The sequence below is a fragment of the Euprymna scolopes genome, chromosome 15 (genome assembly GCF_053919585.1).
Source record: "Euprymna scolopes isolate OS-2025 chromosome 15, ASM5391958v1, whole genome shotgun sequence".
NCBI classification, from domain to species: domain Eukaryota; kingdom Metazoa; phylum Mollusca; class Cephalopoda; order Sepiida; family Sepiolidae; genus Euprymna; species Euprymna scolopes.
In genome coordinates, this window is record NC_136496.1 from 117,742,213 (window position 1) to 117,814,301 (window position 72,089).

The window sequence follows — 72,089 nt, forward strand, 5'->3', positions numbered from 1 at the left end:
CCATGTTCTGCATGCCATAAAAACTATAGGTGACAAGATCACAGTCATCAGCATAAAGGAGGTAAAGAACAGCCTGCACAGAAGTCCTGGTTTTGGCCTTGAACCGTTGCTGGTTAAATAATCCTCCACTTGATCGATACTCAACACCTAGATCTTTCAAGGTGCTCTTGAAAGCTGTCTAAAGAATCACCGAAAAGAAAAGAGAAAATAGGATCGGAGCAAGGACACATCCTTGCTTAGTTCCAGTTAACACTTCAAATGGTTCAATTTGTTCACAGCCAGATCGTACTGTCGCCACCATTCTCTTAATGAAAGGAGAAATCACATTCAACATCTTATCTGGAATACCGAACCTCCTCAAAACAGTATATAGAGACATTATAAAACGCCTTTGTGAGGTCAACGAATCTAACAAACAAGTCCTTATTCTGCCCCCTCGCTTTCTTCTGTAGTTGTTGAAGACTAAAGATCATGTCCACAATACCTCTTCCTGCCCTAAAATCACACTGGATTTCTGGGAGCACAGTTTTACAAATTGAACCGTTGAGTCTGTTTAAAATTACATGAATCTTACCAACGATAGATAAAAGAGAAATTCTTTATGGTTACCACACTCACACTTATTTCCTTTGTGCTTAAACAGGTGAATAATTGTCGTGTCTTTGAACTGTTGGGACACAGTACCAAGTTCCCATATTAATGAAAACAGGGCACTTTGTTTCCTGATTAGCAGTTGGCTTACGCATTTGTATACTTCTGCAGGTATGTCATCATCACCTGGAGTCTTACACTTTGAAATTTGCTTTACAGCTCATTCAATATATATACATGCACGCACGCACGCACGCACGCACGCACGCACGCACGCACACACACACACACACACACACACACACACACACATATCACTTTTTTGGCAATGTTATAAGTTGATCAGAATTTAACAAATGGAAGATTATTGGAAACTTAATGACATGTATTATGTAGTGGGATATGTAACATTTTCCCTTAAGGTCCCACATTAAGGTAATCATCTATCACCCAGAGCCTATATTTGGCACATTTTTACAGCCATAAACAGTTTCGGTAAAGGTGCAGTATTTTTCCACCTTCAAAAAACCTTTTACAATTACCATTATTATAGGTTTTCGAGAGTGTTGAAAACGTAAGTAACGTTTAAAATTCCAGGAAACGAGTGTTATATTGTCGGCGGTTCATATGTGAGACACATTATACAGAATATGATAATGAAATTTACATACTGTTTATATCACGACGACGACTATGACGATTCTTAAGGACTTCGTATTATTATTAATACGGAGCTGAGACGTTTATGCAACAGTTCTTGTTAACACAGACAGAGGGGAGATTCATTATTGATTATGGCGGATGGGGACAAATAATACTCTGAGGGAGTTATACAAAGTTCTTTTACAAGATGATAGACAAAACATATTTAACTTTTCCTTTTTTTGTGGAATGACGACAGACGAAGACAACAGTTTACAAATATAGATGATTCTTTATTCATACCAGCTGGTGATGATAATGGTAAGGGATTCAAGCCTTTACAACTACAAACTCTCCTCTTGCCACTTCGCCTCTAAGGGCAGGAGTCTCTTCTCTAGCTCTCTGGCTCTGCTTCTGAATGTGACTCTAACTTCGAACCCTGTCTCAATATATTGGGAATCTCCTTTCTTGATGACGACAGAGGTGTGATGAACAATGTGACTCCCTCATGTTTCAAATTACACGTGCGCTTTGCACATGCATCCACACGCCTCTAGTAACAAAGAAATTTCTAAATTGAATTGTACCGTTTTAAACTTATTTTGTTAATAATTATTTCTAAACTCGTATTGTCCATTCTTTTTTTTTTTAATTCAATTTTCACCCCAAACAAGGCACAGTGCCACTTTGAAGCAGGGGGCTACTATTAGGGAATTAATTAGCGGGGTCGTTATGAACGGAGAAGAGTAGAAAGATGTTTGTTAACATTACACTTGAACTTCTGCATATCATTGCAGTTGGGAAAGCAGAATCCCAGAAGGGAGTTCCAAAGACCCGCAGTTCTGGGGAAGAAACTATTGGAGTAAAAGGCTTTCTTGCACCTAGGGATCTCTACTGTGAAGGGGTGGGACTTAGTAGCTTGTCGGGTTTGTCGGGGGTAGTTACGTCCGGGAGGTACAAGTGTTTGCAGTTCGTCAGAGCATTCACCATTAAAGTATTTGTAGAACAGGCAGAGGAATGCAACATCTCGTCGATGGGACAGAGGTTGAAGCCTAGATGACAGTTCAGGACCTATCAGGTTGGCGACTCTTTTTTGAACCCTGTCCAGGAGCGAGAGACAAGCAGCAGATGCACCAGCCCAGATGTGACAACAGTACTCCATACATGGGCGAATGGTTGCCTTATAGAGGTATAGGATACTGGCAGGCGTAAGTAGTTTTCTAGCACGGTAGAGGGAGCCAACCTTCCTCGCAGCAGCCTTGGCAATGCTCTCAATGTATCTATTCCAGTTCATATTCCCTGTAAACGTTAGGCCGAGGAGTTTAAAAGAAGTACTTTCAGGCAATGTGTTCTTGGCCATTGCTATTGGTGGTAGAGAAGGTTTCTTGTAGTTATTGAACGAAACAAGCTTAGTCTTAGCAGCATTGAATGTGACCAACCATTTTTGTCCCCATTCCACTACAGATTGGAGGTCGTCCTCTAGTGTTTCTGCCATTTCCTTGGATATGCGTTCATTTGTTTTCCCCTCATATCTGTTATAGAGAGTGGTGTCATCGGCAAATATACCCATCTCCGAAACAATTTTATCAGGGAGGTCGTTTATGAATATTAGGAATAATAGAGGTCCAAGCATAGACCCCTGAGGTACTCCCGCATTTATGTCATATTGTTTGGATGTATGTCCGTCGAGGACAACTTTGATTTTTCTATTACTTAAGAAGGATTTAATTACATTATGAATTCTTCCAGTGATTCCATATGATCTAATTTTCCTTAGAAGACCATCGTGCCATACCCTGTCAAAAGCCTTAGATATATCAAGGGCCATCGCTCTACCCTCTCCTGTTTTATCCAATGAACGGTATATACGTTCAGAAACTACAGTTAAGATATCTGCTGTTGAACGGGCTTGCCTGAATCCATATTGTTCGTCAGTCAGGAGTTTAGCAGGTGTTAGGTGCTGGACTAGGGCTTGATTAACTAAGGACTCAAATATTTTGGCGAAAAGCGGGAGGAGGCTAATGGGGCGATAATTTAGTGGGTCAGTTCTTTCACCAGAATTCTTGAAGACTGGTACCACAGAGGCGGTTTTCCAGCAGTCGGGAAAACAAGATTCGTTAAGGCATTTATTGTAAAGTTTGGACAGAACTGGAGCAACCTCGGCAGAGCATTTTTTTAATAGCACAGCCGGGATGAGATCTGGTCCACATGCTTTTGAGGTGTCTAGGTTTTTTATAATAGCATGTACCTGAGAAGGTACAACTGATATATTTAATATCCAGTTATTTCTAAAAGAATGAACAATCGACTGCATTCATAAATTAAATATCTATCTCTGACATAAATAATATTTAGTTATTTTCAAGAACAATGATAGTCGTTCTGCATTCCTAAGATTTCAATATGTATCCTTTTTAATTTGTCTTACTGGGTTCGATTCTAACCTTTTCTAAATATTCTTTTCAACTTATCTAGTTTGCTATTTTACTTACTGGGGTCTGTTCCTTTTTTTTTTTTTTTACATAACACGAGTAGTTTCCAAGAAATAAACAAATTTTAGTTTCACTGAGGGATCACTTTTCCATATTAATTTAACGTAAAATGAACACACTCTTATAGCCACCTTTTTTTGGCGCGTCTGTCACTTTTTAGGGGTGGTGTTTATTATGGTCTGATAGACAAAGACAAACCTATCTTAAAAAAATTGTTTTCTATAGGTCTTCGGGTGTGCTGAAAACGAATATCACATTTAAATTTTCTGCAAATAAGTATTTTCCGGGTATTAAGTAAAAATATGCACGGTTGCGCGTACACTAGCAATCACCATTTAAAACATAAATAATGCATTGCTTAACATCCGGAAAACACTTATTTGCAGAATATTTAAATACAATATTCGTTTTCAGCGCACCAGAAACCTATAGAAAGCAAGTTTTTTAAAGGTAGGCTTTGTGTTGGCCTACTAGGCCACAATTACCAAATAAGCACTACCCCTAAACAAATAATAGATGCCCTCTCCCCACCCCCAAAAGTAGCTATATAGTGGGTGTCCATTTGACGTTTTATATAGAAAAGGGATCTCCCACTATTTAAAACTATAATTTCTTTATATCTTAGAAACTACTTGCTTCCTGTAATTTTAAACATTATATTTGTTTTCAGCACCATGGAAAACCTATAATAGTAGTAATTCTAAACGATTTTTGAGAGTGAAACGATACTGCACCTTCATCAATGTTTCAATCATAGTAATTTGTTTTCCTAGTTTTGCATATGAATTACAAAATATCTGATATTTCCTCAAAACCTCTGGCCTTAATGAAGGGGAGAATAAAACTTGCTGCTGTGGTTTTAAATCGCCTGAAATAAGAACAAGAAGAGACTTGATTCCAATTTTTTATCATATGTTATATCTCCCTTCTTTGGTTTTCATGTTAAGTACTGTCTTATTATAATTGTTACGTAGTGTTATTATTACAATGATGAACGTATATTCTGTTGTTTCCATGTTAAGAAGGATAAGAGTCTTAAGCGTTTTCATGGAAGTAAGAGATCATGAGGTTCATGACACAGGAGACGGCAGTTATAAAAAACATAATGAGCATTTATTCTTCCACTTGACCGGTCAATGTCTTGCATCCAGGAATTCAAAGTTTCTTCTTACACACACACACACACACACACATATATATATATATATATATATATATATATATATATATATATATATATGAATACACACCTTTATCCAAACAAACGTAATATCAAGAATACCCGAACAGTCTAAGGCTGAAACAAAAAATCAAAATACTAAAATCTAAGACTCCAGAAAATAAATATCAAACTTGAATGAAAACACCCCTACCCTTATTTCAGAGGAGCTGCCCCCCTTCTACCACACACACATTAGTAACGACCTTGAATCACAGTTACCTTCCTAGGGAAGCAAATAACTTTATAATACTATAAAACAGAACATACATTCTTCAAACCAATAAAAGAAAACACACACACACCACACACGCGCGCACGCACACACACATCCTACCCTATGCACCCAGATAACCAAGTACCAATGGGCCCCACACCCCCACTCAAGTAAGAGTAAAAAAGGAAAAAAATGAGAAAAAACAAAGAAAGATAAATAGAAACGCAAGCAGAGAGAGAGAGAGAGAGAGAGAGAGAGAGAGAGAGAGAGAGAGAGAGAGAGAAACATAAGACATCAGTCCAGCCAAATGAACCAGTAATAAAAATTGGACATACGAATGAAAAGTAGAATCGTTTACATATGTTTCCATCTCTCAGAACATTTCAAATGAACTACAAAAATGTTCTTTTACATTTTTAACACGTCTTGAATATATTCTAATCATTTTAAATACTTTCTGGAGAGGACGCTTCACAGAACGTCTGGAACGCGTTAAAAACGATTTCAGTGATTTAAAAACATTATTACAATGATCTAAACATAATTTTCAATGAAAAACCAAAACATGGAATAATAAAATAATGTTAAAAATACACATTGTTGGCGACCACCCCCTTATTTAAATATATATATATATATATATATATATATATATATATATATATATATATATATATATATATATATATATACTAGCAAAAGTACCCCTCGTTGACTGCGTTCAAAAACAGCCTACAGAAAATGGACTCTTTTGATAGGTTATGAAAAGGAAGGATTGTTGAGATAGCTTCGAATTTGGGGGTATCAAAACCAAAGCAAAATATGATGAAAGTAAAAATAAAATAGATAAACCCTATAATTTATTATACCATACCTGTTCACACTGAAACACTTATCACAATATTCTGTAGATCTATATTAAAAAACCTTGTTAAACTTTGTGACATATTTCCATTCTATGGAGGTCAGGCGCGAACGAACATCCCATAATTTTATTATACCATATTTTTTCAAACTGAAACATAATTATCAAAGTATACTTACGCAGATAGATATGAAAAGTCTTTATTAAAGTTTGTGCCTATTTCCATTCTACGGAGGCCAGGCGCGAACGCAGACCTCACAATTTTATTATACCATCCCTATTTAAAATACAGACAATTACTATCCCTATTTAAGTAAAAATATACTGATCAAAGTATTATTATGTTCATCTATATCAAAAACACTTGTAAACGTTTTTTTTTTTAATTTTAAAATTTTTTATTTCCATACTTTGTGGACCAGGCGCGAAGGCAGACCCCACAATTTTAATGAATCATCATTATGCCAGATCAAACATACCCATTCCTGTGTCTCTATACATCTTCTATCATTATATGTGATCAGTTTTCTATAATAGTCAACCATATAGGAGCCTATTCGTGACCAGACACACACACAGACGTTCAGCTTTATATATATATATATATATATATATATATATATATATATATATATATATATATATATATATATATGTATGAATCCGAAACTATGCTATAACTGCTTTAATGATAGAAATTTGGTATCTGCCTGCCCGAAGCCGACACTATTACTACTCTTTAATACTCAATTGAGTATACTTTACTATTCGTGGCGAGAATATTATTTTTCAATGCTGTATTGAATAATGCATTATCTGTTCTACTGTCATGATATCGTCATCAAAGTCAGTATCTTCTTTTTCTGTAGAACAGGTAGTATAGTACCTGTTCTATTGTTGCAAGACCATTCTCCCTGGCATTACCTTCTCCTTGTAGAGCAGCGTAGCATATGTTTGTTGGTTATGATAATAAATCTTCCTGATATAACCGCCGCCTATTTTTTTTAAGTAGTGTGTGTGTGTGTAATTTTTTTTCATAATACCATCCCCCAGGCATTTCTTTTTGTCAGGTAGGGAATAGCGTAGTTTATGTTTTGTTTTCTTGTGACCATTATCCCAGGCAATACCTTGTCCTTTTGGGATGGGACAATATAGTATATGCTCATTTTATATAATGGCAAAACTATGCGATCGGAGGAAGCAAATAAAACATATTTTGCTAGTCTTAATAAAGACCATAACAAAGTTTAATCTTAATAAAGATAATAACGAAGCTTCATCTGAATCTGAATAAAGATTAACACAAAGTTTAATCTTAAATAAAGATCATAACAAATCTTAGTATTAAAAACATAACGAAGCTTAATCTTAATAAGGATCATAACGAACTTAATCTTAATCTGAATAAAGATTAACACAAAGCTTACTCATAATAAAGATCATAACAAATCTTAGCATTAAAGAAAACATAACGAAGCTTAATCTTTATAAAGATCATAACGAAGCTTAATCTTAATAAAGATCAAAACGAAGTTTAATCTTAAAGATCATCACGAAGCTGAATAAAGATCATACTTTAGCTTAATTTTAATAAAGATCATACCAAAGCGTAAAATTGATAAAAATCATAACGAGGCTTAATCTTAATAAAGATAATAAAACACTTAATAAAATTGATTAAGATTCGTGTTCTAGAAATCGTGCTTAAGCCTACACTTTGAAAATCTTGCATTTTAATTGCATAAAATAAAAATGCAAAAAAAAAAAAAAATAGATGGCGATATTGTTTATTTGAAATAAAATTTTAGAATGAGATTAAAAATGAATAAGAAAAAAAAAGAGATTGAAAAAATCACAAAAAACGAAAAAAACACTTCGCGTGAGTAAGCGCATTTCTCGAATTATTCTGACTCCTTCGCACGTCCCCCTTTCGTGTGATTTAAACTTGAATCGCACTCGTATTGAGTTAAATATATTTCAGTAAAGAAAAGAATAAATGGCGTTTTAGAATCTCTGATTTTGTTAGATCAAAACCGGTGATTAAACGGCGCTGCAACTTTGGCGATTTTCATTTTCTTTTAAATTTCAACCTTTTTTTTTACAAGCGTCTTTCTTTCTATTGATTAAAAAGATCGATGATAAATCTATTGATCTTTGAATTTTGCGAGCTATCCAAATTTCACCTGAATACGAAATAATTATCCGCACGAAATCCAGTAACGCTATCTTATCACACCTTGTTGGGACGTGACTGCTCTTTACGAAAAGAAACAACAACAAAAAAAAATATATGATTACAAACTCACCTTCTCAAGAGGGCGAACTTAGCACCTATTAGTAATGGAACGATTCCAATATTTTTCCTGATTCCGATACAATTGCTGATTCCGGACTAAATTCCTGATTCCGATACAATTACCGATTCTGATTCTTTATAAAACTCTAAATATTTAAATATAAAGTTGTTATTTTTTCTCGATTACCGTGAAAACGCATGTTAAATGTGCAGATGTCTTTTCAAGCGTAAAAAGATGATTTATAGATTTTATTTTTACTGGTAATTTAAAATTAATAAATATTTATTATTTTACCATTACTAACAGCAATAAGAAATTTTGCTTTAAACAAAATCAAATAAAAAGTACAATTAAAAGAATCGTTTTTGGCATCGGGAAATAAGCACAAATTCTTCCGATTCTGATACCAATTTCGATATCACCAAAAGTTCCAATGTTTCCGATTCCAGAGTCCAATTCCTACTAATCGTCCCAACAGTAGCACGTATGATATATTCCTTCACGTTTAGTATTAGTTATTGTTATTTTTCGGATCCTCATGTGCGTCTAGTGAGCCACTTTGAATCTCTCTCTCGGTGTTTTCCGCTGCTCTCAAAGCATTGTGGCTCGATGGCTGTTTCAGTATTCATGCCAAGTTAGAAATCAAACAACAAAAAAACAAGTCGTAGGTTATAACATCTCAATAATGGCACATTCACTGTTGACTTTGATGATTATCTGACTATCCATAAAGTTAAATGCTAACTGTAATGGCATTGCTTCTCTTATATTTGGCATAATCACGTTGCCACAGCGGCTCCCGTTGGACCACAAAAGAAACAACGTTCAACCTGGCCAGTATTAAGTGGGTGACCATTTGGGGATTCCAGGTGCTGTATGTGCTCTCCGTTTATCTCGCCATTGTTTAAGCAGTGTCGATTCAGGAGATGTGTGGTTAGGGATCATACCACACTTGCCTCACAATTTCACGCACAGCTACCTTTACAGGGGGTATCCATTGTCTTTCGAAACTGAACGGAGGCTTCCAGCATAATTCTTGGATTTTTACGTTTTTATGTTCGATCGTGTTGTATTCGAAATGAAAACTTTATCTACCAGGCCATACAGATATTCTGCTGTAGAGGCCCACATAACATCATACGGTGAATGCGATTAAAAAAATTGAATGTATTTTATACTTTTCTTAATATTACCAGCCAGATAGTTAATTGCAACGTTCACATCATGACACATTCATAATAACCTTTAACCAAAATATCTAATAACTAGGGCTAGGACAACAGCATATTCTTTTCGTTGTTTTGACTCTCGAGTGTGTATCTGTTGATATCTTATATGTTTTTACATAGAGTTATGTGGTCCTCACTTGATTAACTGTGTCTAATTGTGTTGGATATATACCCGACAGTCAAAACAATGAAAAGAATATGCTGTTGTCATAGACCTGCTAATAACAAAGCTTTTCTATAATATTTTCCGCTAATCAGTCATTGAGTGTACTAGCGTCAGCAAAGGGATGTGAATTGTCAAAATACGTCCGTCTTATCGATTATGAAAGCAAGTGAAGCGATTTGTCCCGCCTCACAGGACATCTTCATCGACTGAGCTCCTATCTTTGGTTTCTCGTTATAGGACATTCACAGCAATAATTCGATTTTCTACTACAACACAAAATGTATTCTATATTCTCTCCATGTGACGAGCCTCAGGAGGAATTTCCATGGATAGATATTCTTTACAAGGGATCTTCACCTGTGGAACACAGTACCGTGGGACTGCTTCCTTACTGATGACAACCGCAATGACAAATTCAATGGTAACACATTCTTTTCATTAATCAACTAAGTGTTCAATATTAGCACTCGTCTGCTGTTCCTCATCTTTTAGCTGGCGATCATTTCTGTGTCAATATGGAGAAAGTAATGAAAAACGTAACTTACACAAGCCTCTATCTATCTTGTCAGATGACGGAATCGAAAAAGGAAAGAGAAAAGAACATCTTTCGTCCATAGGAGGTTTTTTAATATACATATGGCAGTAATTTGCATATGAGGACAATGGCTGCTGTGAAAAAGAACGAAGAATAAACCACAGGACAGTCACCTATTTTTGAACAGCTGAGAGGGAGGGAGAGGGATGGGGAGAGAGAGGGAGAGAGAGAGGGAGAGAGATAGGGATAGTGAGGGATATGGAGAGAGAGAGAGAGAGAGAGAGAGAGAGAGAGAGAGAGAGAGAGAGAGAACGGTCGGTGAATATTACAGTTGAAGTCCGGAGTTGGCAAAAAGTAGTATGAATGAATATTTATTATTGTTATTATTTTTAAATTTCAGTTTCATTCATAATCCTTAATCTCGAGTTGCTCTTGGCCTTGTTAATTGGTGCCCCACATAGAAAAAAGCCACCTAGGTTGATCACTATCCCACCGCATCTTGAGTAACCGTGAGTTTATTTGTCTCTTCGAGCATCTCTTTTTTATTCAAAGAATCGTTTCGAGACTGTTCTCGGCCTGCCAAATTAGCAGAAAATCAGATTAAGCCCTTTGAAAATTTCTAATATACGCGTAAAGGCCGTTACGCATGATAAATGAGAACTGAGGGACAACAAAAAAATGAAAATGTGAATTACTGGGTTACCGATAATGCACCATGCAATGCATTTAGTTTGATTCTACATAAAAACATGATGTATTGTATTTCTATAAGTTTCTCTAGCCTATTTTGAAGGAAATTGGAGTTAAATTATCCTCCCATAAAAACAAACAAACAAACAAACAAAAATGACAAATTCTATTTAATTCCAAGACGGAGGATAATAAAAAAACTCGATGCAATTTACTAAGTTCCGTCACAAGAAAAGATTTCATTAGTAGATAAATCAAAGAGAAGATAACGTAGTATATTGACATTGTTTTTGTCTTTCCCTTAGTTTTTCCTTATTTGTCTTTCCATTAGTTCTTCCTTATTTGTCTTTCCCTTAGTTCTTCCTTATTTGCGATCTCTGGCATTTGGCAAAACGATGACGGCTATTATCTAGAAAGCAGCCGAGATATTTATCATGGCGGACTTGATCTAGTCTAGAACAACCCATCGAAATATTGTGCTTAAAAGTCACATTTACATGGAGAAATAAGTGTAAAAAAAAAAAAAAAAAAAACCCAACAAAAACCAAAAACCAAAAACAAAACAAAAACAAAAGACAAACAAACAAAAAAATAAAAAGCAAAACGAAAGCTAACAATTTACATAAGTATTTTAATACACATTCTTTACTTGTTTATTTGAATTCCGATAAAGTTGATCAACCGACAAGGAGTTCTTCATCGTGTCCGACAGGAAGGCCACAGTTATCACAGAGACAGCTATCTTGGATGCCGGTCATCGCTAGATTGTTTAGTACGATGGGGTAGAAGCGACACTTGGGGAGACAGGTACTGCATATGAGAGCGAATTTGATTAATTCCACCGGGCAGCAGAAGCCGCAGTAGGCGCACAGGAATACGCGGAAGGTGAGGTGTTCTCTGGTGGGTCGAACGCGAAAACAATGCGGACAATATTCCCTGCAATGCATTGCTAACAAACCAGGAGGGCGATTACAACAATAATCCTCCATCTTAATTTTGAGCAGGAGTCTTATTCTTCTTCTTCGTCTTCTTCTTCTTCTTTGTTCAATAAGCTTTACAGTCAAATAAAATAGTATTGGCGTCAAAAATAATATACATAATCTATAATTTAAATTGAATTACGTCAGTCACAGACAGGCAAATGTGCACACAACATACGCATCTACACATATACATATACGTCTTTTATATATACATAGTATGTGAAAGGTAAGTTTAAAAAATAAATTGCCGACAGAATGTATAGACACATAATGGTAATAAGCAAACCAATGCGTAATATAGAACAAAAAGGATTTAGACAGAATCATGCTTTCGATATTCCTTTTATATACGAAACTCAATGTAACTCAAGAAACTCATATATTGAACAGAGTCCGAGCAGATATACAGGGTGCAACGATAAAATTGTCGCCTTAAAGAAAACAACACTACAGCTTTATTTTAAAACTTTAATTAAAAAAAAAAATAAATTCAGGTAATTTGCTTAAGTAGTAGAGCTGATATCTATTCAATGTAGATCAGCCGCAATCACGCCCTCGATACGGGTCCGGAACTGGGAACATGTCTTTTTCACAGCATAGGGGGAGTAGGTGCAGTGAAGAAAGGATACAAAGTCGTAGCACTCCTTCTGTGGATCAGTGCAGAATCTTGCTGCCACACCTAGGGTCTGCCAGAAGCCACCTGATTGTACCAGGAAACCACAACGCTCTTCAGCACATCCAGGTACACTTTGGTGTTGACGTTCAAGCCGACTTCGAAGATGTGAGGTGGCATAATGTGGCCCTCGCTTCAAACCATATAAAAGACCTTAATCGTGGCCGGAAACTTTGTTTTCATCACCCTCGGAATGTCCCTGTTATTCGTGGCAATCTAGCGATGCATTTTAAAGATGCTGGCAATAGTCACGTTGTCATAACTTGGATCGGTAGAGAACATGAGTTGTACAGTCGCAGGTCTTCGATCTTACTCGTTAAACATTGCGTTACTTTCAGATATGATAGAAGGCTTCTATCGCCTTTGGGATTTGTACACAACTGTCCAACTAGTAGATGGTCTGCAACAAAAAAAAAAAAAGAAACCCGATTTTCATCAAACGGAAATGGAATCATGTTTTTTTTAAGGCGACAATTTGATCATTCTCTTTTGTACATGGAATTGGAAATAATGGAGTGAGAAAGGAAAGGTCAAATGCTGTGTGGTTAAAGCAAAAGCTAATATTAATTAAGTTTGGTTGTAAGACAAATGTTGGATATATGATTTATTGGTGTACGTAGAGAAAGAGGGTTTGTTAGGGTAAGAGTTGGCGGTTGGTAGTTTGTGAATTATGGCATGGTAGAAAGATAATTATAAAACACCTATAAACATTAACACTTCTTTTTTCTTTCAGAGAGCATTCCCTGTAAGGTGATTTGGTCATGTAAGGACCAAATAGACTCCTGAATGTATCAATTTCAACCAAACTCTTGAAATGACTATTATAGTCTGACATATCTCTGGTGAATGACCTAAACAGATGCCTATAGATCAGCCACGTTTTGACAGTTTGGATTTGCCATAACTTGAATTTGCAACTTTCAAATGTACATACCTACATAATCCTACTTTGGATACGCAGACCATCTATGACAACTCAACAGATTTTGCTCCAGTTAGAAAGTTTATGCGGTAGGCAAATGAAGAGGAAGAAAAATAATCGACAGAAGTGATAAGCAATGGCGATGAGAAGTGGAGAATTTTTTTTTTTTTTTAGAAATATGAAGTATGTGAAATTATATGTAGAAATATGAAGTATGTGAAATTATATGTAGAAATATGAAGTATGTGAAATTATATGTAGAAATATGAAGTATGTGAAATTATATGTAGAAATATGAAGTATGTGAAATTATATGTAGAAATATGAAATATGTGAAATTATATGTAGAAATATGAAGTATGTGAAATTATATGTAGAAATATGAAGTATGTGAAATTATATGTAGAAATATGAAGTATGTGAAATTATATGTAGAAATATGAAGTATGTGAAATTATATGTAGAAATTGAAGTTGAATAACTGGAGTTTTATCCTTAATTAAAGTTATTGATTTGTTCGACTATGATATTTTTTAGCTATAATCTGTGAGTTGTATAAAACTCATGTATATGGTCTATATGTCTATTAATTACGAGATAAGATAAACTCTTATAAGCTGTCTCAGTTTAGTGTATATGTATGTATGTATGATTAACTAAGATTTATGCAAATAAATATTTGGTTGAAAATTTATATGCATGAGATAAAAGCGTTTTTAGTGTGCTTAATTTTATTGTGTCTGTATTTTTTAGGGACGTTGAGATTCACCAGTGTATTTCTAACTACAATCATTATAAGAGATTTTGTAAATGTCTGGCTGTGAGAATGGAGAAAATGATGGTGTTTTATGTTTGTTGAAAATATTTTAAATCCTAATATGCTATTCTAAAATCTTATCTGGATAACACAATCTAAAGATTGGTACGTTTGTAAGCTAACAGTGGTTAGAAGAGACAAGATGTGCATTTCTATTTGCATCATTAGTGTTTCTATTGTTATATTTGTTAGTTATTTGGTGCTTCAGTCTCTAAGGATTCTAAAGTATGAACCTATCATGAGGCCTGTTAGGTTGATCCGAAAGTAACTCTCTATTCTAAAATAACTATAATCTATTCAAATACTGTAACACGTTTCTCAATTTCTGTGTGTATGTTACTTAATGTGTGATGATTAAATGGTTTCCTTATTCAGATTTGTTATAATAATTTGGTTCTTGATCTTGAAGGAAACCATACGTGAAGCCATTAGTTCCATCCCGCAAGAGTTTCTTGTGAAATCACTTGATGCGGTTTATGGTCGACTTCAAAAGCTGGTGGCGAATGGTGTTGCCCATATCGATTAAAAAAAAGGTCCATATAATATATTTGCATATCTTTTAATTGGAAAAAAATTATATTTAAAAAATATATACTTATTTGAAAATGGGGAGTTACTTTTGGATCACCGTGTATATATATATATATATATATATATATATATATATATATATATATATATATAAATATATATATATATATATATATATATGTGTGTGTGTGTATATACATTTATGTATATATATGTATATATATGTATATATATATATATGTAAATATATGTTTATATATATGTATATATATATACATATATATATGTGTATAAATTATATATATATATGTATATATACAGTGCCGCCAAAAAGAAAGTCCACGCTCGTCATTTTTTCAAAAACCGCAAATTTAAGCTTAGTTGAATGTAACTGTTTAAACAGCCTATACCTCATTTGATTCGTCTTTTATTCTTCTCTGATTTTACTTAATCATATTTTACTTTTTATTGAAGTATCCTAGTGTTTACGTCAATTAAAAAAATAACTTCAAATCGAGAAGGTAGAAAGAAACTCTACACAATGGAAAATTGTTAATTAAATATAACTTTAGAATATTAATGCAACACAAATACAACAATGAACTAGTAACTATTTAGTAGCATAACCCTTCTGCAATTTGACAGGTTGCAAATGTTGGGGTATTCTCTTGAATTAGTCTGTGGCAATACTCCGGTAAAAGAGCATTCCACTCCTCTTTAATTTTTGTCCAAAGTTCACCCAGGTTTGGAATTTTTCATTGCATAGCTTTTGCTTGCGATAGGAGTAAGGTCTGGAGATTGTGCAGGCCAATCCAAACACTAAATATCATGCTCTTTAATGAACCTCTTGACATTGCCAGTTGTGTGAATGGGAGCATTATCCTGTATGAAGATGGGATTATCATCTAAATTTCGGCCAAAGTAGGGTAGAAAATTCTTAGTCAACATATTAATGTACTTGGTCGAATTAATTCGACCTTAAAAGCGACCTATAGGCTCTGGACCATTGGCACTAATAACGTCCCACACCAAAACTGCACCTCCGCCTCCTTGCAGCGTTTAAACTGCGCAATTAGGATGAAATTTTGCGTCCTTCCTACGACGGACATACTGCCTACCATAACTGCCTAACCTATTAAACTTGCTTTCGTAGTTAAAAATCAATTTCGACTAATATGAAGAGTCATGATCTTCATTGCATCTGACGAAGTCCATACAGCACTTTCTGTTCTTTACGGAAATCATTTACTTGCGTCTTGGAACACATCCTTGCAAATTAATCCCCTTCAATATTTTTTTAACTGTAGAAAGAGAACACTTTTTAACAAAATTACACCATTGTTGGATTTTGGGGAGCCGTTCCAAATTTGTTTCTGAGGCTGCGGATCTTGATAGAATTGTCTTCCCTGTAAGAAGTAACTCTAGGACGACCAGATATAGGGGCGTCACGATCACTGCCGGTGTTTTGGTGCTTTTACACAGCCATTCGTACCGTTTTCCCATCATTTTTCAATCTGCTGCCAATTTCTCAATTGGATAAACCAGAAAAGTAGAGATTAATGAGCTCCTGAAAACGACTAAGAGAAACTCGATATGTACAGACTAAATATTACGTTGTATAACCTAGGAACAACAATTAGGATTAGAGATGCTAAAAGGTGGAGATTTTTTTATCTGTTTCAAGCTCATTTGTTGCTAGAAGCTAAAATTATTAAATTGACACAAACACTAGGATACTTCAATTAAAAGTCTAATATATACAGGTAAAAGTAGAGAGGAATAAAAAACGAATCAAATGAAGTATATTTTGTTTAAAGAGTTACATTTAATTAAGCTTAAATTTGCGGTTTTTAAAAAAAGTGACAAGCGCGGACTTTCTTTTTAGCGGCACTATATTACATATACATATATGTACATGTATATATATGCATGTATATGTATATACATATGTATATATATATGTGTATAGATATTTATATACGTATATGTATATGTATATGTATATATATGTATGTATATATATATATATATATATATATATATATATATATATATATATATATATGACAGAAACGTCCAGAGGAGCTTAGGCCCTATAAGCTGCGGCATACATGACCCACCGGCGTGTGGACTATGCTATGGTGTCCAGCAACCTATGTCCCTGTCATGGATCAAATGGCATGGTGGGCGTAGAGAGCTCCCGTAAGCCGTGGTGAAGGTAACCTCTCTAGGAGAAGGAAAACCCTGATATAAAACCTACGGCGTCTGCTGCTTCCAACGATGTTGACTTGCTTTTCTTTTTGGTTCAATGCAGCAGTTGTTCAGAGGGTGGGATTGTCTCGGTGCAAAGTCTTTCCTCACTATAAAAAGCTTCAAGTACAGGCATTACTTGATATGCAATGGAATACACATTTTGCAACCAGTGTGTATCTTGATAACAAAAAGGTAGGCTGTAGCCTGAAACGGCAAATGGACACTCAATGAGGACTAATGCAGATATGGATTTGAAAGGCAATAAAGGCTCTGGAATTTCCAGAGTCTAGTCTGGTAGGTGTTCAGGGCACCACAGCTTGCACCCAGAATCAGTGGATGTGCTAGACTATAGAAGGTTCATAGAAGTGACCGTCTGGCACGTGCTGCTAGTTGCGCTCATGTTTGCGTCATTTGAGACCAGATATATATTAAGTAATGGCAATACCCAATGAGTTGCTGCCATGATATATGTGTGTATATATATTTATGTGATGTATGTGTATATATATATATGTATATATATGTATATATATATGTTAAATAATATGTATATATATGCATATATTTCTATATATTACGTATATATATATATATATATATATATATATATATATATATATATATATATATATATATGTATATTTTGGCAGCAAGTCATTATTCAAGCACGTCAGCTGTGCAAGGCACTTGGTTTGGGTGGTCTTCCGGTGGAACATTTTAAGACTGGAAGTGCAAATATTGCTGAGGCTATTCTTGGTTTTGTTGAGGAGATCTCGGCAGGTGTTCCTGTTTTACAGGATTGAATTGACACCGCCAATTCAAAGGAAAATTTAAAGGAAAGGCACAGAAGAATGTTTGTGACCACTACTATGGGATCACGCCGTTGGAAGCTGCTGGGAAAGTTCTCGCACAATTTCTATTAAACAGACTACTTTAAGATGTTTGTTCTAATGCTATTCCGGAGTCACAAAGTAGCTTTCGATCTGGCAGATGGACTATGGATATAATTTTTTTAAGCTCGGCAAGTCCAGGAGAAATGAATTGAGCAGCAGATACCGGTGTATCAAGTGTTTGTGGATCTGACCAAAGTATTAGATACCATCAACAACGATGCTCTGTGGTGTATATTAAAAAATGTAGGGTGTCCTCAAACCTTTGTTAGAATATTCAAGGAACTGCACAGGGACATGAAAGCTAGAGTTTCCATTAACGGAAAATTCTCTGATGAAATCCCAGTTCACAATGGTGTCAAACAAGATGATATTCTCTATACTTTTGCGGCTCTACTTACTCATGCGTTTCAAGATTGTGATAAGGTTGTCATGTTAATGTTTCGAACCACAGGTCGCATTTTTAATCTTAGAAGGTTTAATGCTAGAACCAAGCAATATTATGTCTTAGTTAAGACTATATTATGCCTTAGTTAAGACTATATTATGTCTTAGTTAAGACTATATTATGTCTTAGTTAAGACTATATGCAGACGATTCTGTAGTTTTTGTCGCACGCTGAGGCCGATATGCAACATATAATAGATAGCTTTACTGACTCCTGCACTGCCTTTGGAGATCAGTATGTCTAAAACAAAGATGATGTTCACTCCTGCACCGGACCAGTCATACGCGGAATCGAACATCATCGTCTGTGGTGTTAGGCTCGGAGTAGTTGATTCGTTTGTCTACCTTAGTAGTTCTCTATCAAGAGATGGCTCTCTTGATACTGAAATCGGACGAATTCAAAATGCCGTTGGTTCTTTTGGAAAGGTAAATAATATAATTTGGTCTGATCGTGGCATCACAGAAAGAACAAGGATCTGCGTTTACAAGACTGTGTTCTAACAACACTGTTGTATTCCTCGGAAACATGGACATTACATCAAAGGCACATTAAATGGCTTGAAGGATTTCCACCAAAAATTCTTGAGACGTATCTTAAACATCAAATGGCAAGCACAAATACCCGACACTGAGTATCTGTATGCGTTTGTGATGGCCGCCCAAAATTTTAAACATACTAGTGTGTATAGGTTCAATAAGCACAGAATGTTAATATCTATGCTAAAAGACATTTCAGATTTAAGGGATTATTTAAGTATAAAGATGTTTTAATTTGACTAGAATTTTTACTACGTGATCAGAAACAATATATATATATATATATATATATATATATATATATATATATATATATATATATATATATATATATACTGCGAAAGCCTGAAACGCTGGTGTCCGTAGGTATAACAATAATTATTTATAATTTGTAATTATATATAGCAGAATATATAAACAGAATATATATATATATATATATATATATATATATATATATATATATATATATATATATATTCTGTTTACTGAACTATATCGGTCAAATAAATAGGGGAATTCTCACTTTACTAATAAATGAGATTAATGACATATTTCCCTCAACAAAATCAGTTATAATTTAGGTTTTCCCGAATTTATAGTTTAAAATGCACCATAGTACATTCGGATTAGGTGACTATTATTTACCTGATAGTCTTCGTGTGTGATTTGTAATGAATTACACCAGGCGCGCACTTTCGAATTCAAATCTGTTTTTTTCCTGTTCCACGGTGCTGTCAAATGCTGAAAAAAAAAAGAAAAGAAAAAAAAAGTTCAAAAGTGTTTTCTGATGTATTTTACTACCCAATTTCGCGTAGGGTTTGGTGTATAATAAAGCTCTTAACGGCATATCAACCGTTTGCATCATTTAATGCTGGGAAGTAATTTTCTAATAAAATTTGATTGTTTTTACTTTTATTTTTAATTAGCTGCCTAATTCTTGGTGTTGCCCGGGAAGGTAAATCCCATGCTCAGCCCCGAACGATCGGTCGCTAACAGAAACTCCACAAGAAATTCCTTTGACGTTTTATCGACGTTACCTATTATTAGTAATAGTAGTTTCGAAAATACTATGGTTAAGAATTAACAAAGCCAAAATGTCACTTAGACTTATTTATTATCCTTTTTAATGAATTCTTGTTCCGTAAATGCTGTTTGGACAAAAAAATAAATAATAAAATAATAAATGAATCGATCTTAGTATATGATTTAAAAATATAAAATGTTAAAGATTTTTGTATATGTCATGATAATGCCATTCAGAAATCGATTTGAGATGTTTGTTAATTAAACCTAGTATTCTGAAGTGCGTTTTAACGTATTATGAATGTATAGATGGAACTGATGAAGTGGAATCTTTCCGATATTCTGTTGTTCCCTGAGTATAGCTAGGAACAGGAATAGAATATTTATGAAAGTCAGAACGCGTTTCTTATTTAAGTTTAAACTCTATCATAATATGTAGTAAATAGTATTAGTTAAGAAATGAAATGAGAAGCGATGGCCTAATGATATTTATGCCAACGAAGAAATTGAATCCATGGTCGTGAGTTTTGTGGGAGGAATTAATTGCAAGAGAGTTAAAATATTTGCCACTTTTGTTTTGCAGAAACACGTATGTTAGAGAATCAGTTTATTCAGATTATATGGAATAATTTGTAAACAGAAACTAAATGTAAACAGACCTTTAAGAAACATACTTTTAAGATTTGAATATTAAAGATTTTTATAGGAAGTGTTCGATTTTTTTCTCCTAATTGTCGAAGTGGCACGAAAAAACTTAGCATTTTATTATATACTAAATGAGTGGAATTATGGAATTAATAACTTATCTTAAGTTATGTATAGCTGTTTTCGAGATACTTGATACCCAGTCAACGCCAGGTTCATCTACTAGTAATCAAAGTAAAAATTCGTATATTAGTCTATATACTGAATAAATCGAATTTCGTCCGCATTTTATCGTGAAACAATCTTTGCTTCTATATTCTTTAAACGAACCGCAGATCCGATTAAATGACGCCTAATCGTTTGCCCCATGAACTACTTTGCACAAGGCTCACACTAAAAACAAACTCGCCTTGTTTGTAAGTAAACCTCGGCTGTAGATCTACGTTTGATAGTTGACTCAGGTATCGATTTTGGTTTGGCATCTTATTGAGACCGATCTCTTTTTCTTTCAAGCTGATCTATCGATAAATTACGGTATAAAAGAACGATATATCTTGCCACTATTTTGCGACATTTCCAGAAAACCGCGCTAATGTTTGTCTTGTATAGTTGATCTTATCTCAAGCAGCCATGATCAATTTACTTTGGAGATTGGCTTATTTTATGTTTGTAGCCACCAAGAGAAAAACTCTCGTCTGGTTACACAAGACAGACATGACCACTAAGTAGAGAGATACAGAAGCAAATGAATAAACATACTCATAACTTATTAAAATTCATATAAACCGTATTAATTGACTAGCAAAGATTAGACAAAAGCAAAGCCAATCACTACTGTTTAAGATACCGCTTTCGAGGTCACTAATATTGCAGAGACCATAATCGGGAGTCACCAGCAAAAGAAGATATATTATTAATTTAAAGAATGACAAACTCTATTCATGCAAAATAATTGATTTTCATTGTTGTTAGGATCTTAAGTACTTGTTGTTTGTATATGAGCCAGTCGATTGGTTGGTTGGTTGTTTCTGTTTTACGGCATATCAACCCTTTTCGGGTTATTTAATGCCGAATCCAAAGATTTTGAAAAGTTTTTTTTTAATAGAATGTATTTCTTATTTTCACGTCGGTTTCTATTTAACATATAGTTGGGACCCTAACAGGTACTACCACTCCGGGTCAGAGTGGACCTGGGAGCAATGGTAATTAAAGGGTGGCTCCACACTCCCCAAAGCCCACAAGCTGGGGGCCTCACCACTGGATATAGTTTAAGGTCATATCCAGGACCCCCATTGAGAGACTTTTACTCACTGCAGAGGGGCAGTCGGTGTATTCTAATGCCCCACCGACAGGGCCTGAGCCATTCGAAAGATAAATAGTTTATAGTATACTATAATTGAAAGATAAATAGTTTGTAGTATACTATAATTGAAAGATAAATAGTTTGTAGTATACTATAATTGAAAGATAAATAGTTTGTAGTATACTATAATTGAAAGATAAATAGTTTGTAGTATACTATAATTGAAGATAAATAGTTTATAGTATACTATAATTGAAAGATAAATAGTTTGTAGTATACTATAATTGAAGATAAATAGTTTGTAGTATACTATAATCGAAAGATAAATAGTTTGTAGTATACTATAATTGAAAGATAAATAGTTTATAGTATACTATAATTGAAAGATAAATAGTTTGTAGTATACTATAATTGAAAGATAAATAGTTTATAGTATACTATAATTGAAAGATAAATAGTTTGTAGTATACTATAATTGAAAGATAAATAGTTTGTAGTATACTATAATTGAAAGATGAATAGTTTGTAGTATACTATAATTGAAAGATAAATAGTTTGTAGTATACTATAATTGAAAGATAAATAGTTTATAGTATACTATGATTAAAAGATAAATAGTGTGTAGTATACTATAATTGAAAGATAAATAGTTTGTAGTTTACTATAATTGAAAGATAAATAGTTTATAGTATACTATAATTGAAAGATAAATAGTTTGTAGCATACTATAATTGAAAGATAAATAGTTTGTAGTATACTATAATCGAAAGATAAATAGTTTGTAGTATACTATAATTGAAAGATAAATAGTTTGTAGTATACTATAATTGAAAGATAAATAGTTTGTAGTATACTATAATTGAAAGATAAATAGTTTGTAGTATACTATAATTGAAGATAAATAGTTTGTAGTATACTATAATTGAAAGATAAATAGTTTGTAGTAATCTATAATCGAAAGATAAATAGTTTGTAGTATACTATAATTGAAAGATAAATAGTTTGTAGTATACTATAATTGAAAGATAAATAGTTTGTAATATACTATAATTGAAAGATAAATAGTTTGTAGTATACTATAATTGAAGATAAATAGTTTGTAGTATACTATAATTGAAAGATAAATGGTTTGTAGTATACTATAATTGAAAGATAAATAGTTTGTAGTATACTATAATTGAAAGATAAATAGTTTGTAGTATACTATAATCGAAAGATAAATAGTTTGTAGTATACTATAATCGAAAGATAAATATTTTGTAGTGTACTATAATTGAAAGATAAATAGTTTATAGTATGCTATAATTGAAAGATAAATAGTTTGTAGTATACTATAATTCAAAGATAAATAGTTTGTAGTATACTATAATCGAAAGATAAATAGTTTGTAGTATACTATAATTGAAAGATAAATAGTTTGTAGTATACTATAATCGAAAGATAAATAGTTTGTAGTATACTATAATTGAAAGATAAATAGTTTGTAGTATACTATAATTGAAAGATAAATAGTTTGTAGTATACTATAATTGAATAATCCACGTGTTATTATCCCTGCCTTCACATCACCAATTTCTTGGTTAAGTTCGACACTATTGTACAAACTTCCAACTCCCAACCGCAACGATCTTTTTCAATGACTTCGACACGTCTGTATAAGTAACACACCTTCAACTCCAAAAGCACTTTTGCTGATCGAACTTACTTTTTCAAATTCCAATTTCAAAATGAACATCATCTCTGAAAAAATCGACTCCCTTTTATTTCCAACCAGAAGCATCTCATCTGCATATCAGGTGGTAACATTGCAGGCATATAAAGAGATAAAGCAGCCATTTTTGTTTCTTTTTTTCTTCCTTCATTTCCTTCCACGACCGACCCGTTGAATTATGCACACGTGCTAGTTAGGTAAGTCACACGTTTTCCTACACATGTAAAAGTTCAAAGACTCCCAAGAACGCCTTGGTGCAACAAGAAATGTGCTTGTGTAAAGATAAATTGAGTACACGTGTTTGTTTCGGCGGTTGCTATGTGAGCTTAGGAATAATTTAGAAAAAAACTCTTGATTTTGGCTTCACTTCATTTTGGATTTTATACGTGTGTTAATAAGACTAATCATGAAGATGTGCGTTTATTATGATGCTTGTTTTCGTAGTGAGAAAGTGTGTGCGTCTATAGACCTGTGTGTTGGCTTGTATTCTTAGAAGAAATTGTGAAGAAATGTTCATTTCGGCTGGCGCCATATGGCTTTTATGTGAATGCAAATGGGACTAATAATAAAAGAACGTTCTGACGAAAGAAGGGTTATTTCGTATCGGAGGAGAAAGCGAGTACACATGTGTTTACGCGTAAATTAGGGATTATGATGTATACATATTAGCGTGATAGTGAGAGATTGTTACAACAACGTGTATGCGAAGCAGTTCGTCTAACAGTGTTTATTTTGCTAGTTGCATCTTCAGCCACGCTCTTGGCCAATTGTGACGAGACTATCTGGTGAAGATCGTTTCCACGTATGTCGATTGTGAAGGAAAACCGAAAAAAAAAAGAAAAAAAAATGCGTGTCCTTGAATTTTTATAGAATACGATAGAACTTTGAGTAAATATACTAGTTTCTTTGGATGACTGAAAAAAGCTGCTTGAGATGTTGTCTAACTGGGATTTGATAATAAAACAACGTTCTCTACCGTTGCTACTTAGAACACTTCCTCCAGGGTCAGCTGACCCAGCCTACATAAATTCAAACGTTTAAGGCTGACACGATTTTCATTTTTACTACCAGAATCTACATCGAATAATTTTGACTATATTACGACACAACGTTTCAAAACCTGTCGCGGGCAAATCTAATCATCCCAGAAGGCAGCAACATTTTTACCTTTGTATGACGTTATGTTTTATACATAATCTTGGCATTTGTTGTTAGTATTTTCCTTGCTTGGCATTACAATAGTGTTCTCATGTGCGAAATTATGTGGTGTTGAATGGCATATACTAGACTACCCGTGACCCGTTGGGTCAGTATGTTATATTAGTTATGGAATTAATGTATGAGCATGACACTTATGACGTAAAGAAAATAATTCTTTTGTGACATAACAGAAACATTTCTATGAAAGTATATTAAAATGAAAAAAGAATATAGATAGATTTCTATGAGTCGTTCTGTTTATATTTATTTAAAAAAAAAAACAAAACAAAAAACAAACTTACAGCCATTGAATTATAAGTGGTTTGCCATACTTATAGGTGAATGTGCACTGAACAGATACCATAGTACTTAAAGTTAAATTCAAATTTTGAGATATCTTTTTTAAATGAAATTGTTAGTTGAAAGTATAGAATAGTTAAAAACACTCTCTCCATGTTAATAATGGCTTTTTAATAGAAAATAAAAATAAAATGTAACTTTTTTTCATTTATTTTAAACAAACATTGGGTCAAATATTTATTTTATACGTTAATAATAACGTAAATAAAACTAATTAAGACAATGCGGAAATGAAAGATGTAAAAAAAAGCAGAAAGTATTAACAATTGTTTATTTGGATAATTTAAATGCGAAAAAAGCAATTGGGATGCTGAAAACAATACGTTTTATTGTCGCGTTGATTATTTATTTGTAACGCAAATAAAACAAAACATATTTTCGCGGTTCTTTAGTTATGTTGGTAGTGTAGAAGAAAATGTGTGAATGTTTTTAAGAAAGGTGTATTAAAAAATAGAAAATAAATATTAAAAAATGGAAGGAGGTGGGTAAATCGCCGTCGTAAAATGCTCTTATGGTTCTCGACGGGATAATTAGATTTATTTGTACGAAAATTGCATTAAAATAACTTAAACATAATACGGAAATGAATGATGTAAAAAAAAGCAGAAAGTATTAACAATTTTATTTATTCGGATAATTTAAACGCGAAAAAAATTGGGACGCTTAAAACGTACACAGTAAAACAACACGTTTTATTGTCGCGTTGATTATTTATTTGTAACGCAAATTAAAATAAACCATATTTTCGGGGTTATTTATTTATGTTCGTAGTGTAGAAGAAAATGTATGAATGTTTTTAAGAAAGGTGTATTAAAAAATGGAGAATAAATTAAATAAATAAATGGCGATTTGTGTTTGTTTACGCTGTTATGGGTTTATGTTTATGTACGCATGCGCAACCGGAAGTCGTAACCGGATGTGGGTTGTCAATGCGCCGGTTGTAGGTTCAATCCACGGCTGGGGGAAGGTATTTGTCTAGCTGCACTGATCAGTTGTGATACAACGAAACAGTACTGTATGTGGATGACAATTAAAGCCCCCCTCTTTGGGTTGAGCACTTTGTAAATATATTTTCACCCGACGCGTATTTAAAAAGCGATTAAGCGAAGCCCACTATTAATGTGTTTGTAAACAAGCTGATGGTTCGAGCCCTCTGCGACGGGAAGGTGTGGATTTAAGACACACTCTAGGAGAAATATTTACGGCACTGATTCGTAGCCGAATGGTGAGAGCTGCCGACTGTCAATGCGACGGTTGTAGGTTCAACCCACGGCTGGGGAAAGGTGTTTGTCTAGCCGCACTGATGAGTTGTGATACAACGAAACAGTACTGAGTACTGTATGTGGATGACAATATATATATATATATATATATATATATATATATATATATGCTAGCTGGACGCCTTGCCGTACCATACGCTTAAATATGATATTTTAATTTATGCAAATTGTATATGTCTTATAATAGAATCAATCATCAATCCAAATAATTTGCCCGGTGAACTAATTCGCTAAAAAAATTAAATAAATAAAAATAAATGAATGAATAAATAATGATGATAATAATAATAATAATAATAATAATAATAATAATAATGTCGTTCATCAAATTCCGTTCGTATTTGTTTACAATATCACGTCAGCTGATATTTGGGCTTGACAATTAATGCCATGGAAAAGTAACTTCTGAATAATGTTTAGTTTTAAAATATGCAAAAGAAGTAATAAATTGTGATTTCAAATGGTACCTATTCTTTTATCGTAAATCGAACTCGTTAATAAGAAAAAATTAAAATAAAATGGTGTAGGTACACCCGGGCTTCAACAATCAATCATTCGATCTTTAGTCGAATGCTCTGTATGCATGTTACATATATGAATGGGCTGTGGTCGCCAAGTTCTCTTGGCCGTATAAACGAAAAGTTATTTCGTGTTAAAATGAATGCGAGACACTTTTTATGTTTTCAGTACAGATTTGTTTATTTACACTTTCACACTTCAAAATAAAAGTGACAACTAACATTAGAGCGCTGTGGAGAAGGTGTGTCGCAGAACTCTGTGTCGACCTGTATTTTCGCTTTGTGTCTCCTCCTTGTCTTTTCACTTTACTCTTTTATTTATATCACTTTGACCTGTTGACGTTTTTCTCACCAGCTTTGTTTATTGTTTTGCAACACTCTGAGTCAGAGTTCCTGTTGATTGACCTGTTTACCTTATTTTCGCCAGCTTTTGTTTATTGTACTTTTTGCTGGTCTTGATCTAACCCATTTTAATATCGGTTAGCTTTCCTGGCCGATTGATGTAATATTGACACATTCCAGGCACTATGGATACAGGTCGCTTTAATCCCGGGATTTCTCATTGTGTTCTTTTGATTGCCCGGACACAGCTCCGTAACACTATTACAGGTCACCTTATTCCTGGGATTGCCCGGACACCTCTCCATAACAGCTCTACTACTGAACTATATTTCCAGATTACAATAATTCTATTTTATTTAAGAAGAAATAATTTGCTGAGATTTAATTATCTTCCTTGGCCGGTATATCGTAAAATATTCCCCTGTAAAAATCATTTTTATCTATAAGAAAGAAAGACTATTTTTAGGATAGGATTTTTTCGATTTCCATACAAATCATACCAAAGAACATTGCCAGGCATGTAAATTACCCGTGTGAGCAATGTGCAAAAGATAGGCTCAACCATTTCGGAACCTATAAGGAAAAATTCACAAAGTGATTTTTATATATTAGTAGATAGATACACACACATACACACACATATATATGACTACTTCATTTGATCACATAAATTAATATACGAAAGTATTATTTTATGCGTAAACTTTAAGTATACGTCGAGCTAGGCAGAGCTAGGTAGTAAGTTATAAAAATATATATGGCAATTAAGCTCCACAGAATATTCCGCGTTTCATCCACGCTAGGATTCGTCAGGCATATGGCAATTAAGCTACACTTAATAGAATACTCTGTGTTGCCATATATATTTTTATTACTTACTATATATATATATATATATATATATATATATATATATATATATACGAGAAAACAGTTAATAAAACATGTTAAAAAACACTTTGAAAAAGAGTTAAAAGCATATTTAATCTGAAAAGGAAACACTTGATAAGTGGATAGTCCTTACTCCGCGGAGTTTCGAATAAATACTTTCCTTCTCATCAGAGAGTAGGAATTAGCAAAATGCAAGATCGGATTTTGTATGCAAAAGTATATGATGAAACAGCAAGTAAGTCAAAGATCTTACTTGATAATAAAAAAGTGAAGCAGAGGGAATATGGCGAAGAAAAAGGTGATTATACGTGAATGGATAGTCTGGTGGAAGATAAATAATCTAGTGACGGTAAAATCCAAATATATAACTTCAAGAAAGTTAATTGAATTTCCATTTGCACAAGTAAAATCCAAGGAAATCCCGTAATTGGAAGATGGTCCAAAATAATCCAAAGGCAGAAATCCATGGAATAATTCACAAAAATGTGTATAAGGGAAAAAGGGGGAAAAATTCCAATAATATTAATAAAAGAAAAATAAGATATGCTTTTCACTCTACTGCCGAGACATAAATATAAATAAGAAAGATCAGGGAAGAAGAAGAGGAATATATATATATATATATATATATATATATATATATATATATATATATATATATATATATATATATATATATAGTGTTCTCAGAATTCGGTAAACAATGATTTGGCGTACGATCGTTTCAAAGTCTACTTAAAATTACCATCATGCTCTTATTTTTGTAGAAACATCTTCTCATCACCAAGGCCACAAAGTGAGGATCAGTGAGAGTATCTCTGTATTCCACTTATCTTTATATATTGTAAGATATGAGACAAAATATGAATACACTCTCCTTCTTTTATGACCGTCTTCTTTTTTTTTCTAAGATCATGTGGTATACAATCGGATACGCCACTTTTCTTTTCTGTTCTCGGCCAATTTATTTCTGTCCTGATTCAGAGTGCTCCTTTATTAGGAAGAGCTGCATTTTCTCTACATTAAAAACCGACTTTGTATTTAACTCGGCTCTCGCAGTAAGGCGCTGCGAAAAGCGACTATTAAATATATTGCTCCAAGGTAGTCCCTCTGATTAAAGAATTATTGATCATTACCACCATGATATTAGCAGCATCTTATGAATCCGAAGATTCTATACTTAGCGTTGGTTTCCCCGATGTTTTTCCAGTCATAATTCTTTCTAGAAAGAAATTGGCTATTTACGGTAGGAGCTACATGAAAGTTATCAATATCCTTAGTGTAAGTGATTTTTTTTAGAACGAACTGGATTCGAACTTGGAAATTCAGGTTTTCAGTCCGTGTTATAGCCCTTTTAACCACCGTCACCTCCCAGAAAAATGAATAAAATACAAACCTGGGTACTCGGCGCTGTCCAGGTGTTTGTAGAAAAAAAAAAGAAAAAAGTGGTAGTAGAAAGGCAAGCTCGAACTCGTACCACAAAGGAGGAAAAGAACGTGAAAAAAGTGACGTCTTTGCTATTGCATCCATCGCCAAACCGGAAGTGGCGAATGTTTAAATTAAGGCTAGTCAATCGAAAAGAGTGGATGACTTTCGAAAATATCGGCGAAAACCCCGACTCCTCCCTGTAGAAAAGTGCTCAGTTGTGGGTAAAGAAATTAATGTTTTTAGCCAATTTTTCGATATTTGGCGTCCGAACTGTCGAGCTTCAAAACGATACGGATCTTGTGAAAATCCGTCGCCCCTGTCGAAAGTTTTAGGCATATATACATACATACATACATACATGATGATTGCAACGTCTTGTCAGACGAGTGCCACTCCCTCACACACACTTAAAGTCCATGAGCCCAAATGCCTGAGGGAGTATCTATACAAAGATGATGTTACAGAGTTTTAGCTTTGTACGACAGCTAAGTCTCTCTCTCGGTTACAAAATGTTGAGATCCAGCAACAAGCAAGAGCAAGATAGCCAGCAACAAGTTAAACTGCAGACCAGCTTAATGCGGGTACTGGTCTCCCACTTTATGGATTTTTAAGTCAGAGATTTGCTTCTCCTAGAAAGGTTGCCTTCACCACGGCTTACGGGAGTCCTCTCTACCCCAACACACACACACACACACACACACACACACACACATATATATATATATATATATATATATATATATACAAATATACGCGGTGCTAGTTGGCCGTTGACCCCAAAAAAGGGTTCATTCGCCCTTTGGAAGGTCTTGTTTTTATTCTTCAGGGAGACTAGCCACCCTCCTCACCAAACAAGTCTGGTGGGGGAACCAGTTTAGTCGCTGGTGACTCGACCATGAGGCAGGTAGTACTGGGTTACATGGTACCAGTAGCATATGGCATGACCTGACATACATACATACATACATACATACATACATACATACATAAATTTAAACAGACAGGTGAGAATCATATAATATACTAGCCTGGGTTCCCGGCGTTCCCCGGTTGTTTGGAGGTGTGTGTTGAGCAAAAATAAATAAATAAAATATAAAAATGAATAAATAAATAAAATAAAATAAAAAAAATGGTGGTATTTATAGTCTATTTCTCTTTACTGGTGACGTCATTTCCCATGCATTTGCATATAGCCGTCCGCGCTATTTTACAACAAGAACTTATTGACATTGGATTTGAAGACGACCAAGTTGCAATCAGCAGGGAAGCAGTCCCGTTATAATGTGTTGCACGAGGGCGGCGTCCTTGTAACGAAACTCTGTTCATGGAAATCCCGCTCGACGCTAATTTCCTCCCAGTCTAGTAAAAGTATTCTTTCTCCGGTCACATTTTTTTGCTAGTCTCGGAGTATTTTATAATTGTGAAAGAATTGCATACAGTACGTAGTTAAGACAAAATAAAATATATTCAACACCGTTGATATTGTTTACTCTTATTTTTTTTTATCAATTATGTTTAAATTCATGTTTTGAAGCATGACATAAAGCATAAATCTCTGACGTCACGCCAAAGTATAATTATTTTCTTAAGGTAATGTTTTAAGCTCTATGTACAAGAAAGGCCAAATAGCTAAGCCGGTGAAACATTAGACTGAATATATCAATTTCGGTTTCCAGTCATGGAATGCGATTGATTTGCTGGAAATGTACTATTAATTATCAATATAGTTTCCATTTCCAAAACTAAGATCGCTGATAAATCGAAATTCCGTAATATGTCTATTACTTCTTAAAATATTTTGATTGACTGATAAAGAAAATTATTTTTATGCAAGGATACACACACACACACAAAAAAAACAAAAACAAAAAAAAAACACCAAAAAACAAAACAAAAAAAAAACAAACAAAACAAACCCTTTTACGCAATCACGGTTGAATGATAATAATCAACCCTCATGAATTAAAAAAAAAGGGTTCAGTTCGAAAATCAGTACAGGTTCCCCAGTTTGACATAACGGTTTACAAGTTTGACTGGAAGATAAACAGGTTTGAAAAGATGCGACAAAAGAGCAGTCGGATATTACTTTAGCATGAATGCAGGTACCGCGGGGTTGCCTCACATCTGACTACAATACGGTCATTTTCAAATCCGATGTAAATAAGTTCTTGTTGATCCACTTTCTTTAATAATCAAATTCTATCCAATCACCATTATCATCACCAATCACCATGGAGCTGTCTCATCCATCTGGGACGCATTTAACTTATCCTCGTGTAGCTCTTGGGCCTTGATAAGTGGTGACATCTAAGTAATAAAATATGATTGGTTGGTTGTTTTTGTTTTACCGCATATCAACTCTTTTCAGGTTATTTAAGGCTGACTCCAGTTATTTTGAAGAATTTTTTTTTAATAGAATATATATTTTTTTCAAGTCAGTTTCTATTTAACCCATAGTTGGGACCCTAACAGTTACTACCACTACGGATCAGAGTGGAACTGGGAGCAATGCCAATTAAAGGGTGGCTCCACACTCCCCAAAGCCAGCACACTGAGGCCTCAACATCGGATATAGTTTAAGGTCATATCCAGAACCAATAAAGTCTGAGAAAAACGGCATGATCATATGAAAACCAAAATGAGAATTACAGACTGAAGAATGTAAATAATACAATTGACCTATCCTTATTCAAGATCATTCCAGAACCTAGAATCGTTTCATGAAATTCCGTACGAAATGAATGGCACCACGTGATATCCTCCCACCACCTTCGTATCTGTTCGATCCATTCGTTCGTTATCACACCATCCCACAAATTAATACCGCATCATTTTCAGGCGGCGTCAATAGAGTATATATTCGCTGATTATTTTGCGAACCACTGAGGCATTAGCCCCTCTGTTGATAAGGTAATGTAGTATTTGCTGTTGTCATTAGATTATCCTCCCAGGCATCATCTTTTTTTGGCGGGGAAATGGAATAAGGTTAACTAAGTTTAGAGTTAGCTAGCGCTAGGGTTCTTCGTTATGTTGCCATTTTCCCAAGCATTAACTCCTTCATTGAGTTTAGTATCTGTTCTGTTGTCATAACACCATCTTCTTAGGAATAACATCTTATTTTGGCGTAGGGTTAGCTAACGTTAGGGTTAAGTTTATAAGCAGTGTAACCTTAACACTACATTACATTATTGTCGAGCATTAAAATGAAATTTATTCGTTTTTTTTTTTAAACGGTAAATAATAAAAGCGAGATTATATTTGTTGTTCGACTCATTTTATTTTTGGGATTCAAGCGACATTTTTTTTTCTTTGATTCAAGAGACATTTTATTTTCTTTGATTTAAGCGACATTTTATTTTCTTAGATTTAAACAACAGCGACATTTATCAGTCCATGAAACCTATGAAAATACGATAACATTTCTGCGTGCCATTGTCGTTCTTTACTAAATCGCACATTTTACATCTCTGTTGGGAAACACTGACACTGATAAGCGCAGTAATACACGCACATACACGTGATATATACACAGACCCACGCATGCGCAAAAGTAAATTCAGGAAATAACGAAGGAAGGACTCCATTATTCATTGAAAATTTTTTTTAAATTGCAATGAAAATCGCAAACAATGAAGATTTATGTCTAAAAAATGTATCAATTGTTTATTTTTTCTTTTCAAGATTTCCACACTCGGAATAAAAACGAGCCGAAAAAAAAAAGGAAAGGAAAGGAAATGCTTGTCTTTTATTTGAAACATTTCTTTGGAGATAGAATAATAGAAATATACTAGTTGTATATTAGTGTGTATACTAGTGTTAGAACGGCTCATTGGAATCGGGAATCAGAAAAAATCAGAACTTTTTGAGGTATCGGAATTGGAAAAAAGTGTGCCTATTTTCCGATGCCAAAAACGATTTTTTTTACATTCGTCTTTTTATTTGAATTTGTTTAAAACTAAGCTTTCGCTAGCTGGTAGTAATAATAAAATAATGATTATTTATTGATTTTAAACTACCAGTAACGCTAAAATCTTTAGATCACCACCTCACAAGTGTATTTTTATGTTTGAGAAAATGTTACAGAATGGATTGAGAGAGAGAGAGAGAGAGAGAGAGAGAGAGAGAGAGAGAGAGAGAGAGAGAGAGAGAGAGGTGAGTAAACGTGGAGTGTAGACACGTTTACCAGAACCGAGGGTCAGCTGACCAGATTACGTATGAGTGACGTGGTCAGGTTGGCTAGATCTGTGAGACTGGATTTGGGCTTTGAAGAAGACGGACGGCTTAATAGCTGTTCCCTCCCCTTCACTGGGGGTGGGGGACGCTGACGTGTTCAAAGCAAGCAAGATTCACTTCCATATTCTGTGTCGACATCTGGAAGGAAAATAAAAAACTATAAAACCAATTCATTGTCTTGGAGTGATAAATCTTCGTCTAACAGGTACCAGTCTCCCTCCAAGAGAAGATGAATTCCAGATGGATCAACATCGACGACACATGAAGAAAGGTATGTCGAAGAAAATGCATGTAACACACACAAAAGCATATGAACAATTAGATATGAACACACACAACCGCATATGAAACTAGACGATCATACGCACACGGAATTCTTTTATGACACGCATAATCTCCTTTCATTCTAATAATATCATTCCATGACAACAAATACAATTATGGTCCTCCCCTTTTATGTTATACACCAAACGTCAATTTGGTGCCCCTCAATGATAACCCTAGTGATAACTTCAATGATAACTCTATGTAACAAACGTTCAATTTGGTGCTCGTGGACCAGTTCGCATCAACGATGCGATAATCGAACCTGTGTTTAAGAAAATACAACGTGGAAGCATGGATATCTGCACATTTAACATGTGTTTTTACGGAAATTGGGAACAAATAAGAACTATATTATTAAATATGTAGAGATTTATGTAGAGATTTATAAAGAATCGAAATCGGCAATTGAGCACGGAATCGTTAATTGTATTGGAATCGGAAAATATTAGAACTGTACAATCACCAGCGAATATCTCTCTATATATTTTACCAAATTCCTATCTGGTATAGTTTAAAATGATGTCGTTCGTATAAGTCATGAATACGTCCCAGGAAATTAGTTCGAGAGAGTTTTGTTGCTATCCAGCTAAAGTATGATTCTGTTTATGCCAAGAAGGCTTATCCTACTCGACTTTACCTCCCATCTAAAAAAGGGTTAGTTCATTGCTTATCGACTAAGACACTTTTACCGGGTAATGTTGATGGTTTTTCAAAACTTCAACTGACCTTATATCTTATATCCTTATATCTAATCTTCTGAAAATTTACTATGAATATACTAATACAGTAGAAATTGTTCATCGACAAAAATATTTTTAAAAATCTCTGTTTAAAGATCGAATGGATCCTTTACTTTTTAATTAACACGATATCACAAGGAAGGAAAAAGAAAAAGCAACGTTTTATGCTTGAAGAAAACGTTATGTCGTGGAAACTGTTAATTATACACACATATGTACAAAAAATAAATACAAATTCAACATTTATAAGCGATAAAAATCGTGCAAAATATTGGCAAGGGCCGAGTTGTCGTGTGGTAAAACACTAGACTACATATCGAGCCGTTGTAGGTTCGATCCTTGTCAATAAAGTCTAGCTATACTGACCAGGATTAAACTCTAAAGCATGCATGTATATAGATGACTTACTTTTATGCACGCAGTAATTATTAATTAATAATTAATAAATAATATTTAAATAATAAAAAAAAGTAAATACATCATAAAATGTGGGCGAAGAAAAATGTAAACAAAGGGCAAATAACTCCTTTCTTATAATAAAAAACGCCAAGGGTGCAAAAAATAAAGAAAGAAATTAATCGCTAATAAAAAATAAATAAAAATTCATCAATCTCATATATATATATATATATATATAAATATAATATTTTTGCAATAATCAAGACAACAAAATATAAGAACATCATACGGTGTATTTTCTCATGTGTTACAATTGTTTCATATTTGGATGAATTTAAACAATATTTTATTTAAATACTAGCGGGGGTACCCGGCGTTGCCCGAGTGTTTGTTTCCGGGACGGGGGGGGGGTTAAAAAATGTTATGGTAGGTAAGTAGGAAAGATCAAACCCGGAATCATGAGTAAAAGTAGGAAAATAAAGTGTGAAAAAAAAAAAAAAATCTGCAACGTTAACAGTTCGGCTACCAAGAAAAGTCCATTCCAGTTGTTTAGGAAAAAAAAAAAAAAACGACTACGGTAGGTCGGCGCGAACGTGAAAATATAATGAGAATTGTCGAGCACGCTAACCACTACGCCACAGAGCACTGCAGCTTAGTTTAGTGATTTTAAATAACTTCACATGAAAGAACTACGAAGCCAAACCGGTGTTCTCTTCTCAACTGTTCCTTGTGAACGATCCCCAAACGGTGTTAAGTGGTGGCAGGGGGAGGAGGAATTTATTAGAGAGAAAATATTTTACCACTTCCATTGATCTTAACCGATTTTGGCCGTGACTTCTCAGCAGAAAAAGTATAGAAATCTAAGATTATCGAGGAATTTGAGAAATAATAAGCCTATAACACACCTCAGATATTATTCTGCCGTTTGTACATATTATATTTGCATGAAATATCTTGATTTTTAATCCTATTAATGTCAAAATCAGACGGGGAAAAATGAGTTCATTTTATTTATATAGAAGAGAAGAAGAAGAGAAGAAGAAGAATAGAAAGAGAAGATAGAGAAGAGATAATACAAACCGGATACTCATCAGAAACCAATATCCATTTGTCACACACACACACACACACACACACACACACACACACACACACACACACACACACACACACACACACACATATATATTATTTATGAAAATGTATAATAAATTATTTTATTGATTTTTAGCCGAGAGAAGATATATTTTTACTATATTTTATTTACCGTATCATTTTTGCGCCCAAAAGATCCATTCTCGTCTGCTCGTTCACATTTTGTAAACAAAACAGAAAAAAAGGCGAGGAGGAGGCCTGCGAGCAGGATGAGAAGGAAGAGACAGAGATACTGTGAACGAAGGGTCGAAGAGGAAAGAGAAAAGAAAGCTCATGGACGAGAAAGAGAGGAGAGAGAAAAGATAGAGAGAACTAAACCGTATATATAGAGAGATAAACTGTATAGAGAAAGAGAGAGATAGACCGTATAGAGAGAGGGGGACTGAAAAAAGTTATCAACAGGGAGTGGAGCTTCGTGCTTCAACGCGACAAGAGGTAATATCAACGACACCAACTGATGTTGGCGGCGACGGTAAAACTCTGTTTTGATCAGCGGTCAAAGTTAGAATATTGAATGAAGAAAAGAATGAACCCAGCGAAGGAAGGGTCAAAGGAGCAGTGAAATATTTACTATAGTTCAAGGGCTTCGATGAGCTTCAGAAACAAATACTTGAAGCAAGTAACACGCACGCGCGTAATGAAACGTAAACAATCCGAAGGACAAAAATATGAAAACTAACCTGCACGCGCGTAATTGAATGTAAACAATTTCCAGGAAAGAAATATATATATATATATAAAAGAGACGAAAGAAAGGACACATTTCAAAGGACATTCAGTGAGTTTTTCAACCAAAATGTTAATCTCTCTTACATCTCTCTAACCCTAGAACCTGTATCTAATTGAGCAGACAGTTTCTTGATTTTATTGTGAACATTGATTGTTGATGACATATTTTTCTCTTGGTAGAATTTGAATCATTAAATCATTTCATTTAGTAAGGCATATTTAATTTTCTTTTCTTGAATTGAATTTTATTTATTTTTTATATAAATAAAAATTTGTTAATTTTTCGACGATACTTGTCCTCGTTATTTCTCATGTGATTTCGTTGTCCAATATATTTCATTTCATTGTTTTCTTCGAGACAGTTATCCCATTCCTATAACAACGCATTATCAAGGAACCTAGGAAACTTTATTTTTCTCTATATATTTCGTTACATCACCCATCTCTACCGTCCCCAGTAGGGCTGGGATACGTCGTAACAAATTGGGGACTCGTGCCGAGAATATTATACCCTCTCTAAAGACACCCTGACAGTCGAACACATTTGATGTAGCGAGAGCCGGTTAGCTCAACATGTCGGGAATACAAGAATTCCTAGATTCCCCTACTTTTGAAGAATTATGCAAGGAACATAGAAAACTTTTTTTTTTTTTAATATATTTCGTTACGTCAACCATCTCTACCGTCCCCAGTAGGGCTGGGGCACGTCGTAACAATATATGCATATAATTATTTACCATAATAGTTAAATACCTACAGACACTAGAGTTTCATCCTTTCGTGAATCATCAGTGCAGAGTGTTACGATTAGCGCCAATCGGGAAATTCGAACCCTGACAACAGAAGTCATGTCTGACTTCATCAGCAAGGACCCGAACCATTAGGTTACCGACAACCGCGAGAGATACAGTTGAAATTAAACATCTATTCTTTTTAAATGCTATTAACGCCAGTCAGAGTGATGTAATCATTATATATATACACAATATATACGCATATATATATATATATATATATATATATATATATATATATATATATATATATATATATATAATCTCTTTTTTAAGGGATAAACCGTAACACACAAGTAAATACACTGCATGCCATTTCTATTTTACATTTTCTTGTCTTGATTATTGCAAAAATATTATATGCATGTTCGATTATTAATACCTATAATGATGGAGTTTAATTAATTGATTCAATCAGTATTGACCGGAATATGGACATTAAAAACATTTTGCTCGAATGGGAGAACTGCCGACTGTCAACACGACGATGATAGGTTCAATCCTTGGCTTGGGAGAGATGATGAGTTGTGATACAACGAAACAGGACTTTATGTCGATGACTACAAATATATTTTAAGCCCCCCTCTTTGGGTAGAGAACTGTCGTAAATAATCTCACCCGCAACTTAATTGGCTGAAAAATGTGAAGCTCGTTGTTTGTTTGTTTACAAACAGGCGGGTTGAGCACTGTAAGAGTGGTGGCGGATGTCTATTTAAATAGACATTCCGACGAGTTATTTGCAGGCGTCCCTTCTGTGGTCGAGTGGGAGAACTGCCGTATTGACAGCCGACTGTCAATACGGCAGTTCTAGGTTCAATCCTTGGATTGGGAGAGATGCTAGTCTAGCGGCACTGATGAGTTGTGATACAACGAAACAGGACTGTATGTCGATGACTACAAATATATATATATATATATATATATATATATATATATATATATATATATATATATATATATATAATGCTTCTCATCTTGAGTTGACCATGTTAAGAAGTGATACACGAATTACCATTAGCGCATAAAGCGATGCTCTTTGTGTTAACAAATCGAGCTTAGGTATTTCGGACGATGTGAAAACATCGTTAATTCCCGACTCGCACAGCAGCCTTGGATTAACGTAATGGTTAGGAGCCTTGACTGTACAGGCGGTCGGGTTTCAATCCTGGCTTGAGGTAGTTCCCTGTCTAGTCGCACTGATGAGCTGTAAAACAGCGAAACAGTACTGTATGTGGATGACTATATATATATATATATATATATATATATATATATATATATATATATATATATATATATAAACCTGCTAAAAAGTTCAGTATTTCTTGAACTCTTCCAGTTGAGGTCTAGTTAGTGCTCCATCCTCCATGACCCTTCACGACTATCTTGTCTATTAGCTGAGGCCGGGACCATCACCTTTTTATTGAGTTGATAAGACTGAAGGTTTTTGCATATTATTTCCCTTTTTACTGTCATTCGCGGTTTACTAATATAGTAAGGAAACTAGAATTTTTGAAGAACTCTCTTGTAATGTGTTATATATACGGTTTACATTTCACTCAGATTTAAATATACGTATTTGCAAATGGAACAATTTTAGAAGACAAGGGAGCTAATCTAGTAACATAATGCAAGGGGGTATATAATTTATCAGCAGAATAAACAGAGTAAAATTATTGGACCATGCATTGATGCATATAAAATAAGATGCTATAATTGAATCTGCGCGGTTAACGGTGAAACTGATATTTCCCATTTACATGATAGATAAATGAACGTATTATTTGAAACTGGGGTAATAGACAGACAGAAATACTAGTTGAAACTGAAACTTGAGTGACCGACCAGCTTATGAAGAATCTATAGATATAGGGGAGGAAACCTCTGAAAACTTACATTTTAAAAAGTTTATGTCACCTTGTTAAACGAGATCAGAAGAGATGGGTGTCTAAGTGGTTAACGACATAGACTGATGACCTGAGTGTTCAATGTTCGAATCCATTCATTCCACAAAATGATTTCTACTTAGAATCTTGGCAACTTTTACGTGATTCCTTCCGTAAGTACCCAGTATCTAAAACATTCTGACTATAAAACCACCGAGGAAACCCATGCCAACAATGAAATTATATGATTCATATGATATGCTGATGTTAAATTAGATGTGTTTTTTTTCCATAGTTTTACGAGGTGCAAACGTTCCTCTGAAAGAAACGTGGGGGAGAGGGGAGATTTTTGTCGGTTCTAAATTCGGTGTATTGTGTAGATTAGTTATGCTTGAAACCAACGCATTTCAGATGTAAACATTATTACATACTTAAGTGTTATGTCAAAATTATTAAAAAGTTTTTTAAAATACGAAAAATGATCCAGTAGATATGCTAGTTGTATTTTAGTAAAAAACAAACAAACAAAAAAGACTAAAACTAAAAATAAATAAATAAATAAATAAAATAAAAACAGAAATTACGTTCTGACACTAATCACAAATTTAGATTAACTCCTAGTTACGTGTTTAAGAAGTTCGGGCCCTTAAATATTGAAGGGAGATAAATTAGTTTTTCATACTGACCGCACAACTCTTACACATTAAACTATAGGATAAAACTCGATGAATTCTATTTTTCTTGGCATTATTTCTATAATGGATTATTATTTGTATTTTCTGAAATTTATACTAATTTTGACATAATATGTAAGTACTTAATAATGTTTTACCCTGAAATGTGTTGGTTTAAAACATTACTAATCTACACAAGAACCCTAAATTCATATAATTTGCTTTTTTTTAAAAGCAATTTGACACTTACACAATTAGCAAATCTGTTCGTGGCTTTATTTGTTTGTTTGTTTGTTTGTTTGTTTGTTTCTTTTTTCCGCGATATCTTTACAGCTAAAGCTGGATATTCTAACCGGCCACGTCAGCTATGTGGTACCTGGGCGGCGGGTGCACGTAAACCCGTTACCGAAAGAGCCAAGAAACGGAACGGAAATTACGTCATGAAGTAAGTAAAGTTTATTCGCAGTCATTTCTGCATTGGTGGCCAATTATTCTCCCAGACTAATTGCTTTTTTTACGTTCCTTTGAAGATACTGCTTGCTGCACGGATTCGTTGCTATGGAAATAATCAGTAGGAATCCTCTACTCCTTCATAAAATGTATATATATATATATATATATATATATATATATATATATATATATATATATATATATATATATAATTTAAATTTCTTATTTAATTCACAAAGAAGTAGGGGTAGTTGTTCAATAGTATATACACCCAAAACGCAAAATATATTAATAATAATAATAATAATAATAATAATAATAATAACAACAACAACAACAACAACAACAACAACAACAATGATATCAAAAAAGTCAAATACAACAACAACAACAACAACAACAATAATAATAATAATAATAATAATAATAATCTTTTAAATATATTTTTAAGGGGCATAATGACTATGATGAGTAGTGGATTTCCTACCACCACTACAATTCATCATAGCCATGATGCCCCTCAACAATATACTAAGAAAGTGCCAAGCCGAGTATATGTTCACTAATACTAATGAAAGAATGACCCACCATACATGGACGACCTAAAACTTTATGCAAGAACGAAAAAGAAACTAGAGACATTAATAAACTCAACCAGAATGTTCAGCCAAGATTTCCTAATGGAATTCAGTATGGAAAAGTGTGCACTGCTAGTTATAAGAAAAGGAAAATTGGAGACAACAGAAGGCGTGGAACTACCCAAACAAGCGGAAATGAGGGCATTAGGTAAACATGACAGCTACAAATATTTAGGAAATCTAGAAGTAGACACTATCAAAGCAACAGGGATAAAAGAGAAAATTGGAAAGAAATACCTCAGAAAAACAAGAAAACTCTTAGAAACTCTAAGAAAGTAAGACACTTTATCAAATCTCCATTACTAACGATTACTATGATATTATCCCATTGATTACTGTACACGCAATAACCCTTATCTCCGAGTGGCTTCCGGACCTTGATAAGTGGTGATTACCATGTAAAAAAAAAAAAAAAAAACTAAACTAAACTATACAGTAGAAACCTAATAAAAGTTATAAACACATGAGTGATATCACTAATAAGATACTCGGACTATTTATAGGTTGGACCAAAAAGAACTGAGATATCTCGATCAGAAGACCAGGAAACTGATGACTAAGAACAATGCATTAAAAAATAATGAAGATAGCAGACTCTACACAAAAAGGAAAGACGGGGAAAAGAACTAGTTTATATAGAATACTGTGAATGACACGGAAAAGAATTAAAAGATACATAATAGAGAACACCGAAAGGATAACTACTTCAGCAAGAGATACTGGAAAAAAAATGAACAAGACAGAAAATAGACAGACGAGAAAAGAAAAATGGGAAGAGAAACACAAGCGATTCATAAGGATGAAAGATGACACGAACGAAAACCCTTGGACGTTGCTACGAAAAGGAAACTTAACCAGAAAAACTAAAACCCTTAACAACAGAATATAACAGAAAATAACGCAATCAGAACCAAAGCAAAGATCGACAATGTACAAGAAAATTTGTTGACAAAGAGACGAAACAATAAACATAATAAGCGAATGCAGAAATTTTGAAGATATGAGCTAAACGCTTCTCTACGTCATCCATTTATCAACATTTGATGCAAAGGAAGATATTATTAATATTGTTATTCGTTTTACAGTTATCTACAAAAAAGCTTCACTAAAGATATTATTGAAGTAAAATACAATTATAACATTCGGCAAATTAAATCAAACACATAATTTACTTTAAAAATCGCAGTGTAAATTACATAATTGTTTTAATTATGCCAACAGCAAATCTTTATAATTAAAATGTGCGTGCATTTAAAATATTGTTTAAAAAGTTTTGCTAAAATGTTTTAAATTGTTACGTTGAAAATTTTGTGAAAATATTCTAAAAAAAACAAAACTCAAACAGTATTTATTGTAGATCTTTGATGTTTGCCTGATTAAATCAAATATATGAAATTTTCTGATCAAGTCTTTAAGAAAATTATGTATTGAATCTAATTATTATGTTTTGTTTCATTCAAAGAACTGTCTGAGTTAATTATTATGCGTGTGTTAGTTTGTCTATACCTGAGTTTTTGGTGAAATAGAATAAGTTCACTTTTCTAAACCAAAGGCATATAATCATTATTGTCGTCGTCGTCGTCGTCGTCGTCGTCGTCGTCGTCGTCGTCATCATCATCATCATCATCATCGTCGTCGTCAATACAAATACAAAGACAAAACAAAACTTATGCAACGAAATTTTTTTGCAAATGATAGCATCATATCGTATGAATCCAATTAATTTATTGTTGGCATTGGTTTCCCCGATATTTTTCTAGTCAGAATTCTTTCTAGAAAGACAATGGGTATTTACAGGAGGAACCACGTGAAAGTTGACAACATCCTAAGTGAAAGTGATTTTTTGTGGACCGAACTGGATTCGAACTTGGAACACCCAGGTTGTCAATTCATTTCGTTAACCACTTCATCACCAACATCTCTTTTGTTTACAAATAAGTAAAAACAAGTTTTATTAATCATATTTTTCACAAAATCCGAACATGAAATAAAGTCAAGATTTAGAGTAAAACGAGCTGTCGATGCCCGGTATTTAATATTTGATGTTAGAGACCCTTCGTTAGGAACGATTAAGTTAGCTAGTTTGAATTTTGATAAGGGTCGCATTTAGTGCAGGTTATGATAATCTTAATCTTCAAACAGAATAATTCTCAGAGACAGGTGTCGTAGAAAGGGAAACGCCATGGACAAAACAAGACGGCAAAGAATGACATTACGTTTTCAAGACAGGAGAAAGAAAGGTTTTCATATGAGTATCTCCCAGAAAGCAATACGAACGAGATCCATCAAATAATGTAAGAAATTGTAATCTAAGTCGAATGCTACTTCGATGTCTGTCGCTTTGTGCCAATCATTTCAAGAAAGTTAAGTAAATAATTAAGATAACATTAGTCTCTCTTTCTAAAGTCCATTCGCTCCAAATAAAACCTTAAGGAAAAACTCCGCGAACGTCTCCTTGTATTACTTTCTGGATGAAAAGTAAAGACGTATCAGAGAAAGAATGGCGAGGCACTCTTAAAAGAAAGTCTTATTAAAACGCAGTTTATACTTACGTTTTCAAGTCATATCTTTCTACACGAGAATTAAAATCGAAACATTGTATGCCAACAGCAACGCATCTGACGTCATAAAAATACTCTACTTTAGATAACTTAGCAACCAATTTCATCCAACGATCAGCGTGTACTTGAAAAGAATAGCACACCACGAATTTAACGGAGATTCCCGAGTTACAAGGACAAATTCTCGATTTGGCTGAGATAAAGAGTCGATAAATTTATCGACCTCCGCCCTCTGTTGGCAGATTTTCTTCTCACATCTAAAAGCGTTTCATAAGAAAACATTTGAACTGCGAATATAAGCGACCTGGCGATGCATTTGACTTTGACGTTCAAGTACCGCCAGAAACAATGCCCAAATGAATCCCGAATGCATTATTTTACCCATGTAACAAGCTCGAGAATGAGTGTAGTCATTTTCCTCTTTTAATGCTTTCTTTGACGTGTGTTTGTACCATTTGCTAGCATATTCAAACGGAAGACGTTTACATAGTTCTCCATTAACTGTCTTTACCACGCACGTCTGTTTTTGTATTCATTTGGTGCTAGTTTGCTGCATTCATTTATTATGTAATTTACCGTTTCGTCTCTTTCTGCACAGAGTCTAATTTTACTGTTTTCACTGGTTTTCTCTATCTTAACTTTTATATAGTTTGTTATGGTTGTGTTGTACTGTGCAGTTGCCAGTAGCGATTCCGTTTTTCTGTTCAGATGTTCTTTTTCGCGTGTTTTAGTGTGTTGATTTCTATTCAGTTTTATGAATCTCTCATGAAGTTGCTTTTCTTCATATTTTTCTTTTCTCGTCTAAATGCTCATCGTGTTGTCCATTTTTTTCGCGTTTCTTGCTGTCACGACCAGCTTTTCTGAGTTCTGTGTTTATGTATTTTTCCAGGTTTCATTTTTTGTCTTCTAAACAGTGTTTTATAATTACTTTTCACCCCCCCCCCCATTCGCCCCCTTGTTTCTCATAGAGTCGGTCAATAATATTCTTTGGATTTAATGCATTGTGTATAGTTATTGGTTTCCTAAACTTCTGGTGCAACCTCCGTCAAAGACGTTAGTCGAGTTTATTTGTTTGTCTGGCGTCCACATCGCTTAAGCAATCTATTTAAATTAATCTAGTTTATGCTAGTAAGACTAAACTGCCCTCCTTTAACAATTACAAGACGCCTCTCTAACCACCGATATCTATGACAAATAACACTCTACCTGCGAATTCTTCTTTGAAACCCCTCGGTCTAACATTCACGGACAATATAAACGGGAACAAATAGATTGAGGAGATTGCAAAGGCTGCTTCAAAGAATTGAACTAGAAGACTACTCACACCTGAGAGTATTCTGTACCTATACAAGACCACAACAAGAAGTTTAAATGTAACGTTAACCAACATCTTGTTAATCTTTTCGTAGGCTGGTCCCAAATAGTATGTCTTTAGGTCTAAGTGGCGAAATGCCTTGTTAGATGGTGAACGTGAGTAAAAACAAAGTCATCACCAAACTTGGTCAAAATATCTTTAATAATCTGCCTTGAAACTGATTTTATTTTGGAAAATTTAGGGAAAAATCAAGATTAAGATTACGGAAAAAAATTAAAGTAATATTTTTAGTGATAACTCCAGTTCTGTAAGGAGTTGCCATATTGCTAATAAAATCTCGCATGATATATGACCTTTGTCATAGTCATTGATCTTGGAAAAGATAGGTCAACGTTGAAATTTTGACAGAATTTCAAGCTTCGATTGTCCTAAATTTTATGTCTGCATTTAATGTTATTTGATAATAGTAACCATTATGCAAAATTTTAGATAAATTGTTTTGAGTTTTTAACGTTTGCATGACATGGAATTACTTTATACGATATGGAGAAGTAAGTCCCAGATAAGACTTTGGCGCATCCTTAAGTTGTTAGCCGGATGTATAGAGGCTCAAGGCCTCTTCTACTTTTTCTTCTGTTTTTTTGTCTTCTTCTTTGTCATCTTCTTTTTCTTCTGCTTCTTCTTCTTTTTTCTTCTTCTGTTTCTGCCTCGTCTTCTTTTTCTTCTTTTTCTTCTTTTTCTTCTTCTTCTTCTTCTTCTTCTTCTTTGTCTTCTTCTTTGTCATTTTCTTTATCTTCTTTTTCTTCTACTTCTTTCCTTCTTATTTTTCTTCTTTTCTTCTTCTTTTGTTTCTGTCTCTTTTACTTCTTTGTCTTCTTTTTTCTTTTTCTTTTCTTCTTCTTCTTCTTTTTCTTTCTTTGTTTACTTTTTTTGTCAATATCATTTACTCACTTAGAGTTTTCGCAAGAGTTATCATCAGTGATTGTTCACGGACCATAACCAGTGCTTATACAAAGATTCTGAGTGACAAGTCATCATAAGTGCATTTTCAGCACTTTCTATCTCTTCCAATAACGATTGTAAACCATTTTGGTTAATCGAAACAGCCTTTTATCATTGATTTCACGCTGGCAACAACCGTTTGTTTACTCTGGAATTTGGAGTGGTAACGAGTTTAAGTTCTTTCCGTACCTTTCAAGTGGAGGTCATGTTGATGCTCTTCCTTTTCAGTTTTCGATCCCCACTGACCTTTAACAAACGTTTTGTATTGTGTCAGTCTAGAGCCACCACATATGTGTGAAAGTTCTTTCGGATGCGCGTGTGTGTGTGTGTGTGTGTTTGTATGTGTGCGAGTTTATGGCTTCATTGCAGTTTCAATTCCTTTAGACTTTTGCAAGAATTTGATCTAGATCCTCGGGATTTTCCGTCAATTATGGCTCGGGCTGTACGGGCAATCACCGGATTAAGCCAAGCAAAGTAACAGACGCAGACGAATTTCAAAATAAATAAAAAAACGGAAAAAATAAAAATACAATAAATAAAAAATAACAAAAACCTACTGTGAAGTTACTAAATATATATATATATATATATATATATATATATATATATATATATATATATATATATATATAAGTCCTAAAATATATATGGCAATTAAGCTACACAGAATATTCCGCGTTTCATCCACCTATATTTAAGAACTTACTACCTAGCTCTACTACTGTTGAAGTAAATAAAGTTTACGCATGAATTTATACTTTCGTATATTAATTTATGTGATTAAATGAAGTAGTAACACACACACACACACACACACACACACACACACACGCACGCACGCACGCACGCACGCACGCACACACGCACACACACACACACACACACACACACACACACACACACACACACACACACACACACACACACACACACACATATATATATATATTTCAAAAGTTGCATTTTTTATTGTTTATTAACTTTTATTATTTATTTTGCAATTTTTTTACCAGCTAAAGTTTTTTTTAGGAACAGATGAATATTTTTTAAATGTAAATTGTTGTGTGAAAGTAGAACTTTTTTTCAAGAAAACTAACAATTTAAAAAAAAAAATTTGCAGGAAACACTTCCTTTTTTTATAAGAAAATATTATTGCTTTTATGAAAACCGTAGATTGTTAGGTGAAAGTACAGAAAAGTTTTTTTTCAAGAAAATTTACAAATTATTTTTGTCAACAAATGTTAAAAAATAAACAAAACCTACCCCCATTACATAAAAAATAATTAAAAAATTACATTTTTTTATACTAAAAACAAAAAAAAATGTCTATTTAACGTTTCAACATTTGAATAACGCTTGGCTTACTTTGGCGATTGCCGGTCGAACCCGACCTATAATTGACGGGAAATCCCGAGGATCCGGGTCAAATTTTATAAGAGTATCATATATATATATATATATATATATATATATATATATATATATATATATATATATATATATATATGTGTGTGTGTGTGTGTGTGTGTGTGTATGTTTGTTTGTGTGTGTATGTGCGTGTGTGTGCGTGTGTGTGTGTGTATTTATATTTGTTTGTATGCGTGTGCGTGTGTGTGTGTCAGAGAGAGAGAGAGAGAGAGAGAGAGAGAGAGAGAGAGAGAGAGAGAGAGAGAGAGAGTTTATGGTTTCATGGCAGTTTCAATCCCTTTAGACTCTTTTCGTGTTCTTCCCGTAAGTTTTGTTCTACTTTCATTTCAACATTTATTTAATTTACTAAAAGTTCTCGCATAGGGTATCATTAAAGATTTCTTATTAAAACAACTGGTGTTCTCGAAGGTCTAGGTGACAATAAGTCTCCTAAGATTTCCATTACTCTCGACCTCTTATGATAATTTTTGCAAATTATCATGCGTAATCACAACAGTCGCTTTTGGTTGATTTCTAGTTGGAAACGACGATTAGTTTGCACTGGAATTTCGGTGAGCACAAGCATCCCCAATGTCCTAGTTGTCTTTGAACTTATCCAATAGAGATCTGCTAAGTGCTTTCTCTCATCTGTCTTTTCAATCCACCTTGATCTCTTAAGTGGCAATAAGCTTCCCCAAGGTCCCAGTCTTCTTTGCACTCATCGATTGGTGGTCTTGTAAGTGCTTTCTTCCATAGATCTTTCCATCCTCCTTAATCGTTCACGACTATTTGGTGTGATGCGAGTCGTTTGTTGTTGTTGTTATTGTTGTTGTTGTTGGTGGTGGTGTTGGTGTTGGTTATATCCATATCACTGTACTATTTATTATCTATACGCCCGACCCGTTTTGAATGCTAGTTAGAATGTTAGCTACTAGGCAGGAAGAATAGGGTTCAGTCCTGGTTAGAATGATATCAAATACTCAAAAATGATACTTTGATGTCTCCTTGCTAATTAACAATATAAGATGAGACTCAAGGGCAAATGGAGTAACACTAGATTTAGTAGCCAATGAAAATATAGACTTCGCGTCGTCCTTAACTATTTCTTACTATACTATATTAATTCCCACGTTACTTTCGTGGAAATTACTCATGCTCTAAAAATAAAAGAATTGCATTTCAGCGTTCGTAATGAGTGGCTAGGGCTATACCGAAGTGAATCAAGAATGACGCCTGCTTAAAAAAAAATATATATATAAAAAGAGTAGTTTGATGGCGTAACAAATGATAAATCGTAACTTGTTTGTATCCGTGCGCAATGGATAAAGTAAAAAGAAGGATGACGTCACTTTACTGACGTCATCGTCATTCGTTGAAACGCAAATTCACATCATATGTTAGATGCAGAATAACTATTCTCAACATTTTACTTTTCAATGTTCTTTTTTATGCAATATTTTTTTTATATAGATCGCTCCAGACAAGGCATAAAGTCACTTAATGTAAATAGCTAAACATATTACTTCAAAATCAAAATCTAGCAAACGATGAATGTTTGATGCATATATTCTGACGGAGAAAAAAAAAAAAGAAATTCATTCCTCTTTGTCAGAAACCTCGTTCATGGAATGTTAGAACTAAAGGACAAAATAAGAGAGCGAGAGTTACGAAGCTGTCGAAAGAAAGCCCGAGGTCCATTTTGTAATCTTTTTAGCAACTTTTTTTTTCAAAGCTTCTTTATGCGTATGTGCTTTGCTCAGATGGTAACGAATACTGCTGGAGTGCAAATATTTTGATTTCGATTCTAGCTGATGGTAGCCAAATTATAATTTATTTGCAGCTTTTGAAATCACCACTCCAAATTGTTTCAATTATTATATTGTAATTGATTTTTCAACATAATGATCAGTAGTGAACCGTCTATGATAAACAATATGAAATTTTGATTGATATTCTTTTCTGTCTCTGTAAGAAAATCAGTGTTGCATGCGATACCAGACAAAGAAGGTTGCGTTGAAAATGTCATGTTTCGTTTAAAGTTTAGTGTGATGACGTCACGTCACTTGGCATATGACGTCATATCACTTGGGATGTCATTCAACACCAAATAAGTCCTGGGCCTAGCTCATAAAAGTCTCCTTTTATGTAAATACATAGATTTCAACGTTTTTCTTACAATTCATTTTTTTATATGTGGGACGATTTGCTATTAGCATCAAAGCACGCCGCAATGTCTTCATTGAAGACAAATTCCCTTATTTTGTCCTTTAGTTCTCACATTTAATGAGCGATGGTTCTGACAAAGAGAGAATAATTGCTGTTTTCTAGGTCAGAATCTATTCCATCTAACACTTATGGTTGGCAAGCTTTTTTTACCTTGAAGTAATTTTTTTTGCTCCTTACATCCTGTGGCTTCATGCCTTGTCTGAAGCAATTCCCATTAAATAACTCTTTTCCTGGATCATTCTTTTAATACTTGCAAACATACAGTATTTGCTCTGGGCAGATCTATAACACGATACATTGTTCCGGCGAAAGAATCTACGTAATATATGACGTCATAGCCGATAAAGCGATTAATTATGACGTAATGAACGGATTGGATTACACTGGTTTCCGCGTCAGAAAATTATAACGTCAGTGAACAAATCAGAGAAAGAAGAGAATACGTCATGATGTCATAGCAGATATGTTTCGACCTGGTGTCGCCTGGTATGTACAGCTAGTGTATATATATATATATATATATATATATATATATATTTTTTTACATAGGCATCACCACATTATCAAGGCCAAGAGGCCACTCAAGGATAAACGTTAAAGAGTGTACAGTAGAAATTGAACAATATAGTAATCATTAGTAATGAAAATTTGGTAAATTTGATAACTTATATGGAACGGCTCATCAAGAACTTATTTACGTTAGACTTGAAGACAACCATATTGTAGTCAGCCGGAAAGCAGGAAAACGGAAGACAATTCCACAGGCGTGCAGTTCTAAGAAAGAAGCTTTGTTCATGGAATCTACGTTTAGGTTTAGGCACAGATAAAGAGTGGGGGGAATTATTGATAGTGTTTACAGCTAGACGAGTGTTTCTTGTTAAAGTTAGGCGAGGGGGGACCATAGATTGAAGCTCAGTCGAACACTTTCCATGAAAATAACGATACACCAGAGACAAACTTGCAACATCTCTTCTGTGTGATAGAGTTTGCATGGAAGAGAAAAGGACATTTTCTACGAGGCTACGAAGTCTATTTTGAACTCTATCAAGGTAGGACAAGTCCTTTATAGCAGCTCCTGCCCAGATGTGGCAACAGTATTCCATCCTTGGACGTACCTGGCTTTTATATAGATAGAGAATTGCATCAGCAGTGAGATATCTACCGGATCGATAGAAAGCTCCCACCATTTTTCAAGCGGCCTTGACAACAGATTTGATGTATGTGTTCCATTTAAGATCAGGAGTAATGGTCAAGCCCAGAAGCTTGTCAAAACTTGAGGCCTCCTGAAGAGGAGAGCCATTCATTTCAATTGATGCCAGATGTGGATCAGAATGTTGAGAGAAGCTTGGTTTTGGATGCATTAAAAGTAACCAGCCACTCCTTTCCCCATTGTACTACGTGCTCAAGATCAGAGGAGAGAGAATTGGAGAGAACTTGGTCGTTTACTGTCTTAGATGTGCTACCATAAATGGTGGTGTCGTCAGCATAAATGTATACAAATGATGTAAAGATGTGATTTGGAAGATCATTAATGTAGATCAGGAAACAGTTGGGCCCAGGATGGACCCCTGAGGGACACCAGCATTAATACTGTGAGCTTCTGATTTTTGCCCTTCAACTACTACTCTTATGAACCTATCAGAAAGAAATTTAATAATTGAGAAGACATTTCCAGCTATACCATAGCTACAGATCTTATGAAGTAAACCTTTATGCCATACCCTATCAAAGGCCTTAGATATGTCAAGAGCAATTGGCCTAGAAAGGTTGTCTCCGTCGAGAGATTTGCTAATCCTGTGAGATATAACTGTAAGCACATCTGCTGTAGATCTAGCAGAACGGAAACCATATTGAGTGTCATATATATATATATGTGTGTACTAGAAAAAGTAGCTGTCGTTGACTGGGTTCAAAAACAGCCTACAGAAAATGGACTCTGATTTATTAAAGTATGATAGGTTATGAAAAGGAAGGGCAGTAAAGAGATAGCTTCGAATTTGGGGGTATCAAAACCAAAGCAAAATAAGATGAAAGTAAAAATAAAACAGATAAACCCCATAATTTATTATACCATACCTGTTTACACTAAAACACTTATCACGATATTCTGTGGATCTATATTAGAAAACCTTGTTAAACTTTGTGACATATTTCCATTCTATGGAGGTCAGGCGCGAACGAACACCCCATAATTTTATTATACCATATTTCTCGAAACTGAAACACAATTATCAAAGTATACTTACGCAGATCGATATGAAAAGTCTTTATTAATGTTTGTGCATATTTCCATTCTATGGAGGCCAGGCGCGAACGCGACCCCACAATTTTATTATACCATCCCGATTAAGTTAAAACATACTTATCAAAGTATTCTTATGTACATCTATATCAAAAACTCTTGTAAATGTTTTTTTTTTTAATTTTTAAATTTTTTATTTCCATACTTTGTGGACCAGGCGCGAACGCAGACCACACAATTTTAATGAACCACGGTTCTGTCAGATCAAACATACCTATTCCTGCGTCTCGATACATCTTCTATCATTATATGTAATTAGTTTTTTTAAAATACTCAACCATATAGGAGCCTATTCGTGACCACACACACACACACGCACACACACACACATGCGCACACACACATACACACAGACATTCAGCTTTATATTATATATATATATTATTTACAGAAAGTTTAGATGAGTTAAGTCATCGGTACCGTCGGTTTCAAACCCAATCATCGGTTTATTATGTAATAATGTATTATAATTTAGATACACATATCAAGCTCTCTGCAGCCGATACTCATCTGTTTTATAACCGGAATTGGAAACATACACACATATTACAAGATCTCGTTCTAATCTCGTTACAGTCGCGGGCAAGCGACTCTATAAGTCACTCCGTCGGTCTGTCGGCCTGTCGGTCGGTCTGTCCGTAACACTTTTGTGCTTGGCCTTTTTGGTAAAGATCAAAGGTTAGTTGTTAATAGATGCTGTTCTTAGCGTTTTAAGCTTTTCTTGGCCTTCTGGCCAATATCAAAGTGTAGTATCTTTCCGGCAGATACTGCAAGCAAAGACCATATGTGGGGGCGACCCCACATATAAGACCTTGGTCAATGTAGGGGAAACCCTTTATACCAATTGTCACTATCCAGCTCCCCTACTCTCCGGGGAGTGTGTCCCTATTTCCCCATCACTCCTCACATTAAAAATCGGCCTTGTGCCTAATTTGCTCGGTGGGGGAGCAAATAAATACCCTTTTCTCGCCCTTTTGGCCAAAATCAAAGTGTAGTATCTGTTTCGGAATATACTACAAGTAGAGACCATATGTGGAGGAAACCCCACATATAAGACCTTGGTCAATGTAGGGGCAACCATTCATACCAATTGTCACTATCCAATCGCCTACTCCCCGGGGAGTTGGTCTCCATTTCCCCATCACTCCTCACATTAAAAATCGGCCTTGTGCCCAATTTGCTCGGTGGGGTAGCAAATAAATACCCTTTTCTTGGCCTCTTAGCCAAGATCAAAGTGTAGTATCTATTCTTACTACATGCTGTACTTATGTTTGTAACTTTGTCATATTAAGTGGGGGATCACTTTTCTGTATTAAATTAATGTAAAATGATCACCTACTTTACAACCAGTTAGTCTCAAAGCCATTAAAATCATTCTCCAAATCATTCAAGTTGTTTTTGAAGGATTCCAGTTATTTTTTAAGCATTCAAGTCATTCTTAAGGTCATTAAAGTTATTCTAAGTCATTTACTTTTTATCTATTTAAGTCATTTCAGCCCATTTTTCGGTCATTTTAGTTTATCTTTACGATTTTCATGTCAATCCTACATTCACGCATTCATTCATTACACGAGAGCACGCGACTTATGGCTATCGGCATTGTTTCGGACAACTTAGGTTTCAAAATGAGGTATCAATGACTTATCTCTGATAAACATTCTGTAAATAAAAATATAAATAATACAGTCTTATTTTCGGAATTATTTCCTCATAATAGAGCACTCTGCTGGAGTCCTTTTCTTACAAAAAGTAAACTAAGTATATATATATATATATATATATATATATATATATATATGTATATATATATATATGTATATATATATATATATATATATATATATATATATATATATATATATATATATATATATATAAGTGACTGTTCTGGAACTCGCGGCAGTTATTCCTCAGAATCTTGCTTTCAGGTACCTACAGTACCGTCTAGCAGTCAACTTTTAGAAAGCGTGCGTTGGCAGACAGATAAACTCAAATTAACATAACGAAAACAACTGGTACGTTGAAAACGCTTTATTAATTAGGTAAAAAATCTGAAACAAAAACAAAACAAATAGTTAAAAGGAGAAAACATAATTAAACAAAAGGAAATAATACATGAAAATAATTATGTTTTGGACAGGCTTCCAAATTAACAGATTCTGGGATATCTTATCTTTTTCAATCAACTGTTAAGTGAAAGTCCGTAACAGTTGGAAAAGTGTCTTTTCTCCGTTAAATTGTTAGGTGAAAGTGGAAAGTCTGTAACAGTTAGAAAAGTGTCTTTTCTTTTATTATTATTAAATCGTTAGGTGAACGTATGGAGTGGTTAGAAAATGTCTTTTCTCCATTAAATTGTTAGGTGAAAGTCCGTAACGGTTAGAAAAGTGTCTTTTCTTTTTCTTTTATTATTATTAAATCGTTAGGTGAAAGTATGGAGCGGTTATGTCTCCTTTTTATAAAGGTTGTTATTCTAGTGCGGTGCATAAACTACCCAACGCCCATGAAATAAAAATAATAGAAGTCTGAGAAAAGATATAAGTTCTGTGCGAGCGAAGAAGGAAATAATTAGAATTTCTACAAATTAAATATGGAAGTCACACACTAGATTAAATAAACAGAAACAGGGTTTCGAGTTCTTCATAGAAGAAATAGCTAGGTAAAGGAATAATAGGATGTACTAAACGTACCTCATGGCTTAAACGGGGAAAGCCCAGTTCATGGAGTCGAGTAAAGTCTGACCGTGCAGTTTTGAATTCCGCGGTGAAAAGGAGGGAGGATGGACAGAATCGCAGAACGAGACTAAAACGAGATCCCGTGGATAGCGACATGACATTTTTTTCCTTTTCTTTTTTCAATTGGAATGCCTAAACGGGTAAGTTTTCCATTAAAGAAAGATCAAGAAGGGAAGAAATAAGAAAGAAAACTATATATGAAAAAACTCGCACAGAGATGAATGAGAACGAGGCCCGAGGCACCGGTGCTTTTAAAGCGCGTGTCCCTTGTTAAAAAAGGGCCCGGTCTGAAGACAGAACAGTAACTGTATATGTAAATTAATTCTTCATAGGTTCCAAAACGGTGGTGCCTATCTTTAGCAAATTTCACGCAAAAGTAATTTATGTGTCTGGTAGAGTTCTTAGATATGTTTTGTAGAGAAATTCATCCGATAAGTATCAAAAATCGAAAAAAAATTCGATCCTAAAACGTCATTCTCTACATATATCAATATTTACATATCAAGTAATACCTGTGTGTACATACATGGATACATACATACATACATACATACATACATACATACATACATACATACATACATACATACATACATATCAAGTAATGTCTGTGCATACATACATACATACATACATACATACATATCCGCACATATACACATACTATTCATTTTGTTCGTATTTTCTCTTATTATTGAGGACTTGAATAAGAACTTATCTAAGGGCGCACGGTTCTCGCTACTCTCTATAGTATGCATTAGCTTGTAAGAAACATTGTTACTTCAAAAAGAAACGTTTGTTTGATAACAGTCAGTGGATTCGGAATATGCCAAAGAACCAGCTTAGTAAGGTCGGAACAAATTACAAGTATTTCATCATCAAGATTATTAAAGAAAAGCTGCAAGCTCAAAGATCGCAAGAAAATAAATGAAAAAAGAAAAAAAAAGAATGTAACAAGAAAATTGAGTTTCATGTGCATTTGAACTACTGATCTATCTATGTGTTTTGTAAAATTTTGATCTTGTCATCTTGTTTACATGTTGGTTTGGCACCGTTCAGATAGGATGACGTTATCGTTTTGTGACATCGCACATCAAACGAGAGAGAGAGAGAGAGAGAGAGAGAGAGAGAGAGAGAGAGAGAGAGAGAGAGAGAGAGAGAGAGAGAGAACACCTTTGATGTCGTAGAAATCTTGATTTTTCGCCTGTTTTTCTTTGTTTTTTTGTTGTTGCCGTTTATAACTTCATAATATACGATGTGGTCAGGAATGATGTCACCCACCAAATGCTGAGAGGTTATGACGTTTTATCTACACAAATTATGCAATTTTAGGTAACTGCTTTTTTCAGTAAAGAAATCCATACGAATCTATTCTCTCTCTCCCCCCCCTCTCTCTCTCTCTCTCTCTCTCTCTCTCTATATATATATATATATATATATATATATATATATATGCATACTAGCAATTCAGCCCGGCATTGTTCGAGTGTTTGGAGAAAAAAAAGGGGGGGGGGGAAAGCGGCCAGTTTTCCTTAATTTTGACCCAATTTGGACCCCTTAAAATGTATTGCTTTGGGCTCAAGTTCAGTTATTAACTTAGATCCATGTCCAAGAAAACTATATGTGAAATTTCAAGTGTTCAAACACAAAATTGGCGGAGGAGTTTGGTAGAGTTCTCAAAGGTCAAATCTTTGACCTTTGACCTCTTAACAGCCAAATTTTTGGCCGAAACCGATCACATCGATGTTCCCACATCTCAGTACCATGTATATCAAATTTCGAGACTGTAGACTAAAAATTGACAGAGTTATTGCGTAGGGAAATGTACACAGACACACAGATATACAGACACACAGACACGTTCACTTTTATATATATATATGTATAAATATACAAATAGATAGAGAGATATATATACATATACATATATGTACATGTATATATATATGTATATATATATATATATATATATATATAATAGGACAACAAGAGTATGAAACGAAGACACAAAACTATATATTGGTAGATATAGAATGGATCATTTATTTAATAATGGAATACAGGCAAAATTTGGGGGATAGAAGGGAATCTTTATGCCAGGGCATTTCGAAGCCTAATGCTTCTCATCAGAAGAGTAGAGAAGGTGCAAGGTAGCATGGGGAAGATGCGGCGACTAGCGTAAGTTTCATTAGGGACGAAAGAGATTAAGAGTAATTATAGAATGTTAGGGGAAGCTTTATTGAATTCTAAATAAATAAGGAGAAGCTTGTTATATATAGTATGGTATATAAGATTGTATATGGTCTTTAACATAGTATTGAGATTCAAGGGTATATGTATTATGGTTAAGTAGGGGGTGTAATGTTGCTGCGTTGTAATTTATTTTAACGGTCTGTGGGGTGTCTATTTTCTATGGAGTGGGTAATTTTGATTTTGATTGGTGCCACCTAAACGGCAAATGGCGGCTATAAATTCGCTTATAATTTGGGGGGGGGGTTGTAAAACTGAAAGGTAATATGCGGCAATATATTTATAAGTTTCTACTGTTATGATATAGGGAGTATGATCATAAGGGGGCGGTCGGAGATTAGGGTGGCAATGACTATGAGTGCGTTTAACTTGATGCAAAAGTTTAAGTATATATATTGATGTCAAAGTGAAGGAGTAAGGAAACCATTGCTACTTATGAGAGTGGTAAAAATATACAAATAATTATAATAGTACGAAAGATAATAGTTATTATAATAATAGTAGTAATAATAAAGCTGAAAATAAAATAGAAGTAAAATTAAAGATCAAAATAAAGATGAAATTAAGACAAAATTAAAGGAAGCATTAAAAATAAACATTAAAGATAATATTAGCAATAGTTTTGATAGAAGTAAATTCAAAATTAATGTTAATAACAGTGAAAATGGAGATAATGGTAGCGGTTATGGTAGCAATGACGGGGATAATAACGGGAATAATAATAATAACAACAATTATAATGATGATTATAATAATAATAATGATAAAAACAATAATAATAACAATAGTAATAGCGTTAAAACAATGCAGTAATAATAATGATAATAATAAAGATAGTAGTAATAATACTTCTATTACTACCGCCAACATCACCACCACTACTACCAATAATAATGAAAATACTGTTAATACTAATTATTAGGAGTGCGTAAAAGAAAGGGATACAGACAAGTGGGCGGGGGGCAGAGTAGCAGGAAATGGGGTTAAGGAGTGAGGGGTAAGTGGTCCCGTACAAAGTAAAGAAAAATAAAGAATATATATATATATATATATATATATATATATATATATATATATATATATATATATATATATATATATAGAATAAGCCGGGAAAGCGTAAGAGTTCGGTGAACCTTTGGTTTAAATCAAATTAAAGGATTGCTTCACTGGGAACGGTTGTTTCAAGAGTCCACCTTAAAACTTTAAATTTCTTGAAATTCGATTATAAAGGCCATCAAATGTATGTTTATATGAACAAGCCAGACTTAGAAAATTGAATACATACTTTCTCGTTTATGAACACGAGGGTTGGTCCATCGAATCGGCGTAACTTCTTATTGTAGTAGTTCTAATCTCCAAGAGATACAAGAAACAGTTTATAGCTGTCCTTTAAAGCTCCATATTTCTCCAAATATTTTGTAAGGGTCGTCTTTCGTAGATGTGTTGGTCTGGTGAAATCTTATTCCTCCTAGTTTGGATGGCAACGGAGACTCTCGTGATGGAAATTACCAAGTGAGGTGACTTGTTTGTAGTAGACAGTTGCACAGAACTAAATATTCTTACCGTGTCGAAACCCGGGAAAAGAACATGTAAAATTGCTCCAGAAAAGGTTTAATATTTATGAAGCAGTTCTGGTTTCTGATTGGTTGGTAGCAGAACGTGAATTAATTTGATTTGTCAGTTCTTAGCAGCATCGTTTATAAATAGAATCTTCCGACTGTGTGAGATCATACCCCATTATCAACCAGTATAATGGGATGTGTCTCCTAGCGGCTTCGGCTGCAGGGAGACAGGGTAGTACCAGTCAAGGATTCGTCACTTGACACTAAGCCCAACAGGTGAGGGGCCGGGAACCGGCCCAGCACCTGTTGGACTGAGGTACACCGCCTGGGTAATACCTAGGAGGTCCACCTTCCCAGGCCTTGCCACCGGGCTTTCCGGTGGGGCAAGTTTATTGCTTGCTGCCTGAGGCGCCCCGACCGGGGAATGCCGACGGGGTTACTCAGGCAATTTTTAGAATTGCAGGAGTGCCCCTCCTTTAGGGGAGCCTGCGGGTATCCCACTTTCTAGGCCTTGTGCCAAATAATGCTGATGTTGGCAGCATTTAAATAAATACCCCATTATCAACCAGCATAATGGGATGTGTCTCCTAGCTCCTAGCGGCTTCGGCTGCAGGGAGACAGGGTAGTACACGTCAAGGATTCGTCACTTGACACTTAGCCCAACCGGTGAGGGGCCGGGAACCGGTTCCGCACCTGTTGGACTGAGGTACACCGCCTGGGTAATACCTAGGAGGTCCACCCTCCCAGGCCTTGCCACCGGGCTTTCCGGTGGGGCAAGTTTATTGCTTGCTGCCTGAGGCGCCCCGACCGGGGAATGCCGACGGGGTTACTCAGGCAATTTTTAAAATTGCAGGAGTGCCCCTCCTTTAGGGGAGCCTGCGGGTATTCCACTTTCCAGGCCTTGTGCTAAATAATGCTGATGTGAGCATTTAAATAAATACCCCATTATCGAACCAAAAGATTGCAACATCCTCCTTATTTTTTTTATAATGGGGAAGTCCCTTGTGTCTGTTCTGCTCAAAAATAAATACATATTTTTTTTTATATTTACTTAGACATAACACAAATGAGAAATCATTTGGATCCTAGAATTTAAGCATTTAAAAAGACGCCATTTTTAATTGTGTTCAAATGTCAAAAAGGAAAATTACAAAGATTTTTTTTTCTAAGCAAAAGTATTAGTAGGTTAAAGTGTTAATAAAAATAAAATGGATACAGCTTAACGTCTTGTCCAGGACTATGTTTTTCTTTTTGATATATAGAAATCTATATACTCTGAGCATTACCCTTAGGGTTTTCCGCTGATATTCATGCAAAAAAGTAAGAGCCTTCTCATGAGTGGAACTTCACTGGTCTGTATTTTTAATATATAGAAATCTATATACATACAGGGCAGTGAAAGAGAAAAAAAATATTTAGTTGAATTCACCAACAAGTTTTGAGAAAAAAACGTTGTAGCTTTATCCGTGTCGCCGGTTTCGTAAATACATCAGTGATATTTTGTTCTGATGATATGTAATTTAAAATAATGGATTCCTTTTTTTATCTCGTTTTTTTATGAAATGGTATTTTATATCTATATGCTTAGATCTTTGGTTGATTATCCTGTTCTGTGCTAAGACTATACTGCTTGATTATCACAATTAATTACCACGGGGCTTGTAATCAATTCTGGCTCTAAAATAGTCTTCAGGATATTTTTAAGGTAGAATGCTTCCTGGGTCGTGTGTGTGATCGCGATAAATTCTGCTTCACACGTAGAGAGAGATACAATCTGTTGCTTTTTAGATTTCCATGAAATAATAGGCCCATTTTCTGAGAGTCTGAAACAATATCCAGATACACTCTTGCGATCTTCATCGTTTGCCCAGTCTGAATCCGAAAAACCTAATTTTAGGGGATTTCTTGATTTTCTAAATACTAACTTCTGTTCTTTAATTCCTTTTAAATAACGTAGGACTTGTTTAGCTCTATTTAAATCCTTCATTGTCGGCCGTGATAATTTTTGTGACAGTTTTGTTAATGTATCGCATATGTCGGGCCTGGTTGCAGTCATTAAATATATAAGACTACCTATAATTTCGCGATATTGTGTGTCATTTATTATTTCAGATTCTGTGTGTATATTTTTATTAATATCATTTTCGACCGGTGTAGAGCGTTTCTTGCACTCTCCGATTCCAAATTTTAATAGTATTTTGTCGATGTACCTCGATTGAGTCATCGTAGCAAGTCCTTTGCTTTGAGTAAATTCTATCCCCAGAAACCAGGATATTTTGCCAAGATCGGTCATTTTGAATCTTTTACTTAATTTGTTCTTAATATCAGTTAACATGTCACAATTTGATGCGATTAAAATATCATCGACCTACAAAACCAAAATCAGTAGTTTATCGTTTTTGTGTTGGGTATATAAACAGAGGTCTACAGCGCATTGTCTAAATTGTTGTTTAATAATATAATCATGGAATACTGTGTTCCAACACTGAGCACTCTGCTTTAGACCATATAATGACTTGTTAAGTCGCCACACGCTATTTTTATTTTTCACCATAAATCCCTCCGGAGGGGTAATATAAATCTCACAGTCTATTGGGGCATTCAAACAAGCATCCCCCACGTCCATTTGATGGATGTTTAGGTCATATTGTGATGCGACTTGCAGTAAAATTCTGATTGTCGTTAGGTTTGTGGTCGGTTAAAACGTAGAAAAGTATTCTTTACCGTAAATCTGAGAGCACCCCTTAGCAACAAATCCTGCTTTGTACTGTTCTACGCCTGATGCTGTACTCTTTTTTTTTGTAAAGACCAATCTGGTAGAAATAACATGTTTATCTCTTGGGAGAGGCACTATCGTATAGGTATCATTTTCGGTTAAGGCATGTATTTCTTTTTTCATGGCAATTTTCCATTCATCACAATGTTCTGAATTAATTGCTTCGTTTAAGCTTTTTGGCGCATTTTCCATTGATCAGCAATAGTCGATTTGATAATCCTTTATATTGTCGACCACAAAAAATCGGGTCGTCTTCTATTTCTTTTGGGATATCTCTCGACTTTTTCTTCATCATCATCATCATCATCATCATGGACACTCGTCTCCGTCATTTTTATTGTTTTCGTTTGTTCTAATTATTTGAGGTAATATAATTCCATCCTCTTCATATGACGGGTGTTCGTCTTTACAATTAAACGTGTCTGTGAATTTTACACACCGGATTCTTTTTATTTTATTTTTTTCGGGAAAAAATATTAAATTGGCTGGACTGTTTTTATCGTATCCAAGAAATATACCTCTGTCAGCTTTAATATTCAATTTACTCTTTTTCTCTATATATGCGAAGCAAGTTGAACCAAATATATGCATTCTGCTTAATTTTTTTTTTTTACCGCAGAAAGATTCATATGGAGTTTTAGATAGTGTTTTGTTAAAACACCTGTTCCGTATATAGGCTGCCGCCATAAGTGCATACGTCCAGAGGTTTTTAGGGAGTTTTCATTCAATGAGTAGGCATCTTTCCATTTCAAAAAGTGTCCGCCACGCACGTTCAGCAGTCCCGTTTTGGTGTGGCGATCTAGGAGCTGATGTTTCATGCCTGATATGATGGTTAATTAGTAAAAGTTCAAAATCTTTATTGGTAAATTCCGTACCGTTGTCAGAGCGAATACACTTTATTTCACCGTAGGGGGCCATGTCGGCCAGATATTTTTTAGTTGCTAGCAGGGTATCAGATTTGTTCTTTAAAAAGTAAACCATTATTAAACCTGAATGGTCATCTACGAAATTCAACACATATTTATAATGTTCTCTGGCCATCGGTTCTACGGGACCGTTTAAGTCACAATGCACCATTGATAGAATTTTTTTCTGGCATCTTGTTTTAATAGTTTGTCATTTTCCCTTGCGTACAGACGTCGCAGTTGAAGGTTTTTGATTTTTGTATTTGCATTCCATCAACTACAGTCGGCAACTTTTTGATATCAGGAATATTGCAGTGTCCAAGAATTTTATGCCATGTCTGTAGATCATGGCAGGCGTTTTTTTTTATGGGACTACGGTATTAAAATAATATAGTCTTCCATTTTCTTTAATGTCGAATACAGTTCCATTCGGGTATACCAGTTTTGATTTATTGGAGCTAAAGTTGATATTTGCACCTTGTTTTGTGGCAGCTTGTACAGAAAATATATTTTGTTTAAATTTTGGGATTAGAAGAGCGTTTTCTAGAATACAGAAACAATTCACCATTATTGTTCTTTAGCGAGATTTTCGCATTGCCTCTTTTCAAAACGATATCATTGACTCGACTCCCGTCAGCTAGTTCTACAAAATGATTTTGTGGCTTAAAGTTGGGATCAAAATTGATAAAATCAGATTCCTTTGTAATCACATGTGCCGTGGCCCCACAATCGACAAGAAAATTATTATTGTTTCTTGAAGCATCAAATGTACACGAAAATAAAAATGTATGTTCGCTAACAGAGCTCTCTACATTTTTAATGTAGTCGCCATTTTGAGTCCTGTATCTACATTGGAAACTCTTGTGATTAGGTCAGTTCAGTGTATAAAGAAATAATTTTGGGTTTTCCTTTCGATAAATAATGCTCTCTCAATATGTTTAATGCTTTGCAGCCGTCGTCCAGGGCTTCTCTTACTACCAGTGATAGACTTCAGTCATTTAAACACTGTATTAATTCCGCAAAGACAGTTGCGTTCTTTTCAATGAAGTCGGGGTCGTTTCTGTTTTCAAGTTGTGTTTGTAGTACTTTGTGTAGCTTTTGGATTCGTAGATATCCCAGAAATTTAACTTGCCACAATTCGAATTTTGATTCGGATCCATCGAAATAAAGACGCACGCTGGGCCCATAACCTCTAGAAGTGTAAGCCATTTTGAGTTTCAGAACAGTTTCAGATGGTTCGCTGTAACACACAAGTCCTGGGAGGTGACTTGTTTGTAGTAGACAGTTGCACAGAACTAAATATTCTTACCGTGTCGAAACCCGGGAAAAGAACATGTGAAATTGCTCCAGAAAAGGTTTAATATTTATGAAGCAGTTCTGGTTTCTGATTGGTTGGTAGCAGAACGTGAATTAATTTGATTTGTCAGTTCTTAGCAGCATCGTTTATAAATAGAATCTTCCGACTGTGTGAACCAAAATATTGCAACAACCATGCCTGTCTGTGTTAGGAATGATCACTACCAAACTACTCTATCAATTATTGATCTCCGAACTTGAAACTTGATACATAGGGAATTCGGACTTTTGGAACAGATTCGATTTTATTTTTAACTGTTAAAATAGCTGCTACGGAGTCAAAATTGAAAAAAAAATTACTTGGAACTTGGAAGATGTAAGTCGACATAAAGTACTTCTCTAAGCATAAATATACGCTAATATGTTAATATCGGTTTATTTTTAAAGTTTAAATATCCATCTGTTGGATGCTCAGATGGTAACGAATAAGATTTGAGAGTTACATGCTTTCGTTTCGATTCTATATGATGAAACCCACGTCATATTTTTTATCTTATCTTAGAAATCACTCCTATATATTGGGTACAATATAATAATCAATACTTTATTGACACTATAATAACAAATATGGGATCTGTATAAATTAAAATATCATATTTAAGCGTATTTTTCAACCAAGGTATACCAGGCGGCCTCTACTATATGTTGGTTACAATATAATAATCAATAGATAATTGGATCTATGATAATAAATATGAAATCTGTTTAAATAAAAATATATGTAAGCGTCTTTTCCGACTGAGCAACTCTCAGCGGCTTGCTAGCATACTTATAAACCTGTGCGTTTTATTTGTTTATCGTCGTGCACTCTTAAATAAATAATAAAAAAAGAAAAGGAAATAGACCCCTGACGGTTTAAAACAAATCGTAACTGGTTTGTATCCATACGCAGTGATAAGGTAGAAAGAGAAATGACGTCATGGGCAAGGGGTAAAAAGAGGAGACAAGAAAGAGCGTGTTTATGTAATAAAAAGGAAAGCAACTCCTAGAAATCGAAACAGATCTCACTCAACAGATCACTTCAAATAGAGCTTCAAATGTCCCCTCAAATAGAGATATATAACAATAACTAGACCTTTTAGACCGTTTAAAATGGGCGAAAGTTATACCCCGTTGACAGAGAATGAGTGCTTTATGCCAAATTGATGGCTGAATACAATTAACTTTGTGTTCATTATTTCATTAAATACTAATCCCTATTAATCCCTATTAACCTCTAATAATCCTTAAGAGAAAAATGGATTTACACAAATCCAAGACAATGGCTGAATCCTTAGAAAATCTCCAGATCGTAGTTGAATGGGAACCTAAATGGATAGTGACATTCAATGCTAATAAGACTAAGCTGCCCTCCTTTAAGAATTACAAGAAGCTTCTCCAATCACCGATATCCGTGACGAATAACACCCTACCTGAAAATTCTTCCTTCAAACACACCGGCTTTACATTCACAGGAAATATGAACTGGAATAAGTAATGTACTTGCAATAAACCTTATCCCTGAGTGGCTTCCGGGCCTTGATAAGTGGTGATCACTGTGTATAAAAAAGTACATTGAGGACACTGCGAAGGCTGCTGCAAGGAAGGTGAGCTCCCTTTATTATGCTAGAAAACTGTTCACACATGAGAGTATCCTGTATCTCTATAAGCTCAACACTCGCCCGTGTATGGAGTATTGTTGGCACATCTGGGCTGGTGCATCTACTACTAGTCTCTCCCTCTTGGATAGGATCCAAAGAAAAGGTCTGCAATCTAATAGGTCCCACTGCAATTTAGTAGGCTCCAACCCCTGTCCGAGTGCCGCAAAATTTTACAAGTATTTTAATGGAATGTGCTCTGATGAACTCCTTGCACTTGTACTCCCTTAACGTATATATCCCCGACAAACACGCTTAGCAATAAAATCACACACTTTCACTGTTGAGATCCCTAAATGTCAGAAAGTTTTCTACTCAAATAGCTTCTCTACAACAGTTAGAATTTGGAATTCCCTTCCGGCTACATGATTCCCTAACTGTACTGATATGCCGGAGTTCAAATGTAACAAAAGGCTGACTGGGAAGCCATCAGGGACCTCATCAGGTTCGCTCCATGGCAAAATATCTTTTCACTTCCCGCTGAACATTGCGCAAATGAGACCACTGAATGGTTCAAAGCGGCAATTGGTGCACATGTTCCCACACGCAAATTCTATAGCAAACCCCACTCTCTCCAATGGTTCACTTCAACTTGCGCAGCTGCCATAACGCAAAGGCAGCATACGTACCGAAAATTTAACCGACTTAAGTTCAGTTCAAACAGACAGAAGTACATAGAAGCCAGAAATAACTGTAAGAAAGAAATAATGACAGCTAATAGAGAATTTACTGAAACCACCAAAAAACGCATCGAAGCACAGAAATTAGGAACCCGAGACTTCTGGAAAATCTACAACAGTGTGGTAAATAATGGGCAATCAACAATTCCCCCTCTATCTAACAATCATGAGGTTGTTTGCTCTGCAACCAAGAAGGCTAACATGCTTGCCACACGGTTTGCCTCCAACTCCACACTGGACTCTGCTAACCAACTCCTCCCTGACTTTCCTTTGCGGATAGACGCCACACTAGACGATCTGAAAATCACCCCTGCTCAGGTGCATGACACTTGAGTAAAATACTTTCTGACATTTAGGGATCTCATCCCGGCTGTGCTATTAAAAAAGTGCGCCGCCGAAGTAGCTCCGGTTCTCTCCAAACTTTACAACAGATGCCTTAATGAAGCTTGCTTTCCTGCTTGCTGGAAAACTGCTTCTGTAGTGGCAGTTTTCAAGAATTCTGGCGAAAGAACTGACCCAGTCAGTTATCGCCCTATTAGCCTCCTCCCACTTTTCGCCAAAATATTTGAGACTATAATTAACCAAGCTCTAGTCCACCACCTTACAGATGCTAAACTTCTGACTGGCCAACAATATGGATTTAGGCAAGCCCGTTTCACAGCAGACATTCTAACTGTAATCTCAGAACGTATATACCAGTCACTTGAAAAAGCGGGGGAGGGTAGAGCGGTAGCTCTAGATATATATAAGGCTTTTGACAGGGTATGGCATGAGAGTCTTCTCAAGAAAATCAGATCGTACGGTATCACTGGAAGAATACATAACAGAATTAGATCCTTCTTAGATAAGAGAAAAATCCAGGTTGTCCCTGACGGTCGTACATCTAAACAATATGATATAAATGCGGGAGTGCCTCAGGGGGTCTATGCTTGGACCTCTGTTATTCCTAATATTCATAAATGACCTCCCTGACAAAATTGTCTGTGAGATGGGTATGTATGCTGACGACACCACGCTCTATAACAGACACGACATGAAAACAAATGAACACATATCTAAGGAAATGGCAGAAACACTAGAGGAAGACCTCCGATCCGTAGTGGAATGGGGACAAAAATGGATGGCCCCCTTCAATGCTGCCAAGACTAAACTGGTTTCCTTCAACAATTACAAGAAACCTTCCCTACCACCAATAGCAATGGCCAATGAGTTTTTATCTGAAAGTACATCTTTTAAACTCCTCGGCCTAACGTTAACAGGAAACATGAGTTGGAACAATTACATTGAGAACATTGCCAGGACAGCTGCGAAGAAGGTGGATTCTCTCTACCGTGCTAGAAAACTATTAACACCTGAAAGAATCCTATACCTCTCTAAGGCCACCACTCGCCCATGTATGGAGTATTGTTGTCATATTTGGGCTGGCGCATCTGCCACTAGCCTCTCGCTCCTAGACAAGGTTCAAAAGAGAGTCGCCAATCTGATAGATCCTGAACTGTCATCTAAATTTCAGCCTCTTTCCCACCGACGAAATGTTACATCCCTCTGCCTTTTCTACAAGTACTTTAACGGTGAATGCTCTGATGAACTGCAAGCACTTGTGTCCCCTAGACGTAAATACCCCCGACAAACCCGACAAGCAGCTAAATCCCACCCCTTCACATTAGAGATCCCTAGATGCAAGAGAGCCTTTTACTCCAGTAGTTTCTTCCCCAGAACAGCTAGACTTTGGAATTCCCTTCTGGATCCCTGCTTCCCCGACTGTACCGATATTCAACAGTTCAAGTGTAACGTGAACCGACATCTTGCTGCCCAACTTCCTACACAGTATCCCTGATGCTTATGTCTCTGATAGTAGCCCCCTACACCAAAGTGGCAATGTGCCTTGTTTGGGGTGAAAATGCAATAAAATAAAACAACAACAACAAAAAAAAAAACATAAGCCAACATCTTGTTAATCTTTCCTAAGCATGGTCCCAATTAGTAGCCTCTTAGGTCTAAGTGGCAATGTGCCTTGTTTGGGTGAAGGTGAGAAGAAGAAGAAGAAGAAGAAGAAGAAGAAGAAGAAACAACAACAACAACAACAACAACAGCAGCAGCAACAGCAGCAACAACAACAACAACAACAACAACAACAACAAATGTGCATTGAATGGATGTCATAATACTTACATCTGACCGTAACAAAAGGTTCATACAAAATTTCAGACATAGCGACCGGGTAGTTTTTGAGAAAAAGTAGAACGGACAGACAGACAGACTTTTCTTTACTTGGGAGTCACCACTTATCAAACCCCGGCATAAAGACATCGGGTACTTATATGAAGGGGACCATGTTAAGGTTGTCAACATTCTAAATGAAAATGTTTCTGTGTAACGAACTGGATTCGAACTTGGCACACCCAGGTTGTCAGTCCATGTCGTTGACCATTTATTAACCGTTGTTACTAAAGTCCGGGCAATCACTAGACACAATGAGACAATCCCGGGAATAAAGTGACCTGTATTCATGGTTCCTGGGAATGCGTCAATATTACGTCAATCAGCCAGGAAGGCTAACCGATATTAAAATGGATTAGACCAAAACAAGCGAAAAGTACAATAAACAAAGATGGCGAAAATGAGGTAATCAGATCAATCGACACGGGAACTCTGACCCAGAGAGTTTGCGAAACAATAAACAAAGTTGGCGAGAGAAAGGTCATCAGGTCAAACGACATGAATAAAAGAGAAGAGAGGAAAGACAGAGAGAGACACAAACACAGGTCGACACAAAGTTCTGCAACCCATCTTCTCCACTAACATCTACCGCGCTCTGATGTTAGATGTTACTTTCCTTTTAAAGTGTAATTAGACAAATCTCTATTGGAAACATAAAAAGTTTTTCGTATTCATTTTAACACGGGATAACTTTTCGTTTATACGGCCAAGAGGAATTTGATGATCACAGCACATTTTTATATGTAACACCGTCAGCTCCTTGGTACTGTTATGAAGTGATTTGTGTGAGTGGTAAGAAAAAATATGAAGGAATGAAATGGATAAAAATGATTCTGTAACAATGTACAACTGGGAGAATTGCATTGAAAATACAAGTGGAGATAACCCTGGTCGATCATTCATACTTAAAAATATGCTTTGGGAATCGAGATAACTCTAAAGTAAAATAGTTATCTCCCTTTATAAAGTATTGTTACATAATAGAGACACAACGTCAGTAACGATTAATTAGCTAGCGTGACTTTTTGTAGCAGAGCCCATAAGAGCGCGTATGAAAATATAAGCAGCAGCCGAAAGATGGATGGCAAGCGATTGTATTAGCAGCAGCAGCAGCAGCAGCAGCAGCAGCTTTTGAACACATATGCAAATTAGGAAGTGTGCGTGAGCTGGCGCCTGAAGAAAAGGAAAAAAGTACACTACATTATCGAAGAGAAAAAAGTCGACGCTGAATGAGACGGACATGTATAGTGAAGGCGAAAATGGGTCGGTTGTGGCCTAACGTATGTTAGATGGACATGTGGAAGCGAGAGACTTTTTTTTAAGTCGTGTCGAGACGGAAGAGTAACGGTAAAAAATTTCTTTCTTTCCTTTGTTTGTGACTGTGGCGTTACATTTTGACGAAGGTCACATTTAGTACATGTCAGAATAACCTTAATCTGCAAACAGAATCGTTCCCCAAAACGGGCGACGTAAAGTTGAGGCAGACGGCAGCAGGTCAAACTCAGTAAACAAAAGAGGACAATGATGAATGAAATCACGTTTTTAAGTTGAGAGAAAAAAAGGTTTTTAAAATCAGTCTTTCCGTGGAAGCCGTGCGAATGAAGCACCGCTAATGATTTCAAAAAATTGATAATCTCAGCAGATGTTACTGATGTCTCTGTTCGCATGCGTCATTCATGTCAATTAAGTTAGGAAATAAATAATTATATAAGATAATATTAACCTCTCTCTCTCTCTCTCTCTCTCTCTCTCTCTTTCTCTCTCTCTCTCTCCCTCCCGAGTTCATTTTCTCTGAATAAAACCTTGAAGAAACTCGATGAATGTTTCCTTGTGCCCTCTTTCTTCGTGAAAAGAAGCTGATTTCTCCAGCAACCACTAGAGGAGACGGCGACAACTTCCATTTGTTATTGAAAATGTTACATTACAGAGTGTCCCAATAAAATGTTTACACTCATTACATTATCTCAACTTGCGACATGAATACGTTGTACTACGTTCCCAAGAGATGTTTAGGAATAAAGAATTTCACTTCCAGCAGGATGGAGCACTTCCCCACTATCATCATGACGTAAGAGCATATATAGATAGTCACATGCGAAACAGATAGTTAGGACGAAGAGGAAGTATCGAGTACTGTCCACGCTCACCGGATTTGACCCCCCCTGGATTTTTCTCTTTTTTTAGATGGGGTGAGTTGAGGCATGTTAAACACAGGGTTCACACCACAAATCGAGTTACAATGAATGAGTTGAAATCAACCATTGAAAGAATATGTGTCAATATACCAATTGAACTGATTAGGAACGTTTTCGATTCAATCAATGAGCGTTGTCAGCTGTTCATTGATCACAATGGCCAATAATTTGAACACTTTCGATAATTAGCTGGTTTCTATATTTGTTCACAGTATTTTGATGTATGAAACTTTTCTTTCTTATAATAAATGTTGGTCTTATGGTCATTTAGAGTGTATATATTTTATTGGGACACCCTGTATTTTCCAGACGATTGTGTTATCCATCTAATAGGTACTTTAAACAAATTAATCCCATTTATTTGATTATCTCTACAATATTTACTGGTATTCACTATTCTTCGCATTCATTTCTCTTTCTTTGTAACGTTGCAGGAAAAAAAACGAACATAGGAAATAAATAAAATCCGTATCGGCGTTCTTTCTTTTTTAACATAAGTCGTTTATTACAGTTTTTTCTTTCTTCCCGTCTCAACACCAGCTTAAATGTCTCTCGTTTTTTCTCCACTACACACCGTCCGTAGACACTGATTTCTGATACGTCATTTTTTGATCGCACTCTTTCTCCTCTCTTCATTTTGTACGTCCATCTCCTTCGACGCCGATTTGTTTTTTTTTCGCCCGAGTAGTGTCCTTTTTTTCCTTTTCTTTCAAATGCAAGCCAGAGCACACTATCCAATTTGCACAGGCGTTTAAACGCTACTTCTTCTGCTAATACAATCGCTTGCCATTCATCCTTCGACTACTGCTGATATTTTCATACGCGCTCATATGTGCTCTGTTCCATAAGCTCTTTTTTTCATATAATCTTTCGAGTTTTATCACATTTAAAATAGATTTTTTTCGTTTGGGTTGAACACTACATACAGAATAAGAACCGCGTTATCGTTGGAATTTTACGAGAAGTTTACGTAAAACGCCGGAAGGTGCGAAACCCAAGTTTCGTGATTTTGTTTTTACACAAGTGCTGGCCAATTTTATCAATGAAAAATTTATTTTTGTTATTACAAAGTTAATTCAAAAGTGCAATTAAAAATTATAGGGCGCTTTTTTACGAAACCTGAAGAAATCTCAAAGTAAAATTCAAATAAAAAAAAAACTCTCATTCTAAGAAAGTTTCATGAATAATTTTTTTTGAATAACAAAAAACTGATTGCAAACAAAAAATGT

At 34.9% G+C, this 72,089-nt stretch overlaps 1 long non-coding RNA gene across 1 annotated transcript; it reads right to left on the minus strand.

The window, feature by feature from the left end:
- Positions 1 to 11,554: 11,554 nt before the first annotated feature.
- LOC145294094 (uncharacterized) lies at positions 11,555 to 44,387 on the minus strand. The gene is made up of 3 exons (XR_013869820.1): positions 44,284 to 44,387; positions 19,645 to 19,740; positions 11,555 to 11,995 (listed from the first exon to the last, which is right to left on the minus strand). It is a non-coding gene; the product is annotated as an uncharacterized LOC145294094 (long non-coding RNA).
- Between the last annotated feature and the right edge of the window lie 27,702 nt (positions 44,388 to 72,089).